Source organism: Oncorhynchus kisutch, linkage group LG18 (genome assembly GCF_002021735.2).
Source record: "Oncorhynchus kisutch isolate 150728-3 linkage group LG18, Okis_V2, whole genome shotgun sequence".
In the NCBI taxonomy this organism is placed as follows: domain Eukaryota; kingdom Metazoa; phylum Chordata; class Actinopteri; order Salmoniformes; family Salmonidae; genus Oncorhynchus; species Oncorhynchus kisutch.
Genome location: NC_034191.2, coordinates 82573380 through 82645468, shown reverse-complemented (window position 1 = coordinate 82645468; position 72089 = coordinate 82573380). Strand labels below are relative to the sequence as shown.

The following is a 72089-nucleotide window of genomic DNA, read 5'->3' as shown; positions in this document are numbered from 1 at the left end:
TATTTTATACTCATTAACACAAATAATGTGCCTTTTCAGAAATTAAACAACAAATGTGTCACACTTAAATTAAATAAAAAATATAATAAAAAAATATAATAATTAATCCCCTTGGGGATAGGGCTGATTGCTGCCCCCTTTGGGCTGATTGCTGCCCCCTTTGGGGTGATTGCTGCCCCCTTTGGGCTGATTGCTGCCCCTTTGGGCTGATTGCTGCCCCTTTGGGCTGATTGCTGCCCCCTTTGGGGTGATTGCTGCCCCCTTTGGGCTGATTGCTGCCCCCTTTGGGCTGATTGCTGCCCCCTTTGGGGTGATTGCTGCCCCCTTTGGGCTGATTGCTGCCCCCTTTGGGGCTGATTGCTGCCCCCTTTGGGCTGATTGCTGCCCCCTTTGGGGTGATTGCTGCCCCCTTTGGGCTGATTGCTGCCCCTTTGGGGTGATTGCTGCCCCTTTGGGCTGATTGCTGCCCCCTTTGGGCTGATTGCTGCCCCCTTTGGGCTGATTGCTGCCCCCTTTGGGCTGATTGCTGCCCCCTTTGGGGTGATTGCTGCCCCTTTGGGCTGATTGCTGCCCCCTTTGGGCTGATTGCTGCCCCCTTTGGGCTGATTGCTGCCCCCTTTGGGGTGATTGCTGCCCCCTTTGGGGTGATTGCTGCCCCCTTTGGGGTGATTGCTGCCCCCTTTGGGGTGATTGCTGCCCCCTTTGGGCTGATTGCTGCCCCCTTTGGGCTGATTGCTGCCCCCTTTGGCTGATTGCTGCCCCCTTTGGGCTGATTGCTGCCCCCTTTGGGCTGATTGCTGCCCCCTTTGGGCTGATTGCTGCCCCCTTTGGGCTGATTGCTGCCCCCTTTGGGCTGATTGCTGCCCCTTTGGGCTGATTGCTGCCCCCTTTGGGCTGATTGCTGCCCCCTTTGGGCTGATTGCTGCCCCCCTTTGGGCTGATTGCTGCCCCCTTTGGGCTGATTGCTGCCCCCTTTGGGCTGATTGCTGCCCCCTTTGGGCTGATTGCTGCCCCCTTTGGGCTGATTGCTGCCCCCTTTGGGCTGATTGCTGCCCCTTTGGGCTGATTGCTGCCCCCTTTGGGCTGATTGCTGCCCCCTTTGGGCTGATTGCTGCCCCTTTGGGCTGATTGCTGCCCCCTTTGGGCTGATTGCTGCCCCCTTTGGGCTGATTGCTGCCCCCTTTGGGCCTGATTGCTGCCCCTTTGGGCTGATTGCTGCCCCCTTTGGGTGATTGCTGCCCCCTTTGGGCTGATTGCTGCCCCCTTTGGGCTGATTGCTGCCCCCTTTGGGGTGATTGCTGCCCCCTTTGGGCTGATTGCTGCCCCCCTTGGGCTGATTGCTGCCCCCTTTGGGCTGATTGCTGCCCCCTTTGGGCTGATTGCTGCCCCTTTGGGCTGATTGCTGCCCCCTTTGGGCTGATTGCTGCCCCCTTTGGGGTGATTGCTGCCCCCTTTGGGCTGATTGCTGCCCCCTTTGGGGTGATTGCTGCCCCCTTTGGGCTGATTGCTGCCCCCTTTGGGCTGATTGCTGCCCCCTTTGGGCTGATTGCTGCCCCCTTTGGGCTGATTGCTGCCCCCTTTGGGGTGATTGCTGCCCCTTTGGGCTGATTGCTGCCCCCTTTGGGCTGATTGCTGCCCCCTTTGGGCTGATTGCTGCCCCCTTGGGTGATTGCTGCCCCTTTGGGGTGATTGCTGCCCCCTTTGGGGTGATTGCTGCCCCCTTTGGGGTGATTGCTGCCCCCTTTGGGCTGATTGCTGCCCCCTTTGGGCTGATTGCTGCCCCCTTTGGGCTGATTGCTGCCCCCTTTGGGCTGATTGCTGCCCCCTTTGGGCTGATTGCTGCCCCCTTTGGGCTGATTGCTGCCCCCTTTGGGCGATTGCTGCCCCCTTTGGGCTGATTGCTGCCCCCTTTGGGCTGATTGCTGCCCCCTTTGGGCTGATTGCTGCCCCCTTTGGGCTGATTGCTGCCCCCTTTGGGCTGATTGCTGCCCCCTTTGGGCTGATTGCTGCCCCCTTTGGGCTGATTGCTGCCCCCTTTGGGCTGATTGCTGCCCCCTTTGGGCTGATTGCTGCCCCCTTTGGGCTGATTGCTGCCCCCTTTGGGCTGATTGCTGCCCCTTTGGGCTGATTGCTGCCCCCTTGGGTGATTGCTGCCCCCTTTGGGCTGATTGCTGCCCCCTTTGGGCTGATTGCTGCCCCCTTTGGGCTGATTGCTGCCCCCTTTGGGCTGATTGCTGCCCCCTTTGGGGCTGATTGCTGCCCCCTTTGGGCTGATTGCTGCCCCCTTTGGGCTGATTGCTGCCCCCTTTGGGCTGATTGCTGCCCCCTTTGGGGTGATTGCTGCCCCTTTGGGCTGATTGCTGCCCCCTTTGGGCTGATTGCTGCCCCCTTTGGCTGATTGCTGCCCCTTTGGGCTGATTGCTGCCCCCTTTGGGCTGATGCTGCCCCCTTTGGGCTGATTGCCTGCCCCCTTTGGGCTGATTCTGCCCCTTTGGGCTGATTGCTGCCCCCTTTGGGCTGATTGCTGCCCCCTTTGGGCTGATTGCTGCCCCCTTTGGGCTGATTGCTGCCCCCTTTGGGCTGATTGCTGCCCCCTTTGGGGCTGATTGCTGCCCCCTTTGGGCTGATTGCTGCCCCCTTTGGGCTGATTGCTGCCCCCTTTGGGCTGATTGCTGCCCCCTTTGGGCTGATTGCTGCCCCTTTGGGCTGATTGCTGCCCCCTTTGGGCTGATTGCTGCCCCCTTTGGGCTGATTGCTGCCCCCTTTGGGCTGATTGCTGCCCCCTTTGGGCTGATTGCTGCCCCCTTTGGGCTGATTGCTGCCCCCTTTGGGCTGATTGCTGCCCCCTTTGGGCTGATTGCTGCCCCCTTTGGGGCTGATTGCTGCCCCCTTTGGGTGATTGCTGCCCCCTTTTGGGGCTGATTGCTGCCCCCTTTGGGGGCTGATTGCTGCCAGCGCCCCTTTGGGGGTGATTGCCTGCACCCCTTTGGGGTGAGTGCTGCCCCCTTTGGGCTGATTTGCCTGCACCCTTTGGGCTGATTGCTGCCACCCTTTGGGGCTGATTGCGCCCCCTTTGGGGGTGATTGGCCCCCTGGCCTGCTTGCTGCCCCCTTTGGGCTGATTGGCCTTGCCCCCTTTGGGGCCTGATTGCTTGCTGTCCCCTTTGGGCTGATTGCTGCCCCTTTTGGGCTGATTTGCTGCCCCCAGTTTGGGCTGATTGCTGCCCCCTTTGGGGTGGATTGCCTGCCCCCTTTGGCTGATTGCTGCCCCCTTTGGGGCTGATTGCTGCCCCCTTTGGCTGATTGCCCTGCCCCCTTTGGGCTGATTGCTGCCACCCTTTGGGCTTGATTGCTGCCCCCTTTGGGGTGATTGCTTGCCCCCTTTGGGGCTGATTGCTGCCCCCCCTTTGGTGATTGCTGCCCCCGTTGGGGTGGATTTGCGTGCTGTCAAAAAATCTGTCAAAAATTGCTAATATATGCAATTAAAATTATTATTGAATAGAAAACACTCTAAAGCTTCTAAAACCGTTTAAATTATGTCTGTAAGTAAAGCAGAACTCTCAGGGCACTCATTCTCCCAAACTCTCTCTTGTCATCATAAAAGTTGGCCCAACTTTGACGTCATCGCCCCCACCCTTCCCAAGCACCTACGGTCCTGGGAACAGTTTCTATGCCTTCAGCGCGATGTCCGCTTTCAATGGGGCTTCTCATTGTGTGAATCGCACGCTCACGAGAGTTTTGGCTGGCCGAAACCTTTCGGTCACGCGAGAAAACAGGTTACTCTCATGCGCGTTCTGCTCCGGTGATGTCTTTCTTCCAAGATTGATTAAACGATGCGTGTGTTTCTGTTCGTCCTGAGAATTGCTGTGAAGTTATATAACATGCTAACGCTGTGTTCTGAACATAGTTTGACAAGTTTAGTCGACATATAATATGTAATTTCGACGTTTTGGTGCGCACCCACTTTACTTTTTGGCTGCATTTCAACCGAAAAATGCCGTGTTTGATAACCGAAAGACACAGACTTCAAAACTAAAGCTGTTTTTGGTAAGTATAAACCCTTCCAGGTCTTCTGATGGAAGAACAGCAAAGGTAAGGGAATATTTATGTGTTAAATTTGGGTTTCTGTGGACTCCGAGATAGAGGAGCCAAAATGCTAATTCCTGAGCGCCGACTCATATTATAGCCTAGTGAACGAAATCTGTAACGTTAAAAATAAATGTAACACAGCGATTGCATTTAGAAGAAGTGTATCTTTCTATATAGATGTAGAACATGCATATTTAGTCAAAGTTTATGTTGTGTATTCCATGTTAGCTGACGGCAGCTGCCGAAGCCATCGTCATTTCTCCGGACATTTGAGTAGCATTTTTTTGACATGGCGTCATTGTAAACAGAGATTTATGGATATTTCTCATTTATTTATTTATTTATTTATTATTGAAAAAACATAAATGTACTGTGTAACATGTTACTGTCATCTGATGAAGATTTCAAAAGGTTAGTGAAATTATTTTTCTTTTAATCCTGCGTTTGGTGATTGCATATTTGTTCAATTTGGCTATGGAAATTAGCTGTGTCTTCGGTGTGTCTTCGGTGGTGGTTTGACATAAATATGTGCTATGTTTTCGCCGTAAAACATTTAAGAAATCTGACTTGCTGGCTAGATAAACAAGTTGTTTATCTTTCATTTGAGCTTTTGGACTTGTTAATGTGTGGAGGTTAAATATTTCTAAGAATATTTTTGCATTCCGTGCGCCACCGTTCCAGCTGACGGTGGGAGGGCTGATCCCCAATTGGGAACCAACATCTTTGTCAGGTTTTAACCATTAAAAAAGCATTTACATTCAACTTATTTAATCAACAAAAAATAGTTTCCCTCCACAAAACATACTGCTCTTTCCTAAGCCCACTTCTCCTCAAACAATGGGAGCTCTTTCATAGCCCAGAAGAACTCAAAATCCACTTTTATTCTCGCTTTGACTAATCCCTTAAAAACACCTCTTACATCCTGCCTGTATCCCGTGTCTATCTTATGTTTCCTACTCAGACAAATTGACATCTTAGCTTGTCCCAAAATAACATTTAACAGTTGGCATTTTCTTTTCTGTTGCTTACTATATTGAAACACCAAAATATAAACTGTGTTATTGAAAATCTCCCCTACAGCTGTAAACAGAGACTCTAGTATTTCAAAGAGAGGCTTTATCCTCTCACACTCCATCAAACAGTGAAACATTGTTTCTCTTATATCACATAAAGGACATCCATCTCTGACATCTGAGTTAATGACAGAAAGAAAAGCATTAACTGCAATGAAGCCATGTATCACCCCCCATTACATATCACCAGTCCCCTTTAGTAACGGTGGCTTGTACAGTGCTCTCCATACTGGCTTTACCTTGTCATCAACACCCTCCATCACATATCACCAGTCCCCTTTAGTAACGGTGGCTTGTACAGTGCTCTCCATACTGGCTTTACCTTGTCATCAACACCCTCCATCACATATCACCAGTCCCCTTTAGTAACGGTGGCTTGTACAGTGCTCTCCATACTGGCTTTACCTTGTCATCAACACCCTCCATCACATATCACCAGTCCCCTTTAGTAACGGTGGCTTGTACAGTGCTCTCCATACTGGCTTTACCTTGTCATCAACACCCTCCATCACATATCACCAGTCCCCTTTAGTAACGGTGGCTTGTACAGTGCTCTCCATACTGGCTTTACCTTGTCATCAAGGCCCAGTTTTACCCTCCAAGCCTTATCTATTTTTCAATGTATCTTTTATTCAAAAACCTTGACACACCCTCTATACAAATCCTTCCCATTCACCTTATCCAGACTCACCTCTTCCAACCCTCTCAAATCCAGTAATAAAACATTTTCTTTCTGACTCTGAGATATTGGGTTTAATCCCTAGTCTTGGAAATGGGATGTTTTCATTTTGTAACCTTTTTCTTTTGTCTGTTGAGCATAATCCCCTCTTCTGCTGACAGAGTCTTCCTGCAGCTTCCCAGCAGTTGTCTGACAATACTTTCCGACCTCACTTCCAAATGTTCAGCCACTCATCCTTCATCCATTAAGCTGGGCCCAGCCGTGGCCATTAACTGTTTTAGGGTGATGATGTTGCCCTTCACCGGAATCTTGGAGAAATGTGGAACAGCTGCAGTTGTATATACCCCATACACCAGAGGTTCCTCCAGCAGCCAATGCACTGACTCCATTATAGTGCTTCTGGACACCTTCATTATACTCCAAACCCTAAGAAGGCCTCTGTAAAACAGAGGTATTCCATCCCTAGAAATCTGCCTTCTATCAACCAAAAATAAAGCCTTCCTTAAACCTAATCCCCCTACCTGCTGTAATACCAGACTTGTCACCCCTCTCCAAACCACATTTTAAACCACATTCCATAAAGTAACCTTTGAATAAACTGGATCCGGAAAGCAGCAGCCCTACTAGCAAGATTTACAAGACCTTGTCCTTGACCTTGTCCACCACTCTCCCCTGTACACTCCAAGATACTTTAAACCTCCCTTACACCATTCCAGCCCCCCTGGCAAAGACATGATCCCTCCAGACCATTTCCCAATCTGTAAAGCACAACTTTTTCCCAATTTACCTTTGCAGCGGATATTCCCCTAAACCGCTCAACCATGAGACTCAAACTATCCACCTCCGCTTGATTTTTCACTAAAAGAACTACATCATCAGCATAGGCTGAGAAGAATATCCTCTGAAAGGTACACTTCTACGCGACATCTAATGCTATTTAGTAGTGGCTCTATAGCGATGGCATATAACATTCCTGACAACGAACACCCCTGTCTAGTTCCTCTACACACTTTAAAAAGGAACACCCATGCCACTGTTAACTTTCAATACACTTTCAACGTCACCATATATCACCCTGATCACGGCAATAAAACCAGAGCTGAAACCAAAAGCCTCAAAAGGTGCACCATAAATATTGACGTTCAACTCGGTCAAATGACTTTTCCTGATCAATTTAATTTGTCTCACAACTTCCGCCGAAGTTGGTGCCTCTCCTTGTTCGGGCGGCGTTCGGTGGTCGTCGTCACCGGCTTTCTAGCTGCCACGATCTACGTTTCTTTTTCCATTTGTTTTGTCTTGATTGTACACACACCTGGTTCCCATTACGTTATAATTATCTCCCTATTTAACCCTCTGGTTCCCATGATGTTTTGTGCGTGATTGTTCCGTGTTTAGTGTTAGTCTTCTGTTTTATGGTGTGTTTTCCCTGAGTGGACTTTATGGTTGTTTATTTTTCGAGTGAAGTACGTTATTTTACTCAGTTCTGTGTCCTGCGCCTGACTCCATCATCACCTCTGCACACTGATACTTGACAATTTAGACCAGCATCCAACCCGATAGCCCTAGAGACGTCCAAAAAAATCAGAAGTCAGGGAAATGTTGTCCCCTATCTGCCTGCCGGGAACACAGTAGGACTGGTCCGTGTGTATGATTTGCCACATCACCTCCCTCAACCTGGTGGACAACGCCTTGGACAGGATCTTATAATCAGTGCACATTAAGGCCACCAGCCTCCAATTCTTCACCTCCCTAGGGTCACCCTTTTCTGGCAGTAGGGTGAGGACAGCCCTTCTGCAGCTTATCAGTAGTAACCCTCTGGTCAAACTATCATTAACTACTGCTAACCAATCCTCTCCCAACATAGCCCAAAAATACTTTAAGAAAGTCAACGGGAAGCCCATCAGTGCCCGGTGCCCTTCCGTTGTCCATGCCTTTTAATGCAGTGTACAGCTCCTGCAAAGACAATGGTTGCTCTAGCTCAACCTGAGCTTCTGTAGCCACCTGTGGGAGCCCATCAAAGAACTGCTGTGTCACTGTTACATCCTCTTTGTACTCACAGCTCAGCATATAACTCTACTGTCCTCTTTCTAATTCCACTTGTAGAGATCAGCATAGAACTCTTCGGTCCTCTTTCTAATTCCACTTGTAGAGATCAGCATAGAACTCTACTGTCCTCTTTCTAAATCCAATAGGGTTCCTGTCCAACAGCTGATTTTAGGCAATGAATAAATCCTCTTTGTCCATTATTTTTCTCTAAACCAAAGAAACATTTGGATGAGGCATCCATTTCAGAGATTCCTGTAAACTTACTTGTCACCAATGCCTCCTGTGATCTAATGCCCAGCAGGTCTGCCAACTTGTTTTTTCTTGAGGGCCTGAGTATGGCCTCGATCTCCTGTGGTCTCAACTAACATCAGAGTTACACTATTTCAGATTCAAGGGCATGCATTGATCTGGTGATATCTCTGGTGACATTCATCGTGGATTGATTACAGAATTGTCGAATCTGGATTTTCCATTTTTCCCACCACTGTTGAAGAGATACAAAACTGTCTCTTCAGACCTCCACCTCTCCCAGAAAAAAACTAAAACATTTTTGGAAGTGAACATTAATCAATAAGGTTACATTAGTATACACTTTTTCTTCTACCTTTATTTAACTAGGCAAGTCAGTAAATGTGTTATTTTTAATGACAGCCTAGGAACAGCCTTGTCGTTCTGCCAGAACAACAGACTTGTACCTTGTCAGCTCGGGGATTTGAACTCGCAACCTTTCGATTACTAGCCCAACGCTCTAACCACTAGTCTGCCCTGCCGCTGTTTTACAGCATCAATGTAAACCACCTCTGTTATTAAACAATGATCAGAAAATCCCGCTGGGGATATCACACTTGATTTACAGACCTGAGATTGACGCTCAAAACAATGAAACCTGTCTAACCTGGCCAGAGAGATCGTGTTCTCTCTCACTTGGGCCCATGTGTTCTGTCTCCTGCTTCCATTTTGGCTCTGCCAAATATCACATAGTTCATAGGTTACAATAAGGTTGTTTTTTTTAAGTAATTGAGGCCATATGAGGTTCTTTGTGGTTTCTATGAAAATCTGTATAGACTGTATAGATAAAATCCTAAGCAAGAAATAAATAATCGTCAGTGTTACATTTCTCAATGGTATTTGATAATGTCTCTATAAAACATCCCCTCTCGACTGCCACTACTGGGGCATATACATTTATTAAACACATAGTGATGTTTTCACATCTCGCTCTAACTTTTAATAACCTCCCCTCAACTACCTCTTCAACCTCATATGACAAAGGCAAAAAACCTTTTGAGAAAAGGATGGCCACACAACTTTTTAACTATTTGTGACTACCCACCACTCTCCCCCCTGTCCCCCTACTATTTCCACATAACTTCATTTTTAATATTACTATGCGTTTTCTGTAGGAAACGTTACTTCCCTTTCCCTTCATTAACTCAAATTCCACAGCTCTGTTTTTAACGTCTCTCGCCCCATTTACGTTTAAAGAAGAAATCTTACAACTGCTCATGGCTGGGGGAAAGAAAACAGAGTAAGAGACAGAAAGCACATCTCTTTACAGAGTTAAGGCTGAACTCTTTCATTTCCTTTCGAATTTAAATCACTTGTCACTCTCGTAACAACTTTCTTGAGTCTAGCGATTTCAGGACTTGTCAAACCTCCCCCCCGTTATTTTTGACATCAAAACCTTTGCTGATTCAATAAACAAATCACTTTCAGGAAGAAAAAAAATCTGTTACATTATAATCCTGCATATATTTCCTCCCTTTAGTCATTTTTTGAAATGAACATACCTTCTCAATCCCTCCTCCCTCCACCCCATTCCTCTCACTATTTTGTGGCGATGCGTCAAATGACTCATTCTCCCTCCCCAGAGGAAAACTCCACCGTCTCTACTTCCTGTTTATCCTCAACTGATTTATCATCTCTACCTTCCTCTTAGAATTAGAACCTTCATCACCCCTTAAATTCTTCCTCTTAATCCTCTGTACTTTAAAAAATATTTCCATTGTTTCAATCTCCTCTTGAACTCCACTTTAATATTCCAGCCGCAGTCTCACCGGCTATTTCTCCTCCTCTTTGCTCTGATCCACCGCAATTTCCCCCTAGCCTGCCGTCCTTTCCTACTTTTCCAACCACCCTCTCTGCCTTCAACCACCCTCTCTCCCTTCCCCTACCCCCTTAATATGTTCATCCCTTCGCAGTGGTGCATTAGCTACTGGGCTCTGAGCGTTCGTTCTCGGGACAATAACGTTCCAAATGCTCCTCTCTTCCATAACCAAGGCATTTAATTGATTCAGTGGAAGCATAGAACACATAATCAAATCCGTCAATCTTAAAACTGAACGCTAAATTCTGTCCATCAGTATCCTTCTTTAAAATCATGTGCACCCGTCTCCTATGAGATACGACATGTTCAGCAAAGGAGATTTGTAATTTTACTTTCTTTTATTGTAGAAACAAGTTGTCCATGAGGAGATAACTCTCACTCCAATACTTCATCTCTAACAAATGGTGACACGTTAGGAAGTAGAACTTTCTTCCCCGGATTCACAAGAGACGTCTGATGAGGCTCAGTAGTGTGTGCTGAGCTACATTCTTCATTCAACCACACTACAGGCTGATCCAACTTTGATGTAATGTCCTTAAAACAAGTCAAAATGAGGCTCAGTAGTGTGTGTGGCCACCACGTGCCTGTATGACCTCCCTACAACGCCTGGGCATGCTCCTGATGAGGTGGCGGATGGTCTCCTGAGGGATCTCCTCCCAGACCTGGACTAAAGCATTTGCCAACTCCTGGACAGTCTGTGGTGCAACGTGGCATTGGTGGATGGAGCAAGACATGATGCCCAGATGTGCTCAATTGGATTCAGGTCTGGGGAACGGGCGGGCCAGTCCATAGCATCAATGCCTTCCTCTTGCAGGAACTGCTGACACACTCCAGCCACATGAGGTCTAGCATTGTCTTGCATTAGGAGGAACCCAGGGCCAACCGCAACAGCATATGGTCTCACAAGGGGTCGGAGGATCTCATCTCGGTACCTAATGGCAGTCAGGCTACCTCTGGCGAGCACATGGAGGGCTGTGCGGCCCCCCAAAGAAATGCCACCCCACACCATGACTGATGTCATGCTGGAGGATATTGCAGGCAGCAGAACGTTATCCACGGCGTCTCCAGACTCTGTCACATCTGTCACATGTGCTCAGTGGGAACCTTCTTTCATCTGTGAAGAGCACAGGGAGCCAGTGGCGAATTTGCCAATCTTGGTGTTCTCTGGCTAATGCCAAAACATCCTGCACGGTGTTGGGCTGTAAGCACAACCCCCACCTGTGGACATCGGGCCCTCATACCACCCTCATGGAGTCTGTTTCTGACCGTTTGAGCAGACACATGCACATTTGTGGCCTGCTGGAGGTCATTTTGCAGGGCTCTGGCAGTGCTCCTCCTGCTCCTCCTTGCACAAAGGCAGAGGTAGCGGTCCTGCTGCTGGGTTGTTGCCCTCCTAGTGTTGCTTCCTAAGTGGACAGCTTGATTTCACAGAAGTGTGATTGACTTGGAGTTACATTGTGTTGTTTAAGTGTTCCCTTTATTTTTTTGAGCAGTGTATATATATACACACACACACACACACACACACACACACACACTGAATAGACAGAAACCAAATAGAGTGAATGAATTCCAGTCGCTCCCACAATCACTCCTGCTTCCCGACTCACTCCCAGCATGCACTCCGATGACTAGAGGGAGAAATAGAGAGAAAGGATAGAGGGAGGCCAAGGAAATGCACTAGAGTATGTAGGAATTTAGGTGCCATTTGTCATGCAGCCCTTGGAGTCACTGTCCCCTAGTGTGGGTGAGGAGGACCGAGGACACACTGTAGTGAACATTTATAAAAGAGTCACTGATGTGCACTGCCTCGTAATGCCTTCACCATGCACCACACACACACACACACACACACACACACACCACAACAACGCATTTGTTGACCCTTACTGGCATTCCTTAAATAAATCACAACATTTCTCAGTTTCCTATTTATGCCGAACACGAATCAGAACACGAGACACCTGAACACCACAGATACTGAGGCCTTAGCCTATCATTCTCCTCCCCAAAGCTCAAATCTGAACAAATGTTTGCATTTAAAAGATGGAAACCAGATTAGTGAACCTATGTTATCGTATTTTGGTAGTTTTTTTGTGTGGACAAAGCGGAGTTGAGGTGTGTCTAGGAGAGCATTGAAAAATAAATGTACTGCAGTTCCATCGCTTGTGATGTCTCAGGGTTAAAACTGTGGTCTTTGTTTACGGTAACTTCTTATGATATTTCAAACGGCAGTTTGGATTACATCTTTAGCACACTGTCATTATTCGTTGAATAGCTAGTTGTATCTTTAAAATGTCAGCCAAGAAAAGGCCTTGTAGGAAGTGACATGAAGGACATGAAGGAAGCGACATGTAGGAAGTGACATGACTCTGAATAACTGTCGATGTCATGTATACTTCAGAGCTAGAAGATTTTCCAAACCCATAGACACCTGCCGCAGCATAGGTAAGTGAAGTCAAATACTGTAAGCTTTGAACTCTTTGCCATTCTACTCCCAGAAAAGTGCCTAGATTTTCTAAAAGATCTCTACATTATTTATCCTCTTTGTTTGGAACGTTAGATTGGAATCTTTGGAATATTTAACATATTTTTCACAGATTCTCTTCACAGGGTTCTGTACACACCAGTACTGACCTTTTCACCTGCAATCACACACTCAATGATATGTTAATATGCTTCCCTGTTTGAAGTTTCATCTTGCAACACCTACGGAGTAGCGTTATGTAAAGAGATCATCTCTTTCCCCTGGAGTGACAGAGCAGGCCGTTCCAGTTCCAAACTCCATTTAAGCCCCATTGATGAATCACCAGCTTAAACGCTGCGTAGCTCGAGCAGTAATCACTTCATAGGAGGGGGAAGTGTGGAGAAACAAAACAATGAGGAAACATGGCAGCTCTGTTCAAAAACACTGACTGACAGTTTCATGCTTCCTGTCAGACCCGCACTATTCTGTCTCTGCGTGAAAAGGAAGTACTTTTCTCAGATGGCGCTGAGCCGTTAAATGGCACAGGAAGTTATGTTCTCTTTTTTTCTCTTCTCTCCAACAGCCAGATGCTGTGATCGCCTGAAGACCGTCCGCAATCCTCTACTGCTGTAGTGGGCTCTCGCTCAATTTCAGTTACAGGGCTTTATTGGGAAACATATGTTCACATTGCCAAAGCAAGTGAAGTAGATAAACAAAAGTGAAATAAACCCCCCAAAATGGTATAACAGTAAACATTACACTCACAAAAGTTCCAAAAGAATAAAGACATTTCAAATGTCACATTATGTGCAACTAGCTAAAGTACAAAAGGGAAATAAAATAACATCAATATGGTTAAAGGACACAAGATAATGGTTAAAGGACACAAGATAAAATAAATAAGCATAAATATGGGTTGTGTTTACAATGGTGTTTGTTCTTCACTGGTTGCCCTTTTCTTGTAGCAACAGGTCACAAATCTTGCTGCTGTGATGGAACACTGTGGAATTTCACCCAGAGATATGGGAGTTTATCAATGATTGAGTTTGTTTTCAAATTCTTTGTGGGTCTGTGTAATCTGAGGGAAATATGTCTCTCTAATATGGTCATACATTGGGCAGGAGGTTAGGAAGTGCAGCTCAGTTTCCACCTCATTCTGTGGTAAGTGTGCACATAAGACCTCAAAACCAGAGGAGGCAACATATCCCAAGAACCCCAGCTTCTGCAGCAATCGTCAGGAGGATGCTGGTGCCCTATCCGCCAGACCCACAGAACCAACAACTCCAAAACCGGAAGTAAGTGTGAGTGATCTATTACCTTGGCCTGCTCTAACTATATACAGTAAGGGAAAAAAGTATTTGATCCCCTGCTGATTTTGTACGTTTGCCCACTGACAAAGAAATGATCAGTCTATCATTTTAATTGTAGGTTTATTTGAACAGTGAGAGACAGAATAACAACAACAAAAAATCCAGAAAAACGCATGTCAAAACTGTTATAAATTGATTTGCATTTTAATGAGGGAAATAAGTATTTGATCCCTCTGCAAAACATGACTTAGTACTTGGTGGCAAAACCCTTGTTGACAATCACCGAGGTCAGACGTTCCTTGTAGTTGGCCACCAGGTTTGCACACATCTCAGGAGGGATTTTGTCCCACTCCTCTTTGCAGATCTTCTCCAAGTCATTAAGGTTTCGAGGCTGATGTTTGGCAACTCGAACCTTCAGCTCCCTCCACAGATTTTCTATGGGATTAAGGTCTGGAGACTGGCTAGGCCACTCCAGGACCTTAATGTGCTTCTTCTTGAGCCACTCCTTTGTTGCCTTGGCCGTGTGTTTTGGGTCATTGTCATGCTGGAATACCCATCCACGACCCATTTCCAATGTCCTGGCTGAGGGAAGGAGGTTCTCACCCAAGATTTGACGGTACATGGCCCCGTCCATCGTCCCTTTGATGCGGTGAAGTTGTCCTGTCCCCTTAGCAGAAAAACACCCCCAAAGCATAATGTTTCCACCTCCGTGTTTGACGGTGGGGATGGTGTTCTAAGGGTCATAGGCAGCATTCCTCCTCCTCCAAACATGGCAAGTTGAGATGGTACCAAAGAGCTCCATTTTGGTCTCATCTAACCATAACACTTTCACCCAGTTGTCCTCTGAATCATTCAGATGTTCATTGGCAAACTTCAGACGGGCATGTATATGTGCTTTCTTGAGCAGGGGGACCTTGCGGGTGCTGCAGGATTTCAGTCTTTCATGGCGTAGTGTGAAGTTCGCTAGCGGAACCCCTCGCCAACAGCCAATGGAATTGCAGGGTGCCAAATTCAATCAACGGAAATTTCATAATTCTATTTTCTCAAACATACAAGTATTATGCACCATTTTAAAGATAACATTCTCGTTAATCCAACCACAGTGTCCGATTTCAAAAAAACATTTCCGCGAAAGCAGAACATATGTTAGGTCAGCAACTAGTCACAGAAAGCATACAGCCGATTTTCCAACCAAAGAGAGGAGTCACAAAAAGTAGAAATATTGATAAAATTAATCACTAACCTTTAATATTCTTCATCAGATGACACTCATAGGACTTCATGTTACACAATACATGTATGTTTTGTTCGATAATGTGCATATTTTTATCCACATTTGGCTTTGCCTCCAAAACATCCTGTGAATTTGCACAGAGCCACATCAATTTACAGAAATACTCATAAAACATTAATAAAAGATACAAGTTCACAGATTTAAAGATATACTTCTCCTTAATAACCCCATAGGGCGTCACACAAACCGTGTCGCCCCATTGTAAAATAGGAATTTGTTCTAAACTGACTTGTCTAGTTAAATAAAGGTTATTTAAATAAAAAATACCAAGCCTCAGGGACATGTACTAGTCTATAGCAACCTACATGCCAGAACTGGACAAGAACCTGATACCCTCAGCACACAGGGGGACAAACTCCTACTTGGAGGTGACAGCATTCCCTCCCCCATATTCCACCCTAGGCAGAACTACGACAACATACCCAACAAAAACAGGTCTCAACTCCTGCAGCTCAGTCGCATGCTGGGTAGATACATATTCAATGGTAGGCTTTGAGGGGAATCATATGGTAGATACACCTATAGCTCATCTCTTGACCTCAACCCAGAGTCTCTCAGAGCGTTCAGTCAAACCACTGACACCCCAATCAGATCAGAGTCTCACTACGGAGCAATACTCAAGCATAAGGCATCAAAGCCAAAGGAACTGAATAATATTAAGAAATACTATAGATGGAAAGTAGTGTGGAAACCTAAAAAAAAAAAAACTTAGACAACTTCCTGGACACAACTTTTCACTGTAATAGCGAAGGTGTAAACTTGCCAGTAGAAAACCTAAACAGTATATTTCCCTATCAAATCTAGAAATCTCAAGCAAACAACCAAAGAACATGAACAACATTGACAAATGGTTTGATGAAGAATGCAAAAACAAAAGAAATTGAGAAACCAATCCAACCAAAAACACAGAGACGCAGAAAACCTGAGCCTACGTTTTCACTATGGTGACTCACTAAAACTATACAGAAATACACTAGGGAAAAAGAAGGAACAGCTCGTCAGAAATCAGCTCAATGTAATTGAAGAATCCATAGACTCTAACCACTTCTGGGAAATTTGGAAAACACTAAACAACAACACGAAGAGTATTGGTATGGGGATGAAGGAAGAAGAGGAGGGGGAATGAAGGGAGAAGAGGTATGGGGATGAAGGAAGAAGAGGGGGAATGAAGGGAGAAGAGGAGGGGGAATGAAGGGAGAAGAGGAGGGGGAATGAAGGGAGAAGAGGAGGGGGAATGAAGGGAGAAGAGGAGGGGGAATGAAGGGAGAAGAGGTATGGGGTAAACCAATAGAATGAAGGGAGAAGAGGTATGGGGATGTATGGGTAAACCAATAGAGTGAAGGGAGAAGAGGTATGGGGTAAACCAATAGAGTGAAGGGAGAAGAGGTATGGGGATGTATGGGTAAACCAATAGAGTGAAGGGAGAAGAGGTATGGGGAATGAAGGGAGAAGAGGTATGGGGTAAACCAATAGAATGAAGGGAGAAGAGGTATGGGGTAAACCAATAGAATGAAGGGAGAAGAGGGGTACACCAATAGAATGAAGGGAGAAGAGGTAGGGGGTAAACCAATCTTTTTGGCCCTATATCATAGAACAGCAAAAACATATACATGATCAAATACAAATCTTAGAATCAACTATTAAAGACCAGAACCCACTGGATTCTCCAATTACATTGAATGAACTACAGGACAAAATACACACCCTTCAACCCAAAATCGCCTGTGGTGTTGATGGTATCCTCAATGAAATGATCAAATATACAGAACACAAATTCCAATTGGCTATACGTCAACTCTTTAACATCAACCTCAGCTCTTGTAAGAACATTTATTCGACAACAGACATGAAATAGGAACAGCGTCTGGACAGGGGACAGAATAACAACTTCAATGCACAAGGAACAACCGACAATTATATACGGGGAAATCAACAAAGGGAAGGAGTCCAGGTGCCGCTGCGCGTAATGATGGTGAACCTCGAGCGCCGGAGAGGGAGAGCGGGAGCAGGAGTGACAGCTCTGGCATCTTCCCCAATATTTGGAACAAAGGACTGATCACCCCAATCCACAAAAGTGGAGACAAATTTGATTCTAATAACTAGCGTGGGATATGCATCAACAGCCACCTTGGGAAAATACTCTGCATTATCATTAACAGCAGACTAGTACATTTCCTCAGTGAAAACAATGTACTGAGCAAATGTCAAATTGGCTTTTATCCAAATTACCGTACAAAAAAACCCACATTCAACCCTAATTGACAAATAAACTTTTTTCTTGCTTTGTTGTTTTCAAAAAAAGCTTTTCATAAGCTTTAGCCCTACCCATCTCGTATTCCACTTGAAGCTAGTGATTTGTTTACCTCTGGATAACATGAAAACAGCCCATTGCACTTTTTTGCAGACGTTTACTGACACTGGCCATATTCAATGGGTGTTGTACACACTTCACATAACGTTAGCCAACACCTCAACATTAGACTCTAACTAGAAAAGCAAATGAAAAAAAACAACAACCTCTGCCCGGCATCCAGACTGCTAACGTTAGCTAGCTAGCTAACAGTACACTTTAGCTTAAGACATACAGCTAGCTAGCTAGGTAAACAATGTTTAAGATCACACACGTCACGTAACGTTAGCTAATAAGCCAGCCAGTTAACATTAGCTAGTTAAACAACAATGAACAAAGTGCCATCAATTCCTAACATTTATAAATAAAAATGTTAGCTAGCTAACATTAGGCTCTAACTAGAAAAGCAAACAGCTCTGGAAACAAATAATAATGTCAGCTAGGGAGCCAGCCAGCTAACGTTAGCTAGCTAGCTAACAGTACAATTTAGCTTAAGAAATAGCCAGCCAGCTAGGTAAACAATGAACCTAGCTAGGTAACAACATTTAAGATCACACACATCACATAACATTAGCTAACGAGCCAGCCAGCTAATGTTAGCTAGTTAAACAACAATAAACAACGTGCCAACAATGTCACAGTGCTGGGAGCTAACCAACCAGGTCCGATGTTTGAATCCTGGCTCCACTGTACCCGCACCCAACCATAACCCTGTCTATACATTATGCCCTGAATCTATTCTACCACGCCTAGCAATCTGCTCCTTTTATTCTCTGTTCCCAAAGCACTAGACGACCAGTACCACCCTCATCCTGCTCCTCCTCTGTTCCTTGGGTGACGTGGAGGTTAACCCTGTGTCCCCAGGCGGTCTCATTTGTTGACATCTGTATCCGTAAAAGCCTTGGTTTCATGCATATTAACATCAGAAGCCTCCTCCCTAAGTTTGTTTCACTCACTGCTTCAGCACACTCCGCCAACCCTGATGTCCTTGCCGTGTCTGAATCCTGGTTTAGGAAGGCCACCAAAAATTCTGAGATTTCCATACCCAACTACAACATTTTCCGTCAAGATAGAACTGCCAAAGGGGGGAGGGGTTGCAATCTACTCCAGAGATTGCCTGCAAAGTTCTGGCATACTTTCCAGGTCTGTGCCCAAACAGTTCGAGCTTCTAATTTTTAAAAAGTAATCTCTCCAGAATTAAGTCTCTCACTGTTGCCATCTGTAACAGACAGCTCCCAGCTGTTCCCTGGACACCATATGTTAATTAATTGCCCCCATCTATCTTCAGAGTTCGTTCTGTTAGGTGACCTAAACTGAGATATGCTTAACATCCCGGTCTAACAGCGCAGCTTTCAGCTCCTACCCGGGCTCGAACCAAGGACCCTCTGCACACATAGACAACTGACACCCACGAAGCATCATTACCAATCGCTCCACAAAAGCCACGGGCATTGAGAGGAAAAGGGGAACCACTACTTAAAGGTCTCAGAGAGAGTGACGTCACCGATTGAAACGCTATTAGCACGCACTGGCAGGTTACACTGGCAGTCCTACAATCTAAGAAGAAGAATATTGACCTCATGCCATCAGTCGAGGATGCCTGGTTGTTCTTTAAAAGTAATTTCCTCACCATCTCCTTACCCTTTTCAAAAAATGAAGAACTAAGAACAGATATAGACCTTGGTTCACTCCAGACCTGACTGCCGTCGACCAGCTCTAAAAACCTCCTGTGGTGGACTGCAATAGCATCGAATAGTCCCAACGATATGCAACTGTTCAGGGAAGTCAGTAACCAATACATGCAGTCAGTCAGGAAAGCAAAGGCTAGCTTTTTCAAACAGAAATTTGCATCCTGTAGCTCTAACTCCAAAAAGTTTTGGGACACTGTAAAGTCCATGGAGAATAAGAGCACCTCCTTCCAGCTGCTCACTGCACTAAGGCTAGGTAACACTGTCACCACCGATAAATCCACGATAATCGAGAATTTCAATAAGCTTTCCTCCTGTCTACACCAACCCCGGCCAACAGCTCCGCACCGCCCGCAGCTACTTGCCCTTCCCAGCATCTCCTTCACCCAAATCCAGATAACAGATGTACTAAAAGAGCGGCAAAACCTGGACCCATACAAGTCAGCTGGGCTAGACAATCTGGACCCTCTCTTTCTAACATCATCTGCCGCCATTGTTGCAACCCCTATTATCAGTCTGTTCAACCTCTCTTTCGTATCGTCCGAGATTCCTAAAGATTGGAAAGCTGCCGCGGTCATCCCCTCTTCAAAGGGGGTGACACTCTAGACCCAAACTGCTACAGACCTATATCCATTCTGCCCTGCCTTTCTAAGTTCTTTGAAAGCCAAGTTAATAAACAGATCACCGACCATTTCGAATCTCACCGTACCTTCTCCGCTATGCAATCTGGTTTCAGAGCTGGTCATGGGTGCACCTCAGCCACGCTCAAGGTACTAAATGATTTCATAACCGCCATCGATAAAAGACAGTACTGTGAAGCCATCTTCAATGACCTGGCCAAGGCTTTCAACTCTGTCAAACACCGCATTCTTATCAGTAGACTCTACAGCCTTGGTTTCTCAAATGACTGCCTCGCCTGGTTCACCAACTACTTCTCTGACCCAGTTCAGTGTGTAAAATCTGAGGGCCTGTTGTCCGGACCTCTGGCAGTCTCTATGTGGGTGCCACAGGGTTCAATTCTCAGGCTGACTCTTTTCTATGTATATATCAACGATGTCGCTCTTGCTGCAGGTGATTCCCTGATCCACCTCTATGCAGACGACACCATTCTGTATACATCTGGCCTTTCTTTGGACACTGGGTTAATAACCTCCAAACGAGCTTCAATGCCATACAACTCTCCTTCCGTGGCCTCCAACTGCTCTTAAACGCTAGTAAAACCAAATGCATGCTTGGTATTTGTAGTTGTCCACATATTCTTAGTCAGAACCGTCCAATCTAAAATCGGCTTCCTATTTCACAAAAAGCCTCATTCACTCACGCCGCCAAACATACCCTCATAAAACTGACTATCCTACCGATCCTCGACTTTGGCGACGTCATTTACAAAATAGCCTCCAACACTCTACTCAGCAAACTGGATGCAGTCTGTCACAGTGCCATCCGTTTTGTCACCAAAGCCCCTTATACGACCCAACACTGCGACCTGTATGGTCCAGTTGGCTGGCCCTCGCTACATCTTTGTCGCCAGACCCACTGGCTCCAGGTCATCTATAAGTCTATAAGTCTGTGCTAGATAAAGCTCTGCCTTATTTCAGCTCACCGGTAACGATAAAAACACCCAATTGTAGCACGCGCTCCAGCAGGTATATCTCACTGGTCATCCCCAAAGCCAACACCTCCTTTGGCCACCTTTCCTTCCAATTCTCTGCTGCCAATGGCTGGAGCGAATTACAAAAATCTTTGAAGCTGGGGACTTATATTTCCCTCACTAACTTTAATCATCAACTATCTGAGCAGCTAACCGATCGCTGCAGCTGTACATAGTCCATCTGTAAATAGCCCACCCAATCTACCTACCTCATCCCCATACTGTTTTTATTTTATTTACTTTTCTGTTCTTTTGCACACCAGTATCACTACTGCTCATCATCATCTGCTCATTTATCACTCCAGTGTTAATTTGCTAAATTGTAATTACTTCGCCACTATTGGCCACTATTGGCCTATTTATTGTCTTACGTCCTCATGCCATTTGCACACACTGTATATAGACTTTATTTATTTTCTATTGTGTTATTGACTGTATGCGTGTTTATTCCATTCGTAACTCTGTGCTGTTGTTTATGTCACACTGCTTTGCTTTATCTTGGCCAGGTCACAGTTGTAAATGAGAACTTGTTCTCAACTAGCCTACCTGGTTAAATATATATATATATATATAGATATATATATATATATAGATATATACTTATGAATAAAAATGTTAGCTAGCTAACATTAGGCTCTAACTAGAAAAGCAAACAGCTCTGGGAAACAAATAATGTCAGCTAGGGAGACAGCCAGATAACATTAGCTAGCTAACAGTACAATTTGGCTTAAGACATATAGCTAGCTAGCTAACAGTACATTTTAGCTTGAAATGTAAACCACTTTGTCAAAATTAGAAACGTGTAATATCTGAAAATGTAGCTAGATTAGGTTATCAAAATTCTGAAAATATCCATTAAAACTTCTTATGGATAGAGGGCAGCATTTTTACCAGAGAGATGATTATACTTCTGATTAGACTTCTGGACAAACTAGATGGGACTAAGATAGCAGCTGTTACGTTTGGATGAAAAGCGTGCCCAGATGCTAATATATGCAGAGTATTAGTAGTATTGGATAGAAAACACTCTGAAGTTTCTAAAACTGTTTGAATGATGTCTGTGAGAATAACAGAACTCATATGGCAGGCAAAAACCTGAGAAAAAAATTTAACCAGGAAGTGGGAAATCTGAGGTGTGTAAGGTTTTCAACTCAGCCCCTATTGAAAATACAGTGGGACATGGGTCATCTTTCACTTCCTAAGGCTTCCACTAGATGTCAACAGTCTTTAGAACGTTGTTTCAGGCTTCTACTGTGAAGGGGGGCTGAATGAGAGGGGAACGAGTCAGAGGTCTGCCAGCAGCCTCGGTCTCGTGACGCGTGGTCATGAGAAAGTTAGCTCCCATTGCTTTTCTAAAGACAAATGAATTCTCCGGTTGGGACATTATTGAACATTTATGATAAAAACATCCTAAAGATTGATTCTAAACATTGTTTGATTTGTTTCTACGAGCAGTAATATAACTTTTGGGAATTTTCGTCCGACATTTCTGCTGGACTTGCCAGCACCTCGTGAGTTTCAATTTGTACTAAACGCCAAAACATCTTAAAAGGTGCACTCAGCAATATGACATCATCGAGCAGGAAGTCACGCTGCTGTGTATGACGGCGTCAGTATACCTTGAACGCTGTGAGCTGACTGGCGGTTTCATACCAAAATAAACCTTTCCTTTTCCTCTCTAATATTTGGACATAAATTATGAACTTTATGGAACAAATCAAACATTTGTGGAACTGGGATTCCTGGGAATGCATTCTGACGAAGATCATCAAATGTAAGTGAATATTTATAATGCTATTTCTGACTTATGTTGACTGCAACATGACATATTCTTGGATTTTGTATGTCGTCTGAGCGCCGTACTCAGATTATTGCAAGGGAGGTTAATGATGCTTTGTCCGTAAAGTTTTTTTGAAATCTGACACAGCGGTTGCATTAAATGATTGATCAAGATGAGAAACAACAAGACCAGTTTAAATAAATGAGGTATGTTAGCAAAAAGTAGTCAAAAGTTTAGTATTTGGTCCCATATTCCTAGCAAGTAATAACTTGTGTGCTTGTGTGCTGGAATGAGTTAGTTTTGGTTGCGTTGGAATGAGGTGTTTTGGTTGCGTTGGAATGAGGTGTTTTGGTTGCGTTGGAATGAGGTGTTTTGGTTGCGTTGGAATGAGGTGTTTTGGTTGCGTTGGAATGAGGTGTTTTGGTTGCGTTGGAATGAGGTGTTTTGGTTGCGTTGGAATGAGGTGTTTTGGTTGCGTTGGAATGAGGTGTTTTGGTTGCGTTGGAATGAGGTGTTTTGGTTGCGTTGGAATGAGGTGTTTTGGTTGCGTTGGAATGAGGTGTTTTGGTTGCGTTGGAATGAGGTGTTTTGGTTGCGTTGGAAAGAGGTGTTTTGGTTGCGTTGGAATGAGGTGTTTTGGTTGCGTTGGAATGAGGTGTTTTGGTTGCGTTGGAATGAGGTGTTTTGGTTGCGTTGGAATGAGGTGTTTTGGTTGCGTTGGAATGAGGTGTTTTGGTTGCGGTGGAATGAGGTGTTTTGGTTGTCGGTATGAGTTAGTTTTGGTTGTCGGTATGAGTTAGTTTTGGTTGTCGGTATGAGTTAGTTTTGGTTGTCGGTATGAGTTAGTTTTGGTTGTTTCAGATTACTTTGGTTGTGTCGTTATGAGTTAGTTTTGGTTGTGTCGTTATGAGTTAGTTTTGGTTGTGTCGGTATGAGTTAGTTTTGGTTGTGTCGGTATGAGTTAGTTTTGGTTGTGTCGTTATGAGTTAGTTTTGGTTGTTTCAGATTACTTTGTGCCCAATATTAAATAACGGTTAACAAAATATTGTGTCATTTTGGTGTCACTGTTATTGTAAATAAGAATAGAATGTGTTTCTAAACACACTAATGTACATTAATGTTACCATGACAATGGATAATCCTGACGGAATCGTGAATAATGATGAGGACAGAAAGTTACAGAGGGTCAAAGATCATAACTCCAAGATATGCTAACCTCTTACCAATAACAGGGGAGGTTAATGATGAGGGAGAAAGTTACAGAGGGTCAAAGATCATAACTCCAAGACATGCTTTACTAATAACAGGGGAGGTTAGCATATCTTGGGGTATGATATTTTAGCCTCTGTAACTTTATCACTCTTTATAAATGATTAGGGAACCCAGTGTATATCTATAATCTGTACAAATATTTATTCCATTTGATGTGAGTGAATATCAGTCTGTCACACAGTAGCAGTTTAAAGCAGGACATTTCAGTCACCCAGTAGCAGTTTCAAACAGGAAATGTCAGTCACCCAGTAGCAGTTTCAAACAGGAAATGTCAGTCACCCAGTAGCAGTTTCAAACAGGAAATGTCAGTCACCCAGTAGCAGTTTCAAACAGGAAATGTCAGTCACCCAGTAGCAGTTTCAAACAGGAAATGTCAGTCACCCAGTAGCAGTTTCAAACAGGAAATGTCAGTCACCCAGTAGCAGTTTCAAACAGGAAATGTCAGTCACCCAGTAGCAGTTTCAAACAGGAAATGTTAGTCACCCAGTAGCAGTTTCAAAACAGGACATTTCAGTCACCCAGTAGCAGTTTCAAACAGGAAATGTCAGTCACCCAGTAGCAGTTTCAAACAGGAAATGTCAGTCACCCAGTAGCAGTTTAAAACAGGAAATGTCAGTCATCCAGTAGCAGTTTCAAACAGGAAATGTCAGTCAGTCACCCAGTAGCAGTTTCAAACAGGAAATGTCAGTCAGTCACCCAGTAGCAGTTTCAAACAGGAAATGTCAGTCACCCAGTAGCAGTTTCAAACAGGAAATGTCAGTCAGTCAGCCAGTAGCAGTTTCAACCTTTTATCAGAGAGATGATTAGACGTCTGATTAGACTTCTGGACAACCTAGATGGGACTAAGATAGCAGCTGTTAATTGCACAGTGAATTGTTTTTAGCAAGGCCACCGCCTCCAGACGATTCACATGTATACATTAAACCTAAACTGGCACACCTGATTCCATTAGTTAACTAATCATCAAACCTTTGACTAATTGATTCAGGTGTGCCAGTTTAGGGCTAAGAAGAGGCTCGAGGAGAGGTTTGGGATACCCTGCTTTAGACAGCTGATCTAAAGGATCTACTTTGCTTCAGACAGCTGATCTAAAGGATCTACTCTTCTTCAGAAAGCTGATTTGAAGGATCTACTCTGTTTCAGACAGCTGATCAATAACTGATCAAATTATACAATAGACGGTGACATTTCTACTGATACTTCTAGCAACTGATGTCCACACACACACACACACACAAACCTATGAAGGTTTTACCAAGGAGATGACTTCACTAAGCATCGCAGATGATTTGAGGCCAGGCTCATTTTTAGACCTTCCTCAGGATTGAATTGGTTTTTAATATCTAGGTGCAGTGGTACTTCAGACTAATGCCTCTAATTCCTTTACATTAGGCCCCTCACCTCTTCTCATGCCTCTAATTCCTTTACATTAGGCCCCCCACCTCTTCTAATGCCTCTAATTCCTTTACATTAGGCCCCCCACCTCTTCTCATCCAAGGTGTTTTTGCTTTGGGTGTGGAATAGATTTTGTGGCGGTAGAGCTTTGACTGGTGGTCTCAGGCTGAGGGTCTCAGAGCACCTGGGTATTGACATGAGGGGTGTACTCACTTTTGTGATATACTGTAAATATATATATTTTTGTGGTTGATCAGCTTAATATTGTGGTTGTTGCTTCCATCAATGTAATTGTCTGCTTCATTTCCAATCCCCCATATATATATTATTTTGGTAAATATATCCATATAGATTAATTTTTTTAACCTTTATTTATTTAACCAGGCAAGTCAGTTAAGAACAAATTCTTATTTTCAATGACGGCCTACCAGGAACAGTGGGTTAACTGCCTGTTCAGGGGCAGAATGACAGATTTGGTACCTTGTCAGCTCAGGGGTTTGAACTTGCAACCTTTCAGTTACTAGTCCAACGCTCTAACCACTAGGCTACAGGTATGCATACATATACACCTCTATACAGTGGGGCAAAAAAGTATTTAGTCAGCCACCAATTGTACAAGTTCTCCCACTTAAAAAGATGAGAGAGGCCTGTAATGTTCATCATAGGTACACTTCAACTATGACAGACAAAATGAGAAAGAAAAATACAGAAAATTAGAGGAGAGAGACAGACAGTGTTGGGGGTAGAGGAGAGACAGACAGCGTTGGGGGTAGAGGAGAGACAGACAGCGTTGGGGGTAGAGGAGAGACAGACAGCGTTGGGGGTAGAGGAGAGACAGACAGCGTTGGGGGTAGAGGAGAGACAGACAGCGTTGGGGGTAGAGGAGAGACAGACAGCGTTGGGGGTAGAGGAGAGACAGACAGCGTTGGGGGTAGAGGAGAGACAGACAGCGTTGGGGGTAGAGGGAGAGACAGACAGAGTTGGGGGTAGAAGAGAGACAGACAGGGTTGGTGTAGAGGATAGAGACAGACAGGGTGGGGGGGTAGAGGAGAGACAGACAGGGTTGGTTGTAGAGGAGAGAGACAGACAGGGTTGGGGGTAGAGGGAGAGACAGACAGGGTTGGTGTAGAGGATAGAGACAGACAGGGTGGGGGGGTAGAGGAGAGAGACAGACAGGGTTGGTGTAGAGGGAGAGACAGACAGGGTTGGTTGTAGAGGAGAGAGACAGACAGGGTTGGGGGTAGAGGGAGAGACAGACAGGGTTGGTGTAGAGGGAGAGACAGACAGGGTTGGTTGTAGAGGAGAGAGACAGACAGGGTTGGTTGTAGAGGAGAGAGACAGACAGGGTTAGGGGTAGAGGAGAGACAGACAGCGTTGGGGGTAGAGGGAGAGACAGACAGGGTTGGTGTAGAGGGAGAAACAGACAGGGTTGGTTGTAGAGGAGAGAGACAGACAGGGTTGGGGGTAGAGGGAGAGACAGACAGGGTTGGTGTAGAGGGAGAGACAGACAGGGTTGGTTGTAGAGGAGAGAGACAGACAGGGTTGGGGGTAGAGGAGAGACAGACAGGGTTGGATGTAGAGGAGAGAGACAGACAGGGTTAGGGGTAGAGGAGAGAGACAGACAGAGTTGGGGGTAGAGGAGAGAGACAGACAGCGTTGGGGGTAGAGGAGAGAGACAGACAGCGTTGGGGGTAGAGGAGAGACAGACAGGGTTGGATGTAGAGGAGAGAGACAGACAGGGTTAGGGGTAGAGGAGAGAGACAGACAGGGTTGGTTGTAGAGGAGAGAGACAGACAGGGTTGGGGGTAGAGGAGAGACAGACAGTTGTAGAGGAGAGACAGACAGGGTTGGTTATAGAGGAGAGAGACAGACAGGGTTGGGGGTAGAGGAGAGACAGACAGGGTTGGGGGTAGAGGAGAGACAGACAGGGTTGGGGGTAGAGGAGAGAGACAGACAGGGTTGGGGGTAGAGGAGAGACAGACAGGGTTGGGGGTAGAGGAGAGACAGACAGGGTTGGGGGTAGAGGAGAGACAGACAGGGTTGGGGGTAGAGGAGAGACAGACAGGGTTGGGGGTAGAGGAGAGACAGACAGGGTTGGGGGTAGAGGAGAGACAGACAGGGTTGGGGGTAGACAAAGAGACAGACAGGGTGGGGGGGTAGAGGAGAGACAGACAGGGTTGGGGGTAGAGGAGAGACAGACAGGGTTGGATGTAGAGGAGAGAGACAGACAGGGTTGGGGGTAGAGGAGAGACAGACAGGGTTGGATGTAGAGGAGAGAGACAGACAGGGTTGGGGGTAGAGGAGAGAGACAGACAGGGTTGGTTGTAGAGGAGAGAGACAGACAGGGTTGGGGGTAGAGGAGAGACAGGCAGGGTTGGGGGTAGAGGAGAGACAGACAGGGTTGGGGGTAGACAAAGAGACAGACAGGGTGGGGGGGTAGAGGAGAGACAGACAGGGTTGGGGGTAGAGGAGAGACCGACAGGGTTGGGGGTAGACAAAGAAACAGACAGGGTGGGGGGGTAGAGGAGAGACAGACATGGTTGGGGGTAGACAAAGAGACAGACAGGGTGGGGGGGTAGAGTAGAGACAGACAGGGTTGGGGGTAGAGGAGAGACAGACAGGGTTGGGGGTAGAGGAGAGAGACAGACAGGGTTGGTTGTAGAGGAGAGAGACAGACAGGGTTGGGGGTAGAGGAGAGAGACAGACAGGGTTGGGGGTAGAGGAGAGAGACAGACAGGGTTGGTTGCAGAGGAGAGAGACAGACAGGGTTGGTTGTAGAGGAGAGAGACAGACAGGGTTGGGGGTAGAGGAGAGAGACAGACAGGGTTGGGGGTAGAGGATAGAGACAGACAGGGTTGGGGGTAGAGGAGAGAGACAGACAGGGTTGGTTGTAGAGGAGAGAGACAGACAGATAGTTGATCATAGCCCACTGCTCTTTATTACAAGTGACAGTTTTAGTACTCATCACTGCATTTCTCCACCAGACAGTTGGTTGGTCCTCTGTGATGTCATCACTGCATTTCTCCACCAGACAGTTGGTTGGTCCTCTGTGATGTCATCACTGCATTTCTCCACCAGACAGTTGGTTGGTCCTCTGTGATGTCATCACTGCATTTCTCTACCAGACAGTTGGTTGGTCCTCTGTGATGTCATCACTGCATTTCTCTACCAGACAGTTGGTTGGTCCTCTGTGATGTCATCACTGCATTTCTCTACCAGACAGTTGGTTGGTCCTCTGTGATGTCATCACTGCATTTCTCTACCAGACAGTTGGTTGGTCCTCTGTGATGTCATCACTGCATTTCTCTACCAGACAGTTGGTTGGTCCTCTGTGATGTCATCACTGCATTTCTCTACCAGACAGTTGGTTGGTCCTCTGTGATGTCACCTAGGTTGATACATTGCTACTGCATTTTTTTTTATAGGCAACATCAAACATCATTACTAAACTTTAGACATACTTGTTACCACACTCGGTCTCAGGAACGGATAACTCTAGAAATTCCATTTTTAGTTTTTCTAGCAGCTTATTTGTGGAACAATCTGCAAAATGTTCTTAATTATGATGTTCTGGTGCCTCTTGGGTAATTCAGAAAGCTGATTTGAAGATCTTCTTACTGGTGAATGTTTGTGTTGTTTATGACAGTGTTTTTCTTTCTACTTGCATTTAGGATTTATATTTCTACGTGTGTATTTTCTGTAATGTATGTAATTCAGAGGAAATGAGGAGAGGAGAGGAGAGGAGAGGAGAGGAGAGGAGAGGAGAGGAGAGGAGAGGAGAGGAGAGGAGAGGAGAGGAGAGGAGAGGAGAGGAGAGGAGAGGAGATCATTTATACATTTTTCTCAATAAATAAGAAGAGGAAGAGAAGAGGAGAGAAGAGGTGAGGAGAGAGGAGGAGGACAGGAGAGAGTGAGAAGAGAGGAGGAGAGGAGAGAAGAGAGTGAAAAGAGAGGAGGAGAGGAGAGAGTGAAAAGAGAGGAGGAGAGGAGAGGAGAGGAGAGAAGAGGTGAGGAGAGAGGAGGAGAGGAGAGTAGAGAGTGAAAAGTGAGGAGGAGAGGAGAGGAGAGAAGAGAGGAGGAGGACAGGAGAGAGTGAAAGAGAGGAGGAGAGGAGAGGAGAGAAGAGGTGAGGAGAGAGGAGGAGAGGAGAGAAGAGAGTGAAAAGAGAGGAGGAGAGGAGAGGAGAGAGTGAAAAGAGAGGAGGAGAGGAGAGAAGAGGTGAGGAGAGTAGAGAGTGAAAAGAGAGGAGGAGAGGAGAGGAGAGAAGAGAGGAGGAGGACAGGAGAGAGTGAAAAGAGAGGAGGAGAGGAGAGGAGAGAAGAGGTGAGGAGAGAGGAGGAGAGGAGAGTAGAGAGTGAAAAGAGAGGAGGAGAGGAGAGGAGAGAGTGAAAAGAGAGGAGGAGAGGAGAGGAGAGGAGAGAAGAGGTGAGGAGAGAGGAGGAGAGGAGAGTAGAGAGTGAAAAGAGAGGAGAGGAGAGTAGAGAGTGAAAAGAGAGGAGGAGAGGAGAGTAGAGAGGAAAGGAGAAGTGATGAGAGGAGAGATTAGGATGAGAACAGGAGATATTAGGCGAGGAGAGACCAGGAGAGGAGAGGAAGGAAGAGAGTAGAGAGAGGAGGAGGAGAGAAGAGGAGGCCAGAAGAGAGGATAGAGAATGAGAGGAGAGAAGAGGATGAGGACAGGAGATGAGAGACGAGGAGAGGAAAGGGGGAGAGTAGAGAAGATGAGGAAGAGAGGAGATGCTGTATTATTTGTTCTCAATAAATGAGGAGCGGAGAAGAGATGAGAGGAGCAGAGGACAGGAAAGAGGAGAAGAGAGTAGAAGGAGAGACAGACAGGTTGAGGGGTAGAGGAGAGAGAAAGGGTGGGGGGGTAGAGGAGAGAGACAGGGTGGGGGGGGTAGAGGAGAGAGACAGGGTGGGGGGGGTAGAGGAGAGAGACAGGGTGGGGGGGAGGGTAGAGGAGAGAGACAGGGTGGGGTTGTGTTAGAGGAGAGAGACAGGGTGGGGTTGTGTTAGAGGAGAGAGACAGGGTGGGGGGGGGGTAGAGGAGAGAGACAGGGTGGGGGGGGGGTAGAGGAGAGAGACAGGGTGGGGGGGTAGAGGAGAGACAGACAGGTGGGGGGGGGGTGGAGGGAGACAGACAGGGTTGTGTTAGAGGAGAGAGACAGGTGGGGGGGTAGAGGAGAGAGACAGGGTGGGGGGGGGTAGAGGAGAGAGACAGGGTGGGGGGGGTGGAGGGAGACAGACAGGGTGGGGGGGGGGGTAGAGGAGAGAGACAGGGTGGGGGGGTGGGGTGGAGGAGAGAGACAGGGTGGGGGGGTAGAGGAGAGACAGACAGGGTGGGGGGGGGGTGGAGGGAGACAGACAGGGTTGTGTTAGAGGAGAGAGACAGGTGGGGGGGGTAGAGGAGAGAGACAGTGTAGGGGGGGGGGGGGTAGAGGAGAGACAGACAGGGTTGTGTTAGAGGAGAGAGACAGGGTGGGGGGGGGGTAGAGGAGAGAGACAGGGGTAGGGGGGGGTAGAGGAGAGACAGACAGACAGGGTGGGGGGGTGGAGGGAGACAGACAGACAGGGTGAGGGGGGTAGTGGAGAGAGACAGGGTGGGGGGGGTAGAGGAGAGACAGACAGGGTGGGGGGGGGTGGNGAGGAGAGAGACAGGTGGGGGGGTAGAGGAGAGACAGACAGGTGGGGGGGGGGGGGGTGGAGAGACAGCAGGGTTGTGTTAGAGGAGAGAGGACAGGTGGGGGGGTAGAGGAGAGAGACAGTGTAGGGGGGGGGGGAGGAGAGACAGACAGGGTTTATAGGGAGGACAGACAGGGGTGGGGGGGGTGGAGGGGAGACAGAACAGACCGGGTGAGGGGGTGGGGTAGTGGAGAGAGACGGGTGGGGGGGGGTAGAGGAGAGACAGACAGGTTGGGGGGGGGTGGAGGGCAGAACAGGACAGGGTTTGTGTTAGAGGAGAGGCGAACTGATGGGCGATTATGGTTTTGTCCGTCCATCACTTCTCCCTTACCCAAATAGTGTTGTGATGAGTTGTCCTTCCACTGACTGACAGCAGAACCCCTGCTGTTCCAATCTTCGTGAGAGTCCACGTATTAATGTTGGTTAATAAACATGCTACTGTTAATCTGCGCCAGAGCAGCTCGACTCTGTGACCCCACCCCCACCCAAAAAAAATTCGCTTATGTAATTCAACCGTCTCTGGCCACAGCTATTAATTATTCATACTGCCTTTAAAAATAGTTTTTTGACATATCTCTGTTAAACATAGCTCCACAGTCAGTTCAATAATGCAGAGGCAGGAGCTACAAGACAAGCGACATACAAAAACCTTTAGTCCCGGTTTGAGGAGAGAAATTCTATTGTACCACGTCAATAGCAATTAAAGACATGTTTTTTTTCATGTGCCTCGTCACCCGTTTCTGCTGCTAGTGGGAGTTGTATCTGGAGAGTAGACAGAGTAGACAGAGTATATAGAGTAGGCATAGTATATAGAATATATAGAGTAGACAGAGTATATAGAGTATATAGAGTAGACAGAGTATACAGAGTATATAGAGTAGACAGAGTATATTAGAGTAGACAGAGTATATAGCGTAGACAGAGTATATAGAGTATATAGAGTAGACAGAGTATATAGAGTTATACAGAGTATTATAGAGTATACAGAGTATACAGGAGTATACAGAGTAGACAGAGTATACAGAGTAATACAGAGTAGACGAAGTTATACAGAGTAGACAGCGCTATACAGATTAGACAGGTAGTATATAGAGTAGACAGAGTATATAGAGTATACAGAGTATATAAAGTATACAGAGTAGACAGAGTATATAAAGTATACAGAGTAGAGAGTATATAGAGTATATAAAGTATACAGAGTTTATAGAGTAGACAGAGTAGACAGAGTATTATAGAGTATATAGAGTAGACAGAGTATATAGAGTATATAGAGTAGACAGAGTATATAGAGTATATAGAGTAGACAGAGTATATAGAGCATATAGAGTAGACAGAGTATATAGAGTAGATAGAGTATATAGATGTAGACAGAGTATATAGAGTAGACAGAGTATATAGAGTAGACAGAGTATATAGAGTAGACAGAGTATATAGAGTATACAGAGTAGACAGAGTATATAAAGTATACAGAGTAGACAGAGTATATAGAGTATATAAAGTATACAGAGTATATAGAGTAGACAGAGTAGACAGAGTATATAGAGTATATAGAGTAGACAGAGTATATAGAGTATATAGAGTAGACAGAGTATATAGAGTATATAGAGTAGACAGAGTATATAGAGCATATAGAGTAGACAGAGTATATAGAGTAGATAGAGTAGACAGAGTATATAGAGTATATAGAGTATATAGAGCATATAGAGTAGACAGAGTATATATAGTAACAGAGTATATAGAGTAGACAGAGTATATAGAGTAAACAGAGTATATAGAGTATATAGAGTAGACAGAGTATATAGAGTAGACAGAGTATATAGAGTAGACAGAGAATATATAGTAAACAGAGTATATAGAGTAGACAGAGTATATAGTAAACAGAGTATATAGAGTAGACAGAGTATATAGAGTATACAGAGTATATAGAGTATATAGAGCATATAGAGTAGACAGAGTATATAGAGTAGGCAGAGTATATAGAGTAGGCAGAGTATATAGAGTAGACAGAGTATATAGAGTAGACCGAGTATATAGAGTAGACAGAGTATATAGAGTATATAACATATACAGAGTAGACAGAGTATACAGAGTATATAGAGTATACAGAGTAGACAGAGTATATAGAGTATATAGAGTAGACAGAGTATATAGAGTATATAGAGTAGGCAGAGTATATAGAGTATATAGAGCATATAGAGTAGACAGAGTATATAGAGTAGACAGAGTAGATAGAGTATATAGAGTATATATAGTAAACAGAGTATATAGAGTATATAGAGTATACAGAGTATATATAGTAGACAGAGTATATAGAGTAGACAGAGTATATATAGTAATCAGAGTATATAGAGTAGACAGGGTATATAAAGTAGACAGAGTATATAGAGTAGGCATAGTATATAGAGTAGACAGAGTATATAGAGTAGACAGAGTATATAGAGTAGACAGAGTATATAGAGTATATAAAGTATACAGAGTAGACAGAGTATACATAGTATATAGAGTTTACAGAGTATATAAAGTATACAGAGTAGACAGAGTATATAGAGTATATAGAGTATATAGAGTAGACAGAATAGACAGAGTATATAGAGTAGACAGAGTATATAGAGTATATAAAGTATACAGAGTAGACAGAGTATACAGAGTAGACAGAGTATATAGAGTATATAAAGTATACAGAGTAGACAGAGTATATAGAGTAGACAGAGTATATAGAGTATATAAAGTATACAGAGTAGACAGAGTATATAGCGTATATAAAGTATACAGAGTAGACAGAGTATACAGAGTATATAGAGTAGACAGAGTATATAGAGTATATAAAGTATACAGAGTATATGGAGTAGACAGAGTATATAGAGTAGGCATAGTATATAGAGTATATATAGTAGACAGAGTATATGGAGTAGACAGAGTAGACAAAGTATATAGAGTAGACAGAGTAGACAAAGTATATAGAGTATACAGAGTATATAGAGTATATAGAGTATATAGAGTAGACAGTGTATATAGAGTAGACAGAGTATATAGAGTAGGCATAGTATATAGAGTATATATAGCAGACAGAGTATATAGAGTAGACAGAGTATACAGAGTATATAGAGTAGACAGAGTATATAGAGTATATAAAGTATACAGAGTATATAGAGTAGACAGAGTAGACAGAGTGTATAGAGCATATAGAGTAGACAGAGTAGACAGAGTAGACAGAGTAGACAGAGTATACAGAGTATATAGCGTATATCAAGTATACAGAGTAGACAGAGTATATAGAGTATATAAAGTAGACAGAGTAGACAGAGTATACAGAGTATATAGAGTAGACAGAATATATAGAGTATATAGAGTATATAGAGTATATAGCGTATATAAAGTATACAGAGTAGACAGAGTAGACAGAGTATATAGAGTAGACAGAGTATATAGAGTATATAAAGTATACAGAGTATATAGAGTAGACAGAGTAGACAGAGTGTATAGAGTATATAGAGCATATAGAGTAGACAGAGTAGACAGAGTATATAGAGTATATAGAGTATATAGAGTAGACAGAGTGTATAGAGTATATAGAGCATATAGAGTAGACAGAGTATACAGAGTATATAGAGTAGGCATAGTATATAGAGTATATATAGTAGACAGAGTATATGGAGTAGACAGAGTAGACAAAGTATATAGAGTAGACAGAGTAGACAGAGTAGACAAAGTATATAGAGTATATAGAGTATATAGAGTAGACAGTGTATATAGAGTAGACAGAGTATATAGAGTAGGCATAGTATATAGAGTATATATAGTAGACAGAGTAGACAGAGTATATAGAGTATACAGAGTATATAGAGTAGACAGAGTATACAGAGTATATAGAGTAGGCATAGTATATAGAGTATATATAGTAGAAAGAGTATATAGAGTCGACAGAGTAGACAAAGTATACAGAGTAGACAGAGTATATAGACTATATAGAGTAGACAGTGTATATAGAGTAGACAGAGTATATAAAGTATATAGAGTATATAGAGTATACAGAGCATATAGAGTATATAGAGTAGACAGAGTATATAGAGTATACAGAGCATATAGAGTATATAGAGTAGACAGAGTATATAGAGTATATAGAGTAGACAGAGTATATAGAGTATATAGAGTAGACAGAGTAGACAGAGTATATAGAGTATATAGAGTATATAGAGTATATAGAGTAGACAGAGTAGACAGAGTATATAGAGCATATAGAGTAGACAGAGTATATAAAGTAGACAGAGTATATAGAGTATATAGAGTAGACAGAGTATATAGAGTATATAGAGCATATAGAGTATACAGAGTATATAGAGTAGGCATAGTATATAGAGTATATATAGTAGACAGAGTATATAGAGTAGACATAGTAGACAAAGTATATAGAGTAGACATAGTAGACAAAGTATATAGAGTAGACAGTGTATATAGAGTAGACAGAGTATATAGAGTATACAGCGTATATAGAGTATACAGAGTATATAGAGTATATAAAGTATACAGAGTATATTTAATTTTACCTTTATTTAACCAGGCAAGTCAGTTAAGAACACATTCTTATTTTCAATGACGGCCTGGGAACAGTGGGTTAACTGCCTGTTCAGGGGCAGAACGACAGATTTGTACCTTGTCAGCTCGAGTATATATAGTAGACAGAGTATATAGAGTAGACAGAGTATATAGAGTATATAGAGTATATAGAGCATATAGAGTAGACAGAGTATACAGAGTATATAGAGTAGGCATAGTATATAGAGTATATATAGTAGACAGAGTAGACAAAGTATATAGAGTAGACAGAGTAGACAGAGTAGACAAAGTATATAGAGTATACAGAGTATATAGAGTATATAGAGTAGACAGTGTATAGAGTAGACAGAGTATATAGAGTATATAGAGTATATAGAGTAGACAGAGTATATAGAGTAGACAGAGTATATAGAGTATATAGAGTATATAGAGTAGACAGAGTATATAGAGTATATAGAGTATATAGAGTAGACAGAGTATACAGAGTATATAGAGTAGACATAGTATATAGAGTAGACAGAGTAGACAGAGTATATAGAGTATATAGAGTATACAGAGTATATAGAGTATACAGGCCCAAATCTCGTTATTAACTATGTTTGTGCTGAGTTGGTTAAAGGGGCAATCTGTGATTGGTACATCCAGTTTTACAATTTTAAATGAGTTACGTTACACACCCGTTGATTCTTGAAGAATAAACATTATAGATGCCTCGTGAGCGTAGCTCAACTGTCCTACCCATACAAATATAAAGATCTTTCTTAAATTAAGTGTATTGTGGTCAACTTACAGTATATGTTGTTATAAATGATTGATTGCTTTTCTTCTAGATGTAACAGAATAATAAATTAATTATTGTAAATGAATGTTTAAGCAGGTGTACACATTCATTTATTCATCGAACTTCCTTAGGTGAGGTAAAGTATTTTCAGTCATTCTTTAGGGAGTAGATAACACCAAATATGATATGACTGACAAACAGTATACTCTTAACTACCTGATTATGCTGTGTTATATTGAGAGAAAAAACCATTCAATCAGGAAAATGTTGACAAAACAAACAGAAAGAAAATGTCATTTAGGTGAGGAAAAGTAGCTTTGTATTTCTATTGTAAACATTCGGCTATTATTTTTAGAGCAGAAAACACTGAATATAAGGCCATATAAATATAACTAACAAAGTCCCATGTAAGAACTATTCACTTTCAGGTAGGGTTTAAAACTGTCCACCTAACTCACATCATGCATCCTCCTCCTGCTCCTCCTACTCCTCCTCCTCCACCTCCTACTCCACCATCTCCTTCTCCTCCACCTCCTACTCCTCCTCTTCCTGCTACTCCTCCTGCTCCTCCTACTCCTCCTCTTCCTGCTACTCCTCCTGCTCCTCCTACTCCTCCTCCTCCTCCTCCTCCACCTCCTACTCCTCCTCTTCCTGCTACTCCTCCTGCTCCTCCTCCTCCTCCTCCTCCACCTCCTACTCCTCCTCTTCCTGCTACTCCTCCTGCTCCTCCTATTCCACCATCTCCTCCTCCTCCACCTCCTACTCCTCCTCTTCCTGCTACTCCTCCTGCTCCTCCTCCTCCTCCTCCTCCACCTCCTACTCCTCCTCTTCCTGCTACTCCTCCTGCTCCTCCTATTCCACCATCTCCTTCTCCTCCACCTCCTACTCCTCCTCTTCCTGCTACTCCTCCTGCTCCTCCTCCTCCTGCTCCTCCTACTCCACCATCTCCTTCTCCTCCACCTCCTACTCCTCCTCTTCCTGCTACTCCTCCTGCTCCTCCTACTCCTCCTCCTCCACCTCCTACTCCTCCTCTTCCTGCTACTCCTCCTGCTCCTCCTCCTGCTCCTCCTACTCCACCATCTCCTTCTCCTCCATCTCCTACTCCTCCTCTTCCTGCTACTCCTCCTGCTCCTCCTCCTCCTCCTCCTCCACCTCCTACTCCTCCTCTTCCTGCTACTCCTCCTGCTCCTCCTACTCCTCCTCCTCCACCTCCTACTCCTCCTCCTCCTGCTACTCCTCCTGCTCCTCCTCCTCCTCCTCCTCCACCTCCTACTCCTCCTCTTCCTGCTACTCCTCCTGCTCCTCCTATTCCACCATCTCCTTCTCCTCCACCTCCTACTCCTCCTCTTCCTGCTACTCCTCCTGCTCCTCCTCCTCCTGCTCCTCCTACTCCACCATCTCCTTCTCCTCCACCTCCTACTCCTCCTCTTCCTGCTACTCCTCCTGCTCCTCCTACTCCTCCTCCTCCACCTCCTACTCCTCCTCTTCCTGCTACTCCTCCTGCTCCTCCTCCTGCTCCTCCTACTCCACCATCTCCTTCTCCTCCATCTCCTACTCCTCCTCTTCCTGCTACTCCTCCTGCTCCTCCTCCTCCTCCTCCTCCACCTCCTACTCCTCCTCTTCCTGCTACTCCTCCTGCTCCTCCTACTCCTCCTCCTCCACCTCCTACTCCTCCTCCTCCTGCTACTCCTCCTGCTCCTCCTCCTCCTCCTCCTCCACCTCCTACTCCTCCTCTTCCTGCTACTCATCCTCCTCCTGCTCCTCCTACTCCACCATCTCCTCCTCCTCCACCTCCTACTCCTCCTCTTCCTGCTACTCCTCCTGCTCCTCCTCCTCCTCCTCCACCTCCTACTCCTCCTCTTCCTGCTACTCCTCCTGCTCCTCCTCCTCCTCCTCCTCCTCCTCCTCCACCTCCTACTCCTCCTCTTCCTGCTACTCCTCCTGCTCCTCCTCCTCCACCTCCTCCTCCTCCTCCTCCTCCTCCTCCTCCTCCTCCTCCTCCTCCTCCTCCTCCTCCTCCTCTTCCTGCTACTCATCCTGCTCCTCCTCCTCCACCTCCTCCTCCTCCACCTCCTCCTCCTCATGCTACACCTCCTCCTCCTCATGCAACACCTCCTCCTCCCGATCTTCCTCCTCCTCATCTTCCTGCTCCTCCTCCTCCTCCTTCTCCTCTTAGTAATTATACACCAATCACCACACCCTTCTCCTCTTAGTATTTATACACCAATCACCACACCCTTCTCCTCTTAGTAATTATACATCAATCACCACACCCTTCTCCTCTTAGTAATTATACACCAATCACCACACCCTTCTCCTCTTAGTAATTATCCAGCAGCAACAACAAGTATTTATTTTGACTGTTGGATCAAAATTCCGTTCCTCGTTGCTAACTGAAGACAGCTGATTAGTAGTCCTACAATGCATCCATAACAACATCCTATTACCCATGGTGCACTGTAGGGCTCTGGTCCAAGGTAGTGCACTAAATAGGGAATAGGGGGTCATTTGGGATGCCCAGTACACACTAGTCAATCAGCCAGAGCCTAGTCTTAGAAGCTGACGGTATGGCAGCAGCATATTGTAAAGTCATGTAGAGTCTGATTGCAACAGAAGTGGATTGTTTCACCACTTGACTGCACAACAAGTGACCCATTTAGCGTTGCATTTCATCGCAGTAAATATCCCAGGATGCATCTGTGTGCCCTGTTGTGCTAAATTGTGAATCATATTTCCATAGCCGACATGCACTGAGCAGTGTTCAACATTATTTTAACCTGCAAGGAGCTGTTTTCTTTCAGATTCCACAGCAGGCCATGGCAGGGAGATGCTGTGTTTGTGTGTGTGTGTGTGTGTTTGCCAGTGTACACCCCGCGTCTTTCCTCAGTCGAAGGAAAGGGACACAGTGTGTTGCTTAGGGTGAGTTGTTCATTAGCTTGATGAATAGATGTGATCCTGGTCGTCTGGTTAAATCTCTAGCTGTTCTCTGAGGATCTCTCCTACTGCCACAGCAAAATGGATGGCCCAGAGAGCAACTTTTTCTTCTCTCTACTCACAGCCAGCCATCGAACTCTGCAGATCAGGGACTGGTTGTGTTCTGAATGGCTTCCTATTCACTAGGGAAACTACTGGACGAGCTGGACCATATTAGCATGCTGTATAGTGAATAGGGTTCCAGTCCTCAGATGATGTCTGATGTATTCTCTTCTCTTAGCTTCCTATAATATATCGAGAGGAGAGGACTTCCTTTTTTATCCCGAGAGAGGGGAGGAGAGGAGAGGAGAGGAGAGGAGAGGAGAGGAGAGGAGAGGAGAGGAGAGGAGACAGGACAGGACAGGAGAGGAGTCAGGACAGGACAGGAGACAGGACAGGAGAGGACCTCCTTTTTTTATCCCGAGAGTGGAGAGGAGAGGAGAGGAGAGGAGAGGAGAGGAGAGGAGAGGAGAGGAGAGGAGAGGAGAGGAGAGGAGAGGAGAGGAGAGGAGAGGAGAGGAGAGGAGAGGAGAGGAGAGGAGAGGAGAGGAGAGGAGAGGAGAGGAGAGGAGAGGAGAGGAGAGGAGAGGAGAGGAGAGGAGAGGAGAAAGGACAGGAGAGGAGAGGAGAGGAGAAAGGACAGGAGAGGAGAGGAGGAGAGGAGAAAGGACAGGACAGGACAGGACTTCCTTTTTTTATCCCGGGAGAGAGGAGAGGAGTCCATCTGGCTCCTTATCCTTCTTTAGCTCGCTAGGGTAGCGCTGCTCTTCTCTTCAGTCTTCCCGTTAACATGCCTGTGATTAGCATACCCAAAGGTGCTGCTGTGGATCAAAGCAGATGATGCACTGCTTCATATTTTCTGCTTCATTACAGCAGCAGATCCTTTATCAATTACAGACAGCCATGTCCTCTGCTCTTCAACAGGAAAACAGGAACAAGGAAATGCAGTATTTAAAAGGGATAATCCACTCTAGAAATGATAAGGTTCTTGTCACTGGAGATAACGGATAACAAACTATCACATTTCATACCACTTTTAAAACAACGACCTTCAGTCCAGATCACTAAATCAGCCACTAGATGGTACGGAACACATCCAACTGTTTATATCGGCATGACAAAGTATAATAATATACACTATCAGTCCAAAGTTTGGACAATCTCATTCAAAGGGTTTATCTTTATTTTCTACATTGTCGTAGAATCATTGTGAAGACATCAAAACTATGAAATTAAAAAAAATGAACAAATGAAAATATAGAGTATTTTAAATGTAAGATTCTTCAAAGTCGCCGCTGATGACAGATTTGCTCACTCTGACCCGTTGACTCAATACAGTATCACCACACCCCCGTGTGGTCACTCTGACCCGTTGACTCAATACAGTATCACCACACCCCCGTATGTTCACTCTGACCCGTTGACTCAAGACAGTATCACCACACCCCCTGTGTGGTCACTCTGACCCGTTGACTCAATACAGTATCACCACACCCCCGTGTGGTCACTCTGACCCGTTGACTCAATACAGTATCACCACACCCCCGTGTTGTTCAGTGTTGACTGATGGGACTTCCCTCAATACAGTATCACCACCCCCCAGTGTTGTTCAGTGTTGACTGATGGGACTTCCCTCAATACAGTATCACCACCCCCCCAGTGTTGTTCAGTGTTGACTGATGGGACTTCCCTCAATACAGTATCACCACCCCCCAGTGTTGTTCAGTGTTGACTGATGGAACTTCCCTCAATACAGTATCACCACCCCCCAGTGTTGTTCAGTGTTGACTGACGGGACTTCCCTCAATACAGTATCACCACCCCCCAGTGTTGTTCAATGTTGACTGATGGGACTTCCCTCAATACAGTATCACCACCCCCCAGTGTTGTTCAGTGTTGACAGATGGGACTTCCCTCAATACAGTATCACCACCCCCCAGTGTTGTTCAGTGTTGACTGATGGGACTTCCCTCAATACAGTATCACCACCCCCCAGTGTTGTTCAGTGTTGACTGATGGGACTTCCCTCAATACAGTATCACCACCCCCCAGTGTTGTTCAGTGTTGACTGATGGGACTTCCCTCAATACAGTATCACCACCCCCCAGTGTTGTTCAGTGTTGACTGATGGGACTTCCCTCAATACAGTATCACCACCCCCCAGTGTTGTTCAGTGTTGACTGATGGGACTTCCCTCAATACAGTATCACCACCCCCCAGTGTTGTTCAGTGTTGACTGATGGGACTTCCCTCAATACAGTATCACCACCCCCCAGTGTTGTTCAGTGTTGACTGATGGGACTTCCCTCAATACAGTATCACCACCCCCCCAGTGTTGTTCAGTGTTGACTGATGGGACTTCCCTCAATACAGTATCACCACCCCCCCAGTGTTGTTCAGTGTTGACTGATGGGACTTCCCTCAATACAGTATCACCACCCCCCAGTGTCGTTTACATACACCAATAATGCATCCATTTACCAATAAACCTGCAGCATATTCAGTGCATTCAGAAAGTATTCAGACCCCTTTGACTTAGTCCACATTTTGTTACGTTACAGCCTTATTCTAAAATGGATACAATCAATGTACAGTACACACGATAACCCCATAATGACAAAGTGAAAACAAGTTTAGAAATGTTTGAAAATCAAAAACAGAAATATCTTATTTAGTTTTCAGACTCTTTGGTATGAGATTCAAAATTGAGCTCGGGTGCATCCTGTTTCTATTGATCATCCTTGTTAGGAATCCCTTTGGCTCGGCTATCTAGGGGAGATGGTATTGATCATCCTTGTTAGGAATCCCTTTGGCTCGGCTATCTAGGGGAGATGGTATTGATCATCCTTGTTAGGAATCCCTTTGGCTCGGCTATCTAGGGGAGATGGTATTGATCATCCTTGTTAGGAATCCCTTTGGCTCGGCTATCTAGGGGAGATGGTATTGATCATCCTTGTTAGGAATCCCTTTGGCTCGGCTATCTAGGGGAGATGGTATTGATCATCCTTGTTAGGAATCCCTTTGGCTCGGCTATCTAGGGGAGATGGTATTGATCATCCTTGTTAGGAATCCCTTTGGCTCGGCTATCTCTAGGGGAGATGGTATTGATCATCCTTGTTAGGAATCCCTTTGGCTCGGCTATCTAGGGGAGATGGTATTGATCATCCTTGTTAGGAATCCCTTTGGCTCGGCTATCTCTAGGGGAGATGGTATTGATCATCCTTGTTAGGAATCCCTTTGGCTCGGCTATCTAGGGGAGATGGTATTGATCATCCTTGTTAGGAATCCCTTTGGCTCGGCCATCTCTAGGGGAGATGGTATTGATCATCCTTGTTAGGAATCCCTTTGGCTCGGCTATCTCTAGGGGAGATGGTATTGATCATCCTTGTTAGGAATCCCTTTGGCTCGGCTATCTAGGGGAGATGGTATTGATCATCCTTGTTAGGAATCCCTTTGGCTCGGCTATCTCTAGGGGAGATGGTATTGATCATCCTTGTTAGGAATCCCTTTGGCTCGGCTATCTAGGGGAGATGGTATTGATCATCCTTGTTAGGAATCCCTTTGGCTCGGCTATCTAGGGGAGATGGTATTGATCATCCTTGTTAGGAATCCCTTTGGCTCGGCTATCTCTAGGGGAGATGGTATTGATCATCCTTGTTAGGAATCCCTTTGGCTCGGCAGTCTAGGGGAGATGGTATTGATCATCCTTGTTAGGAATCCCTTTGGCTCGGCTATCTCTAGGGGAGATGGTATTGATCATCCTTGTTAGGAATCCCTTTGGCTCGGCAGTCTAGGGGAGATGGTATTGATCATCCTTGTTAGGAATCCCTTTGGCTCAGCTATCTAGGGGAGATGGTATTGATCATCCTTGTTAGGAATCCCTTTGGCTCGGCTATCTAGGGGAGATGGTATTGATCATCCTTGTTAGGAATCCCTTTGGCTCGGCTATCTAGGGGAGATGGTATTGATCATCCTTGTTAGGAATCCCTTTGGCTCGGCTATCTAGGGGAGATGGTATTGATCATCCTTGTTAGGAATCCCTTTGGCTCGGCTATCTCTAGGGGAGATGGTATTGATCATCCTTGTTAGGAATCCCTTTGGCTCGGCTATCTCTAGGGGAGATGGTATTGATCATCCTTGTTAGGAATCCCTTTGGCTCGGCTATCTCTAGGGGAGATGGTATTGATCATCCTTGTTAGGAATCCCTTTGGCTCGGCTATCTCTAGGGGAGATGGTATTGATCATCCTTGTTAGGAATCCCTTTGGCTCGGCTATCTAGGGGAGATGGTATTGATCATCCTTGTTAGGAATCCCTTTGGCTCGGCTATCTAGGGGAGATGGAAACGTAACATCATGCATCATAATAGTGAAAAAGTAACAGTGAGAACGAAAAAACACAGATGACTAAATTACCGTCAAACACCCCTTAGTTGGTTTAGTTGGTAAACACACGGTAAAGGGGGAGGGAAAAGGAGCTGGACCCAACTAAAGAAACAAATATCCCAAAACACCCCTAAACTAGACTACTTCAATACAGCTAACTAACTAACCAATAAAATACAGTGGGTGGTCCGCCCAGTTCGAACTAGGGTATTTACACAAAGTTTACCTACGGGTAGTGTATGCCCATGGGCAACTTGTCTTGGTACCCCCTTTTCTCACCAACAAACAAACAGTCAAACACCACAACAAAAACAATACTCACAGGGTAACGGACACAGTGACATGTAGTTGCTAAACCAAACCAGAGATCTACAGAGAGATCGAACTCCTGAGAAAACAACTGACTGGGTTTTTAAACCAAGGGAAAGGGTATGTGATTGGCTAAGGGAAACAGGAGGTGTGTCTTCTGATTGGTGACTGATTGGTGACTGATTTGGGAATGATGACTGCCACCTGTGAGGGGAGAAGGAGAGAAAAGAAACACACAGGACACCTGTTATCCGTAACAGTCCTTGAGATGTTTTTACAACTTGATTGGAGTCCACCTGTGGTAAATTGAACTGATTGGACATCATTTGGAAAGGCACACACCTGTCTATATAAGATCCCACAGTTGACAGTGCATGTCAGAGCAAAAACCAAGCTATGAGGTTGAAGGAATTGTCCATAGGGCTCAGAGACAGGATTGTGTCGAGGCACAGATCTGGGGAAGGGTACAAAAAAAACATTTCTGCAACATTGAAGGTTCCCAAGAACACAGTGGCATCCACCATTATGACGTTTGGAACCACCAAGACTCTTCTTAGAACCCGGTGGTCACTCTGACAGAGCTCCAGAGTTCCTCTGTGGAGATTGGAGAACCTTCCAGAAGGACAACCATCTCTGCAGCACACCAATCAGGCCTTTATGGTAGAGTGGCCAGATGGATGCCACTCCTCAGTAAAAGGCACATGACAGCCCACTTGGAGTTTGCCAAAAGGCAAGAGTCTCTTGTCTGATTTCACCAAGATTGAACTCTTTTGACCTGAATGCCAAGTCTCACATCTGGAGGAAACCTGGCAACATTCCTATGGTGAAGCATGGTGGTGGCAGCATCATGCTGTGGGGATGTTTTTCAGTGGCAGGGACTGAGAGACTAGACAGGATCGAGGCAAAGATGGACGGAGCAAAGAACAGAGAGATCCTTGATGAAAACCTGCTCCAAAGCAAACAGGACCTCAGACTGGGGTGAAGGTTCACATTCCAACAGGACAATAACCCTGAGCACACAGCCAAGACAATGCAGGAGTGGCTTTGGGACAGGTCTCTGAATGTCCTTAGCAACCAAGACAGTGCAGGAATGTATTTGATTGACCCAGCTAGAGCCCAGACTTGAACCAGATCAAACACCTCTGGAGAGACCTGAAAATAGTTGTGCAGCAACTCTCCCCATCCAACCTGATAGTTTGAGACGATCTGCAGAGAAAAATGGGAGAAACTCCATAAATACATTTGTTTCCAAGTTTTTAGTGTCATACCCAAGAAGACTCGAGGCTGTAATCGCTGCCAAAGGTGCTTCAACAAAGTACTGAGTAAAGGGTCTGAATACTTTACTTTTAAATGTGATATTTCAGTTTACTTATGTAAATCAAATATTTCAGTTTTTTTACTTTTTAATACATTTTGCAAAAATGTCTAAAAACCTGTTTTTGCTTTCTCGTTATGGGGTATTGTGATGTCATTATGGGGTATTGTGATGTCATTATGTGGTATTGTGATGTCATTATGGGGTATTGTGATGTCATTATGGGGTATTGTGATGTCATTATGGGGTATTGTGATGTCATTATGGGGTATTGTGATGTCATTATGGGGTATTGTGATGTCATTATGTGGTATTGTGATGTCATTATGGGGTATTGTGATGTCATTATGGGGTATTGTGATGTCATTATGGGGTATTGTGATGTCATTATGGGGTATTGTGTGTTGATTGATGATTAAAAAATATATATACATTTGTGAATAAGGCTGTAACAAAATGTGGAGAAAGTCAAGGGGTCTGAACCTGTAGACCTGTTTACAGGGACTTGACTTGTTTACGTGCAGTTTGTTTCTAACCTTATTTTGCTACTTTATGGCTTTTACTTTTTAATTACCGTTTAGTTGTTTTCCCTCACTCAACTTTTTCTATTCAAATTTACACCCCGGACACTTTATCTGGACGTGGTTCGTCAGGACCTCCAACAGCCGAAGCTAAGTAGTAACATTAACATGATGCCTTCTAATTGCAGTCACTGATCTCATAATATCCAGGAGAACGATCGCCTTATGGCGAGGATAGCTGTGCTGCAAGCCCAGCTTCAGACGCAATCGTTAGGCAAGGGTAATTTCAGTGTAGGAAAGGATGAAACAGCGTCTGTGCCACCAGTAAGTACAGATAGTAACGTTAGTATAAATCCCCTCGCACCGCCTCCGCAGCCGGACAATTTTCTCATGGTTTCTGGAAGGAAATGCTGTAGGAATGCTCAACCGGTGTCGCTCATTCAGCCGACAGAAACTTTCAACCGGTTTTCCCCATTAAGCAGCGAGTCAGAGGCCGAGTCTTCTCTGGTCTCTACTCCTCCCGTTACGGGGTCTGAGACGCCGAAGCCTCCCACCATTAGCTCCGACAAATTGAAAACCCTAGTCATTGGCAACTCCATTACCCGCAGTATTAGACTTAAAACGAATCATCCAGCGATCATACACTGTTTACCAGGGGGCAGGGCTACCGACGTTAAGGCTAATCTGAAGATGGTGCTGGCTAAAGCTAAAACTGCCGAGTGTAGAGAGTATAGGGATATTGTTATCCGCGTCGGCATCAACGATGTTAGGATGAAACAGTCAGAGGTCACCAAGCGCAACATAGCTTCAGCGTGTAAATCAGCTAGAAAGATGTGTCGGCATCGAGTAATTGTCTCTGGCCCCGTCCCAGTTAGGGGGAGTGATGAGCTCTACAGCAGAGTCTCTGGCCCCTCCCAGTTAGGGGGAGTGATGAGCTCTACAGCAGAGTCTCTGGCCCCTCCCAGTTAGGGGGAGTGATGAGCTCTACAGCAGAGTCTCTGGCCCCCCCCTGTTAGGGGGAGTGATGAGCTCTACAGCAGAGTCTCTGGCCCCTCCCAGTTAGGGGGAGTGATGAGCTCCACAGCAGAGCCTCTGGCCCCCTCCCTGTTAGGGGGAGTGATGAGCTCTACAGCAGAGCCTCTGGCCCCTCCCAGTTAGGGGGAGTGATGAGCTCCACAGCACAGTCTCACAACTCAATCGCTGCTTGAAAACTGTTTTCTGTCCCTCCCAAAAGATAGAATTTGTGCTCTCATCTTATCTACAAACATGGACAGGGCTCTAACTCCCCTAGCTTCACAATGAGATAGGGTGCAGGCCAGGCAGCAGGCTGTTAACTAGCCTGCCAGCATAGTGGAGTCTGCCACTAGCACAGTCAGTGTACTTAGCTCAGCTATCTCCATTGAGACCGTGTCTGTGCCTCGACCTAGGTTGGGCAAAACTAAACATAGTGGTGTTCGCCTTAGCAATCTCACTAGGATAAAGACCTCCTCCATTGCTGTCATTATTGAAAGAGTTTGTGATACTTCACATCTCAAAATAGGGCAACTTAATGTTAAATCCCTAACTTCCAAGGCAATTATAGTCAATTAACTAATCACTGATCATAATCTTGATGTGATTGGCCTGACTGAAACATGGCTTAAGCCTGATGAATTTACTATGTTAAATGAGGCCTCTCCTCCTGGTGACACTAATGACCATATCCCTCGTGCATCCCCAAAGGGGCAGGTCAAAATCAGAAACTTTCTGTCCAAAAATATTGCAAAAAAATGTATCCATGCTTTGGTCACTTCTAGGTTAGACTACTGCAATGCTTTACTTTCCAGCTACCCGGATAAAGCACTAAATGAACTTCAGTTAGTTCTAAACACGGCTGCTAGAATCCTGACTAGAACCAAAAAAATGTCATGTAAAATTTGATCATATTACTCCAGTGCTAGCCTCTATACACTGGCTTCCTGTCAAGGCGAGGGCTGATTTCAAGGTTTTACTGCTAACCTACAAAGCACTACATGGACTTGCTCCTCTCTCTGATTTGGTCCTGCCGTACATACCTACGCGTACGCTACGGTCACAAGTTGGTGGTTGAAGATATCCTTCTAGTGGTGTTGGGGCTGTGCTTTGGCAAAGTGGGTGGGGTTATATCCTGCCTGTTTGGCCTGGCAGGATAGTTTGTCTCGGGGGGCTAGGGTCATTTTGTTATATGTGGAGTATTTCTCCTGTCTTATCCGGTGTCCTGTGTGATTTAAGTATGCTCTCTCTAATTCTCTCTCTTTTTCTCTCTCTCTCTCTCTCTCTCTCTCTCTCTCTCTCTCTCTCTCTCTCTCGGAGGACCTGAGCCCTAGGACCGTGCCCCAGGACTACCTGGCCTGATGACTCCTTGTTGTCCCCATTCCACCTGGTCGTGCTGCTGCTCCAGTTTCAACTGTTCTGCCTGCGCCTATGGATCCCTGACATGTTCACCGGACGTGCTACCTGTCCCAGACCTGCAGTTTTCAACTCACTAGAGACAGCAGGAGCGGTAGAGATGCTCTGAATGATCGGCTATGAAAAGCAAACTTACATTTACTTCTGAGGTGCTGACCTGTTCCATCCTCTACAACCACTGTGATTAGTATTATTTGACCCTGCTGGTCATTTATGAACATTTGAGCATCTTGGCCATGTTCTGTAATAATCTCCACCTGGCACAGCCAGAAGAGGACTGGCCACCCCACATAGCCTGGTTCCTCTTTAGATTTATTCCTAGGTTCTGGCCTTTCCAGGGAGTTTTTCCTAGCCACCTTGCTTCTACACCTGCATTGCTTGCTGTTTGGGGTTTTAGGTCTGGGTTTCTGTACAGCACTTTGAGATATCAGCTGATGTAAGAGGGGCTTTATAAATACATTTGATTTATTGGTTGATGGTCTGAATAGTTTCCGAAGGCACTGTATAACTGACATACTTGCACCATTATTTTGTTACGTCCTATAACACATTTTAAGCTATTATTGGTCTTAAAAATCAGTTATGGCCAGGTCCTCCACATTGAAATGATTTATGGCAATCCTTGAAATAGACTGCTGGGACTGATTATAGACTAAATCTATGATGACTGTACTAAAACACTTTCCCTATGGGTCTTCTTGTTCTCTGAGACATATGGTGCAGTTAACATCCACGGTATCATGTGATAACAGAACACAACCCTGTTCATTCATATACCCCGCAATATATACATGTATAACCTATGACCTGCAACGTCTGGCGCATAGAGATATCATTACCATTCCAATTGTTTCATACATTAACATTATGAATGTTCATTAATTATGAAGTTAATAACATATCAAATGGCTTTAATTAAATTTTTTATTTTATCCCTGATAATACAACATTAACAGCATAGGAGTCATATTATACACTACGTGACCAAAACAATGTGGACACCTGCTCGTCGAACATGGGCATTAATTATGGAGTTGGTCCCCCCCCCCTTTGCTGCTATAACAGCCTCCACTCTCTGGGAAGGCTTTCCACTAGATGTTGGAGCATTGCTGCTATAACAGCCTCCACTCTTCTGGGAAGGCTTTCCACTAGATGTTGGAACATTGCTGCTATAACAGCCTCCACTCTTCTGGGAAGGCTTTCCACTAGATGTTGGAACATTGCTGCTATAACAGCCTCCACTCTTCTGGGAAGGCTTTCCACTAGATGTTGGAACATTGCTGCTATAACAGGCTCCACTCTCTGGGAAGGCTTTCCACTAGATGTTGGGACATTGCTGCTATAACAGCCTCCACTCTTCTGGGAAGGCTTTCCACTAGATGTTGGAACATTGCTGCTATAACAGCCTCCACTCTTCTGGGAAGGCTTTCCACTAGATGTTGGAACATTGCTGCTATAACAGCCTCCACTCTTCTGGGAAGGCTTTCCACTAGACGTTGGAGCATTGCTGCTATAACAGCCTCCACTCTTCTGGGAAGGCTTCCCACTAGATGTTGGAACATTGCTGCTATAACAGCCTCCACTCTTCTGGGAAGGCTTTCCACTAGATGTTGGAACATTGCTGCTATAACAGCCTCCACTCTTCTGGGAAGGCTTTCCACTAGATGTTGGAACATTGCTGCTATAACAGCCTCCACTCTTCTGGGAAGGCTTTCCACTAGATGTTGGAACATTGCTGCTATAACAGCCTCCACTCTTCTGGGAAGGCTTTCCACTAGATGTTGGAACATTGCTGCTATAACAGCCTCCACTCTTCTGGGAAGGCTTCCCACTAGATGTTGGAACATTGCTGCTATAACAGCCTCCACTCTTCTGGGAAGGCTTTCCACTAGATGTTGGAACATTGCTGCTATAACAGCCTCCACTCTTCTGGGAAGGCTTTCCACTAGATGTTGGAACATTGCTGCTATAACAGCCTCCACTCTTCTGGGAAGGCTTTCCACTAGATGTTGGAACATTGCTGCTATAACAGCCTCCACTCTTCTGGGAAGGCTTTCCACTAGATGTTGGAGCATTGCTGCTATAACAGCCTCCACTCTTCTGGGAAGGCTTTCCACTAGATGTTGGAGCATTGCTGCTATAACAGCCTCTACTCTTCTGGGAAAGCTTCCCACTAGATGTTGGAACATTGCTGCAGGGATGTGCTTCCATTCAGCCAGAAGAGCATTAGTGAGGTCGAACACTGATGTTGTGAGATTAGGCCTGGCTCGTAGTTGGTGTTCATATTCATCCCAAAGGTGTCCTATAGGGTTGAGTTCAGGGCTCTGTGCAGGCCAGTCAAGTTCTTTCACAATGATCTCGACAAACCGTTTTGTGCATGGGGGCATTGTCACGCTGAAACAGGAAAGGGTCTTCCCAAAACTGTTGCCACAAAGTGGGAAGTACATAATCACCTATAATGTCATTGTATGCTGTAACGTTAAGATTTCCCTTCACTGGAACTAAGGGTCCTGAACCATGAAAAACAGCCCCAGACCATTATTCCTCCTCCACCAAACTTTACAGTTGGCACTATGAATTGGGGAGGTAGTGTTGTCCTGACATCCGCCAAACCCAGATTTGTCCATAAGACTGTCAGATAGTGAAGCGTGATTCATCACTCCAGAGAACGCGTTTCTAATGCTCCAGAATCCAATGGGGGTGATCTTTACACCTATCCAGCTGACGCTTGGCATTGTTCATGGTGATATTGGGCTTGTGTGCGGCTGCTCAGCCATGGAAATCCTGAAGCTCCAGACTAACAGTTATTGTGCTGACTTTGCTTCCAGAGGCAGTTTGGAACTCGGTAGTGAGTGTTGCAACCGAGGACAGATGATTTTTTACACGCTATGCTCTTCAGACACTCGGCGGTCACGTTCTGTGAGCTTGTGTGGCCTACCACTTCATAGCTGAACCGTTGTTGGTCCTTGACGTTTCCACTCCACAATAACACCACTTACAGTGGGACAGGGGGCAGCTCTAGCAGGGCAGAAATGTGACGAACTGAGTTGTTGGAAAGTTGGCATCCTATGACGGTGACATGTTGAAAAGTCACTGTGCTCTTCAGTAAGGCCATTCTACAGCCAATATTTGTCTGTGGAGATTGCATGGCTGTGTGCTCGGTTTATACATCTGTCAGCAACGGGTGTGGCTGAAATAGCCGAGTACACTCATTTGAAGGCGTGTCCACATACTTTTGCAAAGTGTGCAAAGCAGCACTACCTCGGCTATTACAAAAACACATAACCCACAGACATGGGCCTTAATTAAAATCATCGTTAGACTTTGCCACCCTAGGGTGGGCAAATCTGTGACATTTGGCCTGCTGGCCCATGGACTAGATTGTAGTCCCAAAGCTTATCTGCTAACCTATATTACTGTATTAATACCAGGATATTACTGTATAAATACCAGGATATTACTATATAAATACCTGTGATATTACTGTATTAATACCTGTGATATTACTGTATTAATACCTGTGATATTACTGTATAAATACCAGGATATTACTGTATAAATACCTGTGATATTACTGTATAAATACCTGTGATATTACTGTATTAATACCTGTGATATTACTGTATAAATACCAGGATATTACTGTATAAATACCTGTGATATTACTGTATAAATACCTGTGATATTACTGTATTAATACCTGTGATATTACTGTATAAATACCAGGATATTACTGTGTAAATGCATGTGATATTACTGTATTAATACCTGTGATATTACTGTATAAATACCTGTGATATTACTGTATTAATACCTGTGATATTACTGTATTAATACCTGTGATATTACTGTGTAAATACCAGGATATTACTGTGTAAATACCTGTGATATTACTGTATTAATACCAGGATATTACTGTATAAATACCAGGATATTACTGTATTAATATCTGTGATATTACTGTATAAATACCTGTGATATTACTGTATTAATACCAGGATATTACTGTATAAATACCAGGATATTACTGTATTAATATCTGTGATATTACTGTATAAATACCTGTGATATTACTGTATAAATCCCTGTGATATTACTGTATAAATACCAGGATATTACTGTGTAAATGCATGTGATATTACTGTATTAATACCTGTGATATTACTGTATTAATACCTGTGATATTACTGTATAAATCCCTGTGATATTACTGTATAAATACCAGGATATTACTGTATTAATACCTGTGATATTACTGTATTAATACCTGTGATATTACTGTATTAATACCTGTGATATTACTGTATAAATACCTGTGATATTACTGTATAAATACCCATGAGGTGGATGTTATACTGTATATGTTATGGACATATGAAGACCTGTGTCCTGTTTTACTGTATGTAGCTAATAGGGCTCTGAGGTACTGCAGTTGTCACGCCCTGACCTTAGAGATCCTTTTTATGTCTCTGTTTTGGTTTGGTCAGGGCGTGAGTTGGGGTGGGCATTCTATGTTTTGTGTTCTATGTTTACTATTTCTATGTGTTTGGCCGGGTGTGGTTCTCAATCAGAGGCAGCTGTCTATCGTTGTCTCTGATTGGGAACCAGACTTAGGTAACCCTTTTCCCCCACCTGTTTTGTGGGAGGTTGACTCTGTTTAGAGCACTTTGCTTTTGAGCGTCACGGTTTGTTTTTGTGGTGTTTAGTGTTTTGTTTGGCGTCATTTTTATTAAAATGAAGAAAATGTACGCTGACCACGCTGCACCTCGGTCCTCCCCATTCAACAGCCGTGACAGCAGTACAATAACAATATGAAGTACTTTACGTGTGTATGTTATATACTGTCTGAAGTTTTCTGTCCTGTGTTACTCAGACACTATTGAAAATATCTCAGTGACATTCACAGGAAGTATTCACATAGATTTTATTTGAATATATTTATTTGAAAGGAGTTGAATATTTTAACATTTTCAGAAATACATTTGGAAAGTATTTTAAAACTCAAATACATTACCAAGCATTTAACCCAGGTGTCACGCCCTGGTCTTAGTATTTTGTGTTTTGGTCAGGCCAGGGTGTGACATGGGGTTATTTTGTATTGTGTTGTGGTATTGGGGGTTTTAGTAGGTATTGGGATTGTGGCTGAGTAGGGGTGTCTAGCATAGGCTTGGCTGCCTGAGGCAGTTCTCAATCAGAGTCAGGTGATTCTCGTTGTCTCTGATTGGGAACCATATTTAGGTAGCCTGGGTTTCACTGTGTGTTGGTGGGTGATTGTTCCTGTCTCAGTGTGTTTGTATTCACCAGACAGGCTGTATTAGGTTTTCACATTTCCGTTTGTTGTTTTTGTATGTTCGTTTTCATCTATCATTAAAGATGTCTCGATTTAACCACGCATTTTGGTCCGACTCTCCTTCAACGGAAGAAAGCCGTAACACCAGGTATTTTAAAATAGTATTTGAAATATTTATTTCAATATAAGTAAAATTTGGCAGGACATTTTTATTTTTTATTTTTTACAAATAACCATTCAAATACTCAAATAAAACTAGTCAAATACACAATGTTTTTGTTGTTAAATACTGAATGCTTGAAAATACATTATTTAAACCCAGACCTGGTGTTCAGGCACAGCGGACCTTTGTCCTGTATCACTGAAGGCCTGGAGGATTAGGCCACTAAGGTAGTGGAATGACATGTACTGGAGAATTAGGCCACTAAGGTAGTGGAATGACATGTACTGGAGAATTAGGCCACTAAGGTAGTGGAATGACATGTACTGGAGAATTAGGCCACTAAGGTAGTGGAATGACATGTACTGGAGAATTAGGCCACTAAGGTAGTGGAATGACATGTACTGGAGAATTAGGCCACTAAGGTAGTGGAATGACATGTACTGGAGAATTAGGCCACTAAGGTAGTGGAATGACATGTACTGGAGAATTAGGCCACTAAGGTAGTGGAATGCCATGTCCTGGAGAATTAGGCTAATAAGGTAGTGGAATGACATGTACTGGAGAATTAGGCCACTAAGGTAGTGGAATGACATGTACTGGAGAATTAGGCCACTAAGGTAGTGGAATGACATGTACTGGATAATTAGGCCACTAAGGTAGTGGAATGACATGTCCTGGAGAATTAGGCCACTAAGGTAGTGGAATGACATGTCCTGGAGAATTAGGCCACTAAGGTAGTGGAATGACATGTACTGGAGGATGAGGCCACTAAAGTAGTGGAATGACATGTACTGGAGAATTAGGCCACTAAGGTAGTGGAATGACATGTCCTGGAGAATTAGGCCACTAAGGTAGTGGAATGCCATGTCCTGGAGAATTAGGCTAATAAGGTAGTGGAATGACATGTACTGGAGAATTAGGCCACTAAGGTAGTGGAATGACATGTACTGGAGAATTAGGCCACTAAGGTAGTGGAATGACATGTACTGGATAATTAGGCCACTAAGGTAGTGGAATGACATGTCCTGGAGAATTAGGCCACTAAGGTAGTGGAATGACATGTCCTGGAGAATTATGCCACTAAGGTAGTGGAATGACATGTACTGGAGGATGAGGCCACTAAAGTAGTGGAATGACATGTACTGGAGAATTAGGCCACTAAGGTAGTGGAATGACATGTCCTGGAGAATTAGGCCACTAAGGTAGAGGAATGCCATGTCCTGGAGAATTAGGCTAATAAGGTAGTGGAATGACATGTACTGGAGAATTAGGCCACTAAGGTAGTGGAATGACATGTACTGGAGAATTAGGCCACTAAGGTAGTGGAATGACATGTACTGGATAATTAGGCCACTAAGGTAGTGGAATGACATGTCCTGGAGAATTAGGCCACTAAGGTAGTGGAATGACATGTCCTGGAGAATTAGGCCACTAAGGTAGTGGAATGACATGTACTGGAGAATTAGGCCACTAAAGTAGTGGAATGACATGTACTGGAGAATTAGGCCACTAAGGTAGTGGAATGACATGTCCTGGAGAATTAGGCCACTAAGGTAGGGGAATGCCATGTCCTGGAGAATTAGGCCACTAAGGTAGTGGAATGACATGTACTGGATAATTAGGCCACTAAGGTAGTGGAATGACATGGACTGGAGAATTAGGCCACTAAGGTAGTGGAATGACATGTCCTGGAGAATTAGGCCACTAAGGTAGTGGAATGACATGTACTGGAGAATTAGGCCACTAAGGTAGTGGAATGACATGTACTGGAGGATGAGGCCACTAAAGTAGTGGAATGACATGTACTGGAGAATTAGGCCACTAAGGTAGTGGAATGACATGTCCTGGAGAATTAGGCCACTAAGGTAGTGGAATGCCATGTCCTGGAGAATTAGGCCACTAAGGTAGTGGAATGACATGTACTGGAGAATTAGGCCACTAAGGTAGTGGAATGACATGTCCTGGAGAATTAGGCCACTAAGGTAGTGGAATGCCATGTCCTGGAGAATTAGGCCACTAAGGTAGTGGAATGACATGTACTGGAGAATTAGGCCACTAAGGTAGTGGAATGACATGGACTGGAGAATTAGGCCACTAAGGTAGTGGAATGCCATGTCCTGGAGAATTAGGCTAATAAGGTAGTGGAATGACATGTACTGGAGAATTAGGCCACTAAGGTAGTGGAATGACATGTACTGGAGAATTAGGCCACTAAGGTAGTGGAATGACATGTACTGGATAATTAGGCCACTAAGGTAGTGGAATGACATGTCCTGGAGAATTAGGCCACTAAGGTAGTGGAATGACATGTCCTGGAGAATTAGGCCACTAAGGTAGTGGAATGACATGTACTGGAGGATGAGGCCACTAAAGTAGTGGAATGACATGTACTGGAGAATTAGGCCACTAAGGTAGTGGAATGACATGTCCTGGAGAATTAGGCCACTAAGGTAGTGGAATGCCATGTCCTGGAGAATTAGGCTAATAAGGTAGTGGAATGACATGTACTGGAGAATTAGGCCACTAAGGTAGTGGAATGACATGTACTGGAGAATTAGGCCACTAAGGTAGTGGAATGACATGTACTGGATAATTAGGCCACTAAGGTAGTGGAATGACATGTCCTGGAGAATTAGGCCACTAAGGTAGTGGAATGACATGTCCTGGAGAATTAGGCCACTAAGGTAGTGGAATGACATGTACTGGAGAATTAGGCCACTAAAGTAGTGGAATGACATGTACTGGAGAATTAGGCCACTAAGGTAGTGGAATGACATGTCCTGGAGAATTAGGCCACTAAGGTAGGGGAATGCCATGTCCTGGAGAATTAGGCCACTAAGGTAGTGGAATGACATGTACTGGAGAATTAGGCCACTAAGGTAGTGGAATGACATGGACTGGAGAATTAGGCCACTAAGGTAGTGGAATGACATGTCCTGGAGAATTAGGCCACTAAGGTAGTGGAATGACATGTACTGGAGAATTAGGCCACTAAGGTAGTGGAATGACATGTACTGGAGGATGAGGCCACTAAAGTAGTGGAATGCCATGTCCTGGAGAATTAGGCCACTAAGGTAGTGGAATGACATGTACTGGAGAATTAGGCCACTAAGGTAGTGGAATGACATGGACTGGAGAATTAGGCCACTAAGGTAGTGGAATGCCATGTCCTGGAGAATTAGGCTAATAAGGTAGTGGAATGACATGTACTGGAGAATTAGGCCACTAAGGTAGTGGAATGACATGTACTGGAGAATTAGGCCACTAAGGTAGTGGAATGACATGTACTGGATAATTAGGCCACTAAGGTAGTGGAATGACATGTCCTGGAGAATTAGGCCACTAAGGTAGTGGAATGACATGTCCTGGAGAATTAGGCCACTAAGGTAGTGGAATGACATGTACTGGAGAATTAGGCTAATAAGGTAGTGGAATGACATGTACTGGAGAATTAGGCCACTAAGGTAGTGGAATGACATGTACTGGAGAATTAGGCCACTAAGGTAGTGGAATGCCATGTCCTGGAGAATTAGGCCACTAAGGTAGTGGAATGACATGTCCTGGAGAATTAGGCCACTAAGGTAGTGGAATGACATGTCCTGGAGAATTAGGCCACTAAGGTAGTGGAATGACATGTACTGGAGAATTAGGCCACTAAAGTAGTGGAATGACATGTACTGGAGAATTAGGCCACTAAGGTAGTGGAATGACATGTCCTGGAGAATTAGGCCACTAAGGTAGTGGAATGACATGTACTGGAGAATTAGGCCACTAAGGTAGTGGAATGACATGTACTGGATAATTAGGCCACTAAGGTAGTGGAATGACATGTCCTGGAGAATTAGGCCACTAAGGTAGTGGAATGACATGTCCTGGAGAATTAGGCCACTAAGGTAGTGGAATGACATGTACTGGAGGATGAGGCCACTAAAGTAGTGGAATGACATGTACTGGAGAATTAGGCCACTAAGGTAGTGGAATGACATGTCCTGGAGAATTAGGCCACTAAGGTAGTGGAATGCCATGTCCTGGAGAATTAGGCTAATAAGGTAGTGGAATGACATGTACTGGAGAATTAGGCCACTAAGGTAGTGGAATGACATGTACTGGAGAATTAGGCCACTAAGGTAGTGGAATGACATGTACTGGATAATTAGGCCACTAAGGTAGTGGAATGACATGTCCTGGAGAATTAGGCCACTAAGGTAGTGGAATGACATGTCCTGGAGAATTAGGCCACTAAGGTAGTGGAATGACATGTACTGGAGAATTAGGCCACTAAAGTAGTGGAATGACATGTACTGGAGAATTAGGCCACTAAGGTAGTGGAATGACATGTCCTGGAGAATTAGGCCACTAAGGTAGGGGAATGCCATGTCCTGGAGAATTAGGCCACTAAGGTAGTGGAATGACATGTACTGGAGAATTAGGCCACTAAGGTAGTGGAATGACATGGACTGGAGAATTAGGCCACTAAGGTAGTGGAATGACATGTCCTGGAGAATTAGGCCACTAAGGTAGTGGAATGACATGTACTGGAGAATTAGGCCACTAAGGTAGTGGAATGACATGTACTGGAGGATGAGGCCACTAAAGTAGTGGAATGCCATGTCCTGGAGAATTAGGCCACTAAGGTAGTGGAATGACATGTACTGGAGAATTAGGCCACTAAGGTAGTGGAATGACATGGACTGGAGAATTAGGCCACTAAGGTAGTGGAATGCCATGTCCTGGAGAATTAGGCTAATAAGGTAGTGGAATGACATGTACTGGAGAATTAGGCCACTAAGGTAGTGGAATGACATGTACTGGAGAATTAGGCCACTAAGGTAGTGGAATGACATGTACTGGATAATTAGGCCACTAAGGTAGTGGAATGACATGTCCTGGAGAATTAGGCCACTAAGGTAGTGGAATGACATGTCCTGGAGAATTAGGCCACTAAGGTAGTGGAATGACATGTACTGGAGAATTAGGCTAATAAGGTAGTGGAATGACATGTACTGGAGAATTAGGCCACTAAGGTAGTGGAATGACATGTACTGGAGAATTAGGCCACTAAGGTAGTGGAATGCCATGTCCTGGAGAATTAGGCCACTAAGGTAGTGGAATGACATGTCCTGGAGAATTAGGCCACTAAGGTAGTGGAATGACATGTCCTGGAGAATTAGGCCACTAAGGTAGTGGAATGACATGTACTGGAGAATTAGGCCACTAAAGTAGTGGAATGACATGTACTGGAGAATTAGGCCACTAAGGTAGTGGAATGACATGTCCTGGAGAATTAGGCCACTAAGGTAGTGGAATGACATGTACTGGAGAATTAGGCCACTAAGGTAGTGGAATGACATGTACTGGAGAATTAGGCCACTAAGGTAGTGGAATGCCATGTCCTGGAGAATTAGGCCACTAAGGTAGTGGAATGACATGTACTGGAGAATTAGGCCACTAAGGTAGTGGAATGACATGGACTGGAGAATTAGGCCACTAAGGTAGTGGAATGACATGTCCTGGAGAATTAGGCCACTAAGGTAGTGGAATGACATGTACTGGAGAATTAGGCCACTAAGGTAGTGGAATGACATGTACTGGAGGATGAGGCCACTAAAGTAGTGGAATGACATGTACTGGAGAATTAGGCCACTAAGGTAGTGGAATGACATGTCCTGGAGAATTAGGCCACTAAGGTAGTGGAATGCCATGTCCTGGAGAATTAGGCCACTAAGGTAGTGGAATGACATGTACTGGAGAATTAGGCCACTAAGGTAGTGGAATGACATGTCCTGGAGAATTAGGCCACTAAGGTAGTGGAATGCCATGTCCTGGAGAATTAGGCCACTAAGGTAGTGGAATGACATGTACTGGAGAATTAGGCCACTAAGGTAGTGGAATGACATGGACTGGAGAATTAGGCCACTAAGGTAGTGGAATGACATGTACTGGAGAATTAGGCCACTAAGGTAGTGGAATGACATGGACTGGAGAATTAGGCCACTAATGTTTTACAGACACAAATCCACCAGCCATTCCATTTTCAGAAACTCCCTCATTTGTCACATGGTTGACGATATGTCACTCCTCTCCTCCTTTTGAAAGGTCACTGGAGACCATTATATCATAGAACACCTCTCATGCTGCCTCTCTAACACAACACATACCAGGCTAATCAGTCTTCTGTATCGATTGACCGTCCCATGTACAGTATGATATGTCTGATGTAATGGCAATCATACAGACTGAATGGGCCACAGGTATTGGTGGATATTTCACAAATAGAATATAATGACACAAATGCCATTCCAGTTCATTTTCCAGTTCCACCCATTCTATTTCCCGTTCCACCTATTCTATTTCCAGTTCCACCCATTCTATTTCCAGTTCCACCCATTCTATTTCCAGTTCCACCCATTCTATTTCCCGTTCCACCTATTCTATTTCCCGTTCCACCTATTCTATTTCCCGTTCCACCTATTCTATTTCCAGTTCCACCCATTCTATTTCCAGTTCCACCCATTCTATTTCCAGTTCCACCCATTCTATTTCCAGTTCCAACCATTCTATTTCCAGTTCAACACATTCTATTTCCAGTTCAACACGTTCTATTTCCAGATCCACCCATTCTATTTCCAGCTCCACAGATTCTGTTTCCAGTTCTACCCATTCAATTTCCAGATGAAAACATTCTATTTCCAGTTCCACCCACTCTATTTCCAGCTCCACACATTCTATTTCCAGTTCAACACATTCTATTTCCAGTTCAACACATTCTATTTCCAGATCAAAACATTCTATTTCCAGTTCCACTCATTCTATTTCCAGCTCCACACATTCTATTTCCAGTTCAACACATTCTATTTCCAGCTCCACAGATTCTGTTTCCAGTTCTACCCATTCAATTTCCAGATGAAAACATTCTATTTCCAGTTCCACCCATTCTATTTCCAGCTCCACACATTCTATTTCCAGTTCAACACATTCTATTTCCAGATGAAAACATTCTATTTCCAGTTCCACCCATTCTATTTCCAGCTCCACACATTCTATTTCCAGTTCAACACATTCTATTTCCAGCTCCACAGATTCTGTTTCCAGTTCTACCCATTCAATTTCCTGATGAAAACATTCTATTTCCAGTTCCACCCATTCTATTTCCAGCTCCACACATTCTATTTCCAGTTCAACACATTCTATTTCCAGATTAAAACATTCTATTTCCAGTTCCACCCATTCTATTTCCAGCTCCACACATTCTATTTCCAGTTCAACACATTCTATTTCCAGATGAAAACATTCTATTTCCAGCTCCACAGATTCTATTTCCAGTTCCACCCATTCAATTTCCAGTTCTACCAATTCAATTTCCAGATGAAAACATTCTATTTCCAGTTCCACCCATTATATTTCCAGGTCCACCCATTCAATTTCCAGATGAAAACATTCTATTTCCAGTTCCACCCATTCTATTTCCAGTTCCACCCATTCGATTTCCAGTTCCACCCATTCTATTTCCAGTTCCACCCATTCTATTTCGAGTTCCAACCATTCTATTTCCAGTTCCACCCATTCTATTTCCAGATGAAAACATTCTATTTCCAGATTTGTTATTTATTTTATTTTTATGTCACCTTAATTTAACCAGGTATGCTAGTTGAGAACAAGTTCTCATTTGCAACTGCGACCTGGCCAAGATAAAGCATAGCAATTTGACACATACAACAACACAGAGTTACACATGGATGAAAACATTCTATTACCAGTTCAACGCATTCTACGTCCAGTCAAATGTATTTATTTATAAACCGTTTTTACATCAGCTGATATCTCAAAGTGCTGTACAGATTCCCAGCCTAAAACCCCAAACAGCAAGCAATGCAGACGCAGAATCACAGTGGCTAGGAAAAGCTCCCTAGAAAGGCATGAACCTAGGAAGAAACCTAGAGTGGAACCAGGCTCTGAGGGGTGACCAGTCCCCTACTGGCTGTACTGGGTAGAGAGGAACCAGGATCTGCGGGGTGACCAGTCCTCTACTGGCTGTACTGGGTAGAGAGGAACCAGGATCTGAGGGGTGACCAGTCCTATTCTGGCTGTACGGGTGGAGATTATAACAGTACATTGTCATTTAAGGCCAGAATGTTCTACAAGATGTTCAAACGTTCATAGATGACCAGCAGGGTCAAACAATAATCGCAGTGGTTGTAGAGGGTTCAACAGGTCAGTACCTCAGGAGTAAATGTCAGCCTGCTTTTCATGAGCCAAGCATTCAAATCAAATCAAAGTTTATTTGTCACATGTGCTGAATAAAACAGGTGTAGACCTTCCAGTGAAGTGCTTAATTACAGACTCTAACCAGGTGAACAATAGGTAAAGAAAGAAATAAAACAACAGTAGAGAGGCTATATACAGTAGAGAGGCTATATACAGTAGAGAGGCTATATACAGTAGAGGCTATATACAGTAGAGAGGCTATATACAGTAGAGAGGCTATATACATTAGAGAGGTTATATACAGTAGAGAGGCTATATACAGTAGAGAGGCTATATACAGTAGAGAGGCTACATACAGTAGAGAGGCTATATACAGTAGAGAGGCTATATACAGTAGAGAGGCTATATACAGTAGAGAGGCTATATACAGTAGAGAGGCTATATACAGTAGAGGGGCTATATACAGTAGAGGGGCTATATACAGTAGAGAGGCTATATACAGTAGAGAGGCTATATACAGTAGAGAGGCTATATACAGTAGAGAGGCCCTATACAGTAGAGAGGCTATATACAGTAGAGAGGCTATATACAGTAGAGAGGCTATATACAGTAGAGAGGCTATATACAGTAGAGAGGCCCTATACAGTAGAGAGGCTATATACAGTAGAGGTTATATACAGTAGAGAGGTTATATACAGTAGAGAGGCTATATACAGTAGAGAGGCTATATACAGTAGAGAGGCTATATACAGTAGAGAGGCTATATACAGTAGAGAGGCTATATACAGTAGAGGGGCTATATACAGTAGAGAGGCTATATACAGTAGAGAGGCTATATACAGTAGAGAGGCCCTATACAGTAGAGAGGCTATATACAGTAGAGAGGCTATATACAGTAGAGAGGCTATATACAGTAGAGAGGCTATATACAGTAGAGAGGCTATATACAGTAGAGGGGCTCTATACAGTAGAGAGGCTATATACAGTAGAGAGGCTATATACAGTAGAGAGGCCCTATACAGTAGAGAGGCTATATACAGTAGAGAGGCTATATACAGTAGAGAGGCTATATACAGTAGAGAGGCTATATACAGTAGAGGCTATATACAGTAGAGAGGCTATATACAGTAGAGAGGCTATATACAGTAGAGAGGCTATATACAGTAGAGAGGCTATATACAGTAGAGAGGCTATATACAGTAGAGAGGCCATATACAGTAGAGAGGCTATATACAGTAGAGAGGCTATATACAGTAGAGAGGCTCTATACAGTAGAGAGGCTCTATACAGTAGAGGGGCTATATACAGTAGAGAGGCTATATACAGTAGAGAGGCTATATACAGTAGAGAGGCTATATACAGTAGAGGGGCTCTATACAGTAGAGAGGCTATATACAGTAGAGAGGCTATATACAGTAGAGAGGCTATATACAGTAGAGAGGCTATATACAGTAGAGGGGCTCTATACAGTAGAGAGGCTATATACAGTAGAGGCTATATACAGTAGAGAGGTTATATACAGTAGAGAGGCTATATACAGTAGAGGGGCTCTATACAGTAGAGAGGCTATATACAGTAGAGAGGCTATATACAGTAGAGAGGCTATATACAGTAGAGAGGCTATATACAGTAGAGGGGCTCTATACAGTAGAGAGGCTATATACAGTAGAGAGGCTATATACAGTAGAGAGGCTATATACAGTAGAGAGGCTATATACAGTAGAGAGGCTATATACAGTAGAGGGGCTCTATACAGTAGAGAGGCTATATACAGTAGAGAGGCTATATACAGTAGAGAGGCTATATACAGTAGAGAGGCTATATACAGTAGAGAGGCTATATACAGTAGAGGCTATATACAGTAGAGAGGCTATATACAGTAGAGAGGCTATATACAGTAGAGAGGCTATATACAGTAGAGGGGCTGTATACAGTAGAGAGGCTATATACAGTAGAGAGGCTATATACAGTAGAGAGGCTATATACAGTAGAGGCTATATACAGTAGAGAGGCTATATACAGTAGAGAGGCTATATACAGTAGAGAGGCTATATACAGTAGAGGCTATATACAGTAGAGAGGTTATATACAGTAGAGGCTATATACAGTAGAGAGGCTATATACAGTAGAGAGGCTATATACAGTAGAGAGGCTATATACAGTAGAGGCTACATACAGTAGAGAGGCTATATACAGTAGAGAGGCTATATACAGTAGAGAGGCTATATACAGTAGAGAGGTTATATACAGTAGAGAGGCTATATACAGTAGAGAGGCTATATACAGTAGAGAGGCTATATACAGTAGAGAGACTATATACAGTAGAGAGGTTATATACAGTAGAGAGGCTATATACAGTAGAGAGGCTATATACAGTAGAGAGGCTATATACAGTAGAGAGGCCCTATACAGTAGAGAGGCTATATACAGTAGAGAGGCTATATACAGTAGAGAGGCTATATACAGTAGAGAGGCTATATACAGTAGAGAGGCTATATACAGTAGAGAGGCTATATACAGTAGAGAGGCTATATACAGTAGAGAGGCTATATACAGTAGTGAGGCTATATACAGTAGAGGCTATATACAGTAGAGAGGCTATATACAGTAGAGAGGCTATATACAGTAGAGACTATATACAGTAGAGAGGCTATATACAGTAGAGAGGCTATATACAGACACCAGGTAGTTGGGCTGATTGAGGTAGTATGTACATGTAGATATGGTTAAAGTGACTATGCATATATGATAAACAGAGAGTAGCAGTAGCATTAAAAGTGGTGGTGGCGGGTGGTGGGTGGGACACAATGCAGATATCCCGGTTAGCCATTGTGCTGGAACACTGGTTGGTCGGGCCAATTGACGTAGTATGTACATGAATGTATAGTTAAAGTGACTATGTATATAAGATTAACAGAGAGTAGCAGCAGCATAAAAAGAGGGGTTGGGGGGGCACACAATGCAAATAGTCCGGATGTAGAGGTCCTGGATGGCACGCAGCTTAGCCCCAGTGATGGACTGGGCCGTACGCACTACCCTCTGTAGTGCCTTGTGGTCAGAGGCCGTGCAATTGCCGTACCAGGTCATGCAACAAATCAGGATACACTCGATGTTGCAGCTGTAGAACCTTTTGAGGATCTCAGGTCCCATACCAAATCTTTTTAGTTTCCTGAGGGGGAATAGGCTTTGTTGTGCCCTCTTCACGACTGTCTTGTGTTTGGACCATTCTAGTTTGTTGTTGTGGACACCAAGGAACTTGAGACTCTCAATCTGCTCCACTACAGCCCTGTCGATGAGAATGGGGTGTGCTCGGTCCTCCTTTTCCTGTATTCCACAATCATCTCCTTAGTCTTGGTTACGTTGAGGGAGAGGTTGTTATTCTGATATCACCTGGTCAGGTCTCTAACCTCCTCCCTATAGGCTATCTCATCGTTGTCGGTTATCAGGCCTACCACAGAGGTCGAGACAGCAGGTGCGGTAGAGAGAGAGAGTCGAAAACAGCAGGTCCGGGACAGGTAGAATGTCCGGTGAACAGGTCAGGGTTCCATAGCCGCAGGCAGAACAGTTGAAACTGGAGCAGCAGCTTGACCAGGTGGACTGGGGACAGCCAGGAGTCATCAGGACAGATATTCCTGAGGCATGTTCCTAGGGCTCAGGTCCTCTGGGAGTGAAGGGAGTGGAGGGAGAGAGAGATAATTAGAGGGAGCATACTTCAATTCACACAAGACAACAGATAGAACAGGAGAATTACACCAGATATAACAGACGGACCCCCGGCACATAAACTACTGCAGCATAGATACTAGAGACTGGAGACTGAGCCTGGGTTGGATCGGGAGACACTTTGGCACCGTCCTTCAATACCACCAGACAGGAACAACCAGGCAGGATATAACCCCACCCACTTTGCCAAAGCACAGCCCCCACACCACTAGAGGGATATCAACATACCACCAACTTACTACCCTGAGACAAGGCTCAGTTTCGCCCACTAAGATTTCCTCCACCACACAAGCCCGAAGTGTCGCAAAACCCGGACAGAAAGATCACGTCTGTGACTCAACCCACTGAAGTGTTGAACCTGTCCTAGGCTGTCCTTTAAATATTCTTGATATGTTTGTCAAAAGAGAGATCAGGGTCCAGAGAAACACCAAGGTCCTTCACTCTTTTATTTGAGATGACTGTCAGATCCAAGATTAAGTTTAATTGTCAGATCCAACATCAGATATCTTTGTTTCTTGGGACCTAGAACTAGCATCTCTGTTTCATCAAAATGTACAGCTGTGTGTTGTCCGCATAGCATTGAAAGTTGACATTGTGTTTCCAAATGACATCACCAAGAGGTAGAATATATAGTAAAAACAATACTGGTCCTAAAACGGAACCTTGAGGAACGCAAAAGGTTACAGAGGACAAAACATCCACAGAGACAAACAGATGTTTTTATGACAGATAAGATCTAAACCAGGCCAGAACTTGTCCTAATTAGGGTTTATAATCTCTCCAGAAGAATGTGGTGATTGATGACGCCATTTCTGTTCCAATTCCCTGGAAGCTTGCTTCAGGGCTCGGGTATTTCCTGTTTACCAGGAAGCACATTTCTTGTGACAAATGTTTTTAGTTTTTAGGATTGCGACCGCATCGAGGGTATTGTGCAAGTTTAAATTGAGTTCCTCAGTTAGGTGGTTAACTGATTTTTGTACTCTGACGTCCTTGGGTAGGCAGAGGGAGTCTGGAAGGGGATCAAGGAATCTTTGGGTCGTCTGAGAATTTATAGCACAACTTTTGATTATCTTTGGTTGGGGTCTGATTGCAAACTTATTAAAATAGTCCAATATTATGAGAAAAAAACCTTTAGATCCACAATATTTATTCCACGGGACAAATACTAGATCCAGGGTATGACTGTGGGAATGAGTAGGTCCGGAGACATGTTGGACAAAACTCACTCAGTTGATGATATCTTTAAAAGCCTTTTGGAATGGGTCTGTGGACTTTTTCCAGATGAATATTAAAGTCACTAAACATGTGAATTACATCTGTCATGTCTAAAAGGTCCGCTAGGAATTCAGGGACCTCAGTGAGGAACGCTGTGTACAGCCCAGGAGGCCTGTAATCAGTAGCTATAAATAGTGATTGAGTAGGCTGCATAGATTTTATGACTAGAAGCTCAAAAGACAAAAAAGCAGTAATTTATTTTAAATTGCAAATTGAAATTTACTGTTATAAATGTTAGAAAAACCGAGGACATAGTGTCTGTACTATTGTAATAAATTCACATAGTTCCTGTCACAAACACAGTTGTCACTGGGTAGTTGGAAATTAATCAGTGAGAAAACAAGTTCTGCACATACATAATCCACATAAATTCATGTTTATCAGGTTTTTACTTTTGCAAACATTTTTTTTATTGATATTTTCCAATAAAACCCATTTATGTCCAATTGTTTTGTGTTCTACACATAGTCCTGGTTGTCCTGAAAATTAAATGGTAAAACACATAATTGTGAGGCTAAATATAAGTGCCATTCAAGGTAAATGAACAGACGATTTTAGCTGGGGTCTTAGGACTGGTAGGGTTCATGTTTAGTAGTTTGTTGCGTCAATGAGGCTTACAGAGGTGTCTGAATTCCTCGAGAGCCTATGCAAATCCCAAAGCGGAATAGTTACCACTTTATTACCCTGTATTGTACTCAGCAGTGTTAATATTATTAGTATTATATTAGAATAAGTAACATAAGTAAGATTTATTTTTGTATTTGCAGTGTACAAACTTAATATGATGAACAGGAATGACGTTAACTCTAACGGGTGGCCAAAAATAACGATGCGAAAGCCACGCCTCCAATCTTATGATAGGCTGTCTCCTCTACAATATATTATTTTAAAAAATTCAATATTGAACCACTCCCATCACAAAAAGGTTCTGGTTTGAAACTTTACACATGGGTTCATCTGATACCCTTTCAGGGGGGTTCCTCTGATACCCTTTTAGGGGGGTTCCTCTGATACTCTTTCAGGGGGGTTCCTCTGATACTCTTTCAGGGGGGTTCCTCTGATACTCTTTCAGGGGGGTTCCTCTGATACTCTTTCAGGGGGGTTCCTCTGATACCCTTTCAGGGGGGTTCCTCTGATACTCTTTCAGGGGGGTTCCTCTGATACTCTTTCAGGGGGGTTCCTCTGATACTCTTTCAGGGGGGTTCCTCTGATACTCTTTCAGGGGGGTTCCTCTGATACTCTTTCTGGGGGGCTCCTTACTGACACACTGCCTGCATTGCGGACTTACTGCCTTCATTAACACATGCCTTACCGCCTGCCCTACCGACATACTGCCTGCCTTATCTCCTTACTGCCTGCCTTACCTCCTTACTGCCTGCCTTACTTCCTTACTGCCTGCCTTACTTCCTTACTGCCTGCCTTAATGACATACTGCCTTACTGACATACTGCCTGCCTTACTGACATACTGCCTGCCTTACTGACATACTGCCTGCCCTACCTCCTTACTGCCTGCCTTACTTCCTTACTGCCTGCCTTACTTCCTTACTGCCTGCCTGCCTTACTGACATACTGCCTGCCTTACTGACATACTGCCTTACTGACATACTGCCTGCCCTACCTCCTTACTGCCTGCCTTACTTCCTTACTGCCTGCCTTACTTCCTTACTGCCTGCCTGACTGACATACTGCCTGCCTGATCTCCTTACTGCCTGCCTTACCTCCTTACGGTCTGCCTTACCTCCTTACTGCCTGCCTTACCTCCTTACGGTCTGCCTTACCTCCTTACTGCCTGCCTTACTGACATACTGCCTGCCCTACCTCCTTACTGCCTGCCTTACTTCCATATGCCTGCCCTACCTCCTTACTGCCTGCCTTACCTCCTTACTGACATACTGCCTTACCGACATACTGCCTGACATACCGCCTTACTGCCTGCCTTACTGACATACTGCCTGCCTTACTGACATACTGCCTTACTGACATACTGCCTGCCTTACTGACATACTGCCTGACATACCGCCTCACTGCCTGACATACTGCCTCACTGCCTGCCTTACTGACATACTGCCTGCCTTACTGACATACTGCCTGACATATCACCTTACTGCCTTCTTACTGCCTGCCTTACTGCCTGCCTTACCTCCTTACTGCCTGCCTTACTAACTGCCTTACTGCCCCCTTACTGCCTCCTTGCCTCCTTACTGCCTCCTTACCTTCTTACTGCCTCCTTACTGCCTTACTAACTGCCTTACTAACTGCCTCCTTACTGCCTTACTAACTGCCTTACCAACTGTCTTACTACCTGCCTTACTACCTGCCTTACTAACTGCCGTACTAACTGCCTTAATAACTGCCTTACTAACTGCCTTACTAACTGCCTTACTAACTGCCTTACTAACTGCCTTACTAACTGCCTTACTAACTCCCTTACTAACTGCCTTACTAACTGCCTTACTAACTGCCTTACTAACTGCCTTACTAACTGCCTTACTAACTGCCTTACTAACTGCCTTACTAACTGCCTTACTAACTGCCTTACTAACTGCCTTACTAACTGCCTTACTAACTGCCTTACTAACTGCCTTACTAACTGCCTTACTAACTGCCTTACTCAGGGAACCTTTTTGAACTGGAAAGGTGGTGTCCCGTTTTCGAACCCCGATCCAGGCGCCTTTTACCTTGTAACGAGAGACTCCCCATGTCTTCCCTTTGATATCAATGACAGCTTAAAGAGGTTATATATACGCAACAGTGGAGCGTACCTTATCAAATATTCAGTGGTGGTGTTTTTCTGCAACATTTTAACCTGAAAAACAAATACAAAATACAGGGCTATTTGTCAGGCCACGTACCAATTTATTATTAATGGCTGAGTAATGCTTACCAGAGTGCCTTCTGCCCTTTAAGCAAGTATCATTGGCTAATGCAACTAGCGTGAGTAAAAGCCAGTTCTAGCCCAAGCTTCCTCTATAATGGCTTTTCACCATGATGTAGGTGAGAAGGACACATTGTTTTCTGACCCTGCCTGCTATTATGCAGATGATGCTAATATCTCCCCATTCAGAGCTTCTTCTACTCATATTTACCTCGTGTCCTGTCCTCGTTTTAATGCCACCGCTCTCCCTCACAATGCAGACCTGCAAGCATTGACCCCCCCCCCCCTCCCCTCTGGTGTCTCTGGTGTGTGTGTCCTGCTCTCGTATTCTTGGGTAATGAGAGGAAGAGATGGCGGTGGAGGGGCTAGGGGGGGGGGGGGGGCTACTGTGGAAGTAGTTGTTGTTTGTCGTGGCTGAATAAACCGCTTGATGAGATGGGCCGGCTGGCTGACGGATGGCCGGATGGAGGAGTGGAGAGGAGGAGGAGAGGTGTATGACAGTGCCTCGACCAATAACAGTGCCTCGACCAATAACAGTGCCTCGACCAATAACAGTGCCTCGACCAATAACAGTGCCTCGACCAATAACAGTGCCTCGACCAATAACAGTGCCTCGAACAACGCATTGATTCATACACAACATCCTATTCCGTTTATAGTGCAATACTTTTGACCAGGGACCCTCCCACGTCACTGTATACCAGGGCTCTCCAACCCTGTACCTGGAGAGCTAGCTTCCTGTAGGTTTTCACTCTCTGCATTTCTGCCTTACTGCCTGCCTTACTGCCTGCCTTACTGCCTGCCTTACTGCCTGCCTTACTGCCTCCCTTAATGCCTGCCTTAATGCCTGCCTTACTGTGTGTGTCCTGCTGTAGTAGTCTTGGGTAATGAGAGGAAGACTGCTTTACAGCCTAACTTACTGCCTTACTGCCTGCCTTAATGCCTTACTGCCTGCCTTACTGACTTACTGCCTGCCTTACTGACTTACTGCCTGCCTTACTGACTTACTACCTGCCTTACTGGCGTACTGCCTGCCTTACTGACTTACTTCCTGCCTTACTGAGGTACTGCCTGCCTTACTGGCGTACTGCCTGCCTTACTGACTTACTTCCTGCCTTACTGAGGTACTGCCTGCCTTACTGGGGTACTGCCTTACTGCCTGCCTTAATGCCTTACTGCCTGCCTTAATGCCTTACTGCCTGCCTTACTGACTTACTGCCTGCCTTACTGACTTACTGCCTGCCTTACTGATGTACTGCCTGCCTTACTGACTGCCTTACTGCCTGACTTACTGACTGCCTTACTGCCTGCCTTACAGACTGCCTTCCTTACTGCCTGCCTTAATGCCTGCCTTACTGCCTGCCTTACTGCCTGCCTTACTACATGCCATACTGACTGCCTTACTAACTGCCTTACTGCCTGCCTTACAGACTGCCTTCCTTACTGCCTGCCTTACTGCCTGCCTTACTGCCTGCCTTAATGCCTGCCTTAATACCTGCCTTAATGCCTGCCTTACTCTCTGCCTTACTGCATTACTGACTTAATACCTGCCTTACTGTCTGCCTTACTGACTGCCTTACTGCCAGCCTTACTGCATTACTGACTTAATACCTGCCTTACTGTCTGCCTTACTGTCTGCCTTACTGACTGCCTTACTGCCAGCCTTACTGCATTACTGACTTAATACCTGCCTTACTGTCTGCCTTACTGCCTTACTGACTTAATACCTTAGTACTTTACTGCCTTACTGCCTTACTGACTTAATACCTTAGTACTTTACTGCCTTACTGCATTACTGACTTAATACCTGCCTTACTGTCTGCCTTACTGCCTTACTGACTTAATACCTTACTACTTTACTGCCTTATCTCCTGCTTTCTATGTACTAGCTGCCTGGGCACATGTTAAGATCTGATCTGAGGCCTGTAAAACAGCTTGATGATAGGCAAAGGACAGCTTGATGATAGGCAAAGGACAGCTTGATGATAGGGAAAGGACAGCTTGATGATAGGCAAAGGACAGCTTGATGATAGGGAAAGGACAGCTTGATGATAGGGAAAGGACAGCTTGGTGATAGGAAAATGACAGCTTGATGATAGGAAATACAGCTTGGTGATAGGAAAATGACAGCTTGAAGATAGGGAACGGGCTAGTGCTGTTACGTACTTAAGCAATATGACCCAAGGGGGTGTGGTATATGTCCAATATACCACGGCTAAGGGCTGTTCTTAGGCGAGATGGAACGCGGAGTCCCTGGACACAGCCATTAGCCGTGGTATATTGACAATCTACCACGAACCCCCGAGGCTTGTTATTGCAATTATAAACTGGTTACCAATGTAATTAGAGCTGTAAAACCTGTCATACCCGTGGTATACGGTCTGATATACTACGGCTGTCAGCCAATCAGC

General features: G+C 44.5%; 1 protein-coding gene across 1 annotated transcript; it reads left to right on the top strand.

Moving 5' to 3' along the window:
* Nucleotides 1-36564: 36564 nt before the first annotated feature.
* LOC116354847 (basic proline-rich protein-like) lies at nucleotides 36565-38313 on the top strand (the record flags this gene model as incomplete). The annotated part of the gene is made up of 1 exon (XM_031796968.1): nucleotides 36565-38313. A coding segment is annotated over exon 1 (1635 nt), but the record flags the coding sequence as incomplete, so codon positions are not given.
* Between the last annotated feature and the right edge of the window lie 33776 nt (nucleotides 38314-72089).